Source organism: Oncorhynchus mykiss, chromosome 20, assembly GCF_057628025.1.
Source record: "Oncorhynchus mykiss isolate SJ-2025 chromosome 20, ASM5762802v1, whole genome shotgun sequence".
Classification (NCBI taxonomy): Eukaryota; Metazoa; Chordata; class Actinopteri; order Salmoniformes; family Salmonidae; genus Oncorhynchus; species Oncorhynchus mykiss.
Genome location: NC_143041.1, coordinates 47404947 through 47474946, shown reverse-complemented (window position 1 = coordinate 47474946; position 70000 = coordinate 47404947). Strand labels below are relative to the sequence as shown.

General features: G+C 42.1%; 2 protein-coding genes across 4 annotated transcripts in view; both read right to left on the bottom strand.

The window, feature by feature from the left end:
• Positions 1 to 37174: 37174 nt before the first annotated feature.
• Positions 37175 to 52851, bottom strand: LOC110499564 (uncharacterized). Of its 2 annotated transcripts, none has more exons than XM_036956387.2 (4): positions 50893 to 52851; positions 44753 to 44829; positions 44214 to 44379; positions 37175 to 40226 (listed from the first exon to the last, which is right to left on the bottom strand). In XM_036956387.2, exons 1-4 carry the CDS (start codon positions 52472 to 52474, stop codon positions 40108 to 40110), a joined length of 1944 nt encoding a protein of 647 aa, XP_036812282.2. In that variant the 5' UTR covers positions 52475 to 52851; the 3' UTR covers positions 37175 to 40107. The 2 variants fall into 2 exon arrangements, with proteins under 2 accessions (XP_036812282.2, XP_036812281.2); XM_036956386.2 differs by having other exon boundaries at positions 44741 to 44829; positions 50893 to 52850.
• Positions 52852 to 66866: 14015 nt separating this feature from the next.
• LOC110499502 (cAMP and cAMP-inhibited cGMP 3',5'-cyclic phosphodiesterase 10A) overlaps positions 66867 to 70000 on the bottom strand; it is a 247419-nt gene continuing 244285 nt past the window's right edge. For both annotated transcript variants that reach the window (XM_090213143.1, XM_090213144.1), the window contains exon 22: positions 66867 to 70000. This exon is cut by the window's right edge and continues 1502 nt beyond it. The gene's annotated coding sequence lies outside the window, so the exon portion shown is untranslated.

Sequence of the window (70000 nt, the reverse complement as noted above, 5' to 3'; positions counted from 1 at the left end):
CTGAATAGGAGGATGTGACCTGGTCTGAATAGGAGGATATGACCTGGTCTGAATAGGAGGAGGAGGATGTGACCTGGTCTGAATAGGAGGATGTGACCTGGTCTGAATAGGAGGATGTGACCTGGTCTGAATAGGAGGATGTGACCTGGTCTAAATATGAGGATGTGACCTGGTCTGAATAGGAGGATGTGACCTGGTCTGAATAGGAGGAGGAGGATGTGACCCGGTCTGAATAGGAGGATATGACCTGCTCTAAATAGGAGGATGTGACCTTTTCTGAATAGGAGGATGTGACCTGGTCTGAATAGGAGGATGTGACCTGGTCTGAATAGGAGGATGTGACCTGGTCTGAATAGGAGGAGGAGGATATGACCTGGTCTGAATATGAGGATATGACCTGGTCTGAATAGGAGGATGTGACCTGGTCTGAATAGGAGGATGTGACCTGGTCTGAATAGGAGGAGGAGGATATGACCTGGTCTGAATAGGAGGATGTGACCTGGTCTGAATAGGAGGATATGACCTGGTCTGAATAGGAGGATGTGACCTGGTCTGAATAGGAGGATATGACCTGGTCTGAATAGGAGGATGTGACCTGGTCTGAATAGGAGGAGGATGTGACCTGGTCTGAATAGGAGGATATGACCTGGTCTGAATAGGAGGAGGATGTGACCTGGTCTGAATAGGAGGATATGACCTGGTCTGAATAGGAGGATGTGACCTGGTCTGAATAGGAGGATGTGACCTGGTCTGAATAGGAGGATATGACCTGGTCTGAATAGGAGGAGGAGGATGTGACCTGGTCTGAATAGGAGGAGGAGGATGTGACCTGGTCTGAATAGGAGGATGTTATCTGGTCTGAATAGGAGGATGTGACCTGGTCTGAATAGGAGGATGTGACCTGGTCTGAATAGGAGGATGTGAGCTGGTCTGAATAGGAGGATATGACCTGGACTGAATAGGAGGATGTGACCTGGTCTGAATAGGAGGATATGACCTGGTCTGAATAGGAGGATGTGACCTGGTCTGAATAGGAGGATGTGACCTGGTCTGAATAGGAGGATGTGACCTGGTCTGAATAGGAGGATGTGACCTGGTCTGAATAGGAGGATGTGACCTGGTCTTAATAGGAGGATGTGACCTGGTCTGAATAGGAGGATGTGACCTGGTCTGAATAGGAGGATGTGACCTGGTCTGAATAGGAGGATGTGACCTGATCTGAATAGGAGGATGTGACCTGGTCTGAATAGGAGGATGTGACCTGGTCTGAATAGGAGGATATGACCTGGTCTGAATAGGAGGATGTGACCTGGTCTGAGTAGGAGGATGTGAACTGGTCTGAATAGGAGGATGTGACCTGGTCTGAATAGGAGGATGTGACCTGGTCTGAATAGGAGGAGGAGGATGTGACCTGGTCTGAATATGAGGAGGAGGATGTGACCTGGTCTGAATAGGAGGATGTGACCTGGTCTGAATAGGAGGATGTGACCTGGTCTGAATAGGAGGATGTGCCCTGGTCTGAATAGGAGGATGTGACCTGGTCTGAATAGGAGGAGGAGGATGTGACCTGGTCTGAATAGGAGGAGGAGGATGTGACCTGGTCTGAATAGGAGGATATGACCTGGTCTGAATAGGAGGACATGACCTGGTCTGAATAGGAGGATGTGACCTGGTCTGATTAGGAGGATGTGACCTGGTCTGAATAGGAGGATGTGACCTGGTCTGAATAGGAGGATATGACCTGGTCTGAATAGGAGGATGTGACCTGGTCTGAATAGGAGGATATGACCTGGTCTGAATAGGAGGATGTGACCTGGTCTGAATAGGAGGATGTGACCTGGTCTGAATAGGAGGATATGACCTGGTCTGAATAGGAGGATATGACCTGGTCTGAATAGGAGGATATGACCTGGTCTGAATAGGAGGATGTGACCTGGTCTGAATAGGAGGATTTGACCTGGTCTGAATAGGAGGAGGAGGATGTGACCTGGTTTGAATAGGAGGATGTGACCTGGTCTGAATAGGAGGAGGAGGATGTGACCTGGTCTGAATAGGAGGATGTGACCTGGTCTGAATAGGAGGATATGACCTGGTCTGAATAGGAGGATATGACCTGGTCTGAATAGGAGGAGGAGGATGTGACCTGGTCTGAATAGGAGGATGTGACCAGGTCTGAATAGGAGGATGTGACCTGGTCTGAATAGGAGGATATGACCTGGTCTGAATAGGAGGAGGAGGATGTGACCTGGTCTGAATAGGAGGATGTGACCTGGTCTGAATAGGAGGATGTGACCTGGTCTGAATAGGAGGATGTGACCTGGTCTAAATATGAGGATGTGACCTGGTCTGAATAGGAGGATGTGACCTGGTCTGAATAGGAGGAGGAGGATGTGACCCGGTCTGAATAGGAGGATATGACCTGCTCTAAATAGGAGGATGTGACCTTTTCTGAATAGGAGGATGTGACCTGGTCTGAATAGGAGGATGTGACCTGGTCTGAATAGGAGGATGTGACCTGGTCTGAATAGGAGGAGGAGGATATGACCTGGTCTGAATATGAGGATATGACCTGGTCTGAATAGGAGGATGTGACCTGGTCTGAATAGGAGGATGTGACCTGGTCTGAATAGGAGGAGGAGGATATGACCTGGTCTGAATAGGAGGATGTGACCTGGTCTGAATAGGAGGATATGACCTGGTCTGAATAGGAGGATGTGACCTGGTCTGAATAGGAGGAGGAGGATGTGACCTGGTCTGAATAGGAGGATATGACCTGGTCTGAATAGGAGGAGGAGGATGTGACCTGGTCTGAATAGGAGGAGGAGGATGTGACCTGGTCTGAATAGGAGGAGGAGGATATGACCTGGTCTGAATAGGAGGAGGAGGATGTGACCTGGTCTGAATAGGAGGATGTGACTTGGTCTGAATAGGAGGATGTGACCTGGTCTGAATAGGAGGAGGAAAATGTGACCTGGTCTGAATAGGAGGAGGAGGATGTGACCCTGTCTGAATAGGAGGATATGACCTGGTCTGAATAGGAGGATGTGACCTGGTCTGAATAGGAGGAGGACGATGTGACCTGGTCTGAATAGGAGGATATGACCTGGTCTGAATAGGAGGATGTGACCTGGTCTGAATAGGAGGATGTGACCTGGTCTGAATAGGAGGATGTGACCTGGTCTGAATAGGAGGATGTGACCTGGTCTGAATAGGAGGATATGACCTGGTCTGAATAGGAGGATGTGACCTGGTCTGAATAGGAGGAGGAGGATGTGACCTGGTCTGAATAGGAGGATGTGACCTGGTCTGAATAGGAGGATGTGACCTGGTCTGAATAGGAGGTGGATGTGACCTGGTCTGAATAGGAGGATGTGACCTGGTCTGAATAGGAGGAGGAGGATGTGACCTGGTCTGAATAGGAGGATATGACCTGGTCTGAATAGGAGGATGTGACCTGGTCTGAATAGGAGGATGTGACCTAGTCTGAATAGGAGGAGGAGGATATGACCTGGTCTGAATAGGAGGATGTGACCTGGTCTGAATAGGAGGATGTGACCTGGTCTGAATAGGAGGAGGATGTGACCTGGTCTGAATAGGAGGATGTGACCTGGTCTGAATAGGAGGAGGAGGATGTGACCTGGTCTGAATAGGAGGATATGACCTGGTCTGAATAGGAGGATGTGACCTGGTCTGAATAGGAGGATGTGACCTGGTCTGAATAGGAGGAGGAGGATATGACCTGGTCTGAATAGGAGGATGTGACCTGGTCTGAATAGGAGGATGTGACCTGGTCTGAATAGGAGGATGTGACCTGGTCTGAATAGGAGGATGTGACCTGGTCTGAATAGGAGGATGTGACCTGGTCTGAATAGGAGGATGTGACCTGGTCTGAATAGGAGGATGTGACCTGGTCGGAATAGGAGGATGTGACCTGGTCTGAATAGGAGGAGGAGGATGTGACCTGGTCTGAATAGGAGGATATGACCTGGTCTGAATAGGAGGAGGAGGATGTGACCTGGTCTGAATAGGAGGAGGAGGATGTGACCTGGTCTGAATAGGAGGATGTGACCTGTTCTGAATAGGAGGAGGAGAATGTGACCTGGTCTGAATAGGAGGAGGAGGATGTGACCCTGTCTGAATAGGAGGATATGACCTGGTCTGAATAGGAGGATGTGACCTGGTCTGAATAGGAGGATGTGACCTGGTCTGAATAGGAGGAGGAGGATGTGACCTGGTCTGAATAGGAGGATATGACCTGGTCTGAATAGGAGGATGTGACCTGGTCTGAATAGGAGGATGTGACCTGGTCTGAATAGGAGGATGTGACCTGGTTTGAATAGGAGGATATGACCTGGTCTGAATAGGAGGATGTGACCTGGTCTGAATAGGAGGAGGAGGATGTGACCTGGTCTGAATAGGGAGATGTGACCTGGTCTGAATAGGAGGATGTGACCTGGTCTGAATAGGAGGATATGACCTGGTCTGAATAGGAGGATATGACCTGATCTGAATAGGAGGATATGACCTGGTCTGAATAGGAGGATGTGACCTGGTCTGAATAGGAGGAGGAGGATGTGACCTGGTCTGAATAGGAGGATGTGACCTGGTCTGAATAGGAGGATGTGACCTGGTCTGAATAGGAGGATATGACCTGGTCTGAATAGGAGGATGTGACCTGGTCTGAATTGGAGGATATGACCTGGTCTGAATAGGAGGATGTGACCTGGTCTGAATAGGAGTATATGACCTGGTCTGAATAAGAGGATATGACCTGGTCTGAATAGGAGGATGTGACCTGGTCTGAATAGGAGGATGTGACCTGGTCTGAATAGGAGGATGTGATCTGGTCTGAATAGGAGGAGGAGGATGTGACCTGGTCTGAATAGGAGGATGTGACCTGGTCTGAATAAGAGGATATGACCTGGTCTTAATAGGAGGATGTGACCTGGTCTGAATAGGAGGATGTGACCTGGTCTGAATAGGAGGATGTGACCTGGTCTGAATAGGAGGAGGAGGATTTGACCTGGTCTGAACAGAAAACAAACAGCAGTAAACAAACAACAGTCAACAAACAGCAGTCAACAAACAGCAGTCAACAAATAACATTAAACAAACAGCAGTCAACAAACAGCAGTCAACAAACAGCAGTCAACAAACAGCAGTCAACAAACAGCAGTCAACAAACAACAGTAAACAAACAGAGGTCAACAAACAACAGTCAACAAACAGCAGTCAACAAACAGCAGTCAACAAACAACAGTAAACAAACAACAGTCAACAAACAACAGTCAACAAACAGCAGTCAACAAACAGCAGTAAACAAACAGCAGTCAACAAACAGCAGTCAACAAACAGCAGTCAACAAACAACAGTCAACAAACAGCAGTCAACAAATAACAGTAAACAAACAGCAGTCAACAAACAGCAGTCAACAAACAGCAGTCAACAAACAACAGTCAACAAACAGCAGTCAACAAACAGCAGTCAACAAACAACAGTAAACAAACAACAGTCAACAAACAACAGTCAACAAACAGCAGTCAACAAACAGCAGTAAACAAACAGCAGTCAACAAACAGCAGTCAACAAACAACAGTAAACAAACAACAGTAAACAAACAGAGGTCAACAAACAACAGTCGACAAACAGCAGTCAACAAACTGCAGTCAACAAACAGAGTTCAACACACAACAGTCAACAAACAACAATCGACAAACAACAGTAAAATATTTTGGAGAGCAATAGAAGCTTATCGTATTGGACTAGATCACCCAAGATCACAATAGAATGAGATTAGTCTGACGGCCCAGACTGTCCAGTCACTATAGTTTCTATTCATGATCAGTCTGGCGGTCCAGTCTGTCCCGTCACTATAGTTTCTATTCATGATTAGTCTGGCGGTCCAGTCTGTATCGTCACTATTGTTTCTATTCATGATCAGTCTGGCGGTCCAGTCTGTATCGTCACTATAGTTTCTATTCATGATTAGTCTGGCGGTCCAGTCTGTATCGTCACTATTGTTTCTATTCATGATCAGTCTGGCGGTCCAGTCTGTATCGTCACTATAGTTTCTATTCATGATTAGTCTGGCGGTCCAGTCTGTATCGTCGCTATAGTTTCTAATCATGATTAGTCTGGCGGTCCAGTCTGTATCGTCACTATAGTTTCTATTCATGATTAGTCTGGCGGTCCAGTCTGTCCCGTCACTATTGTTTCTATTCATGATTAGTCTGGCGGCCCAGTCTGTATCGTCACTATAGTTTCTAATCATGATTAGTCTGGCGGCCCAGTCTGTATCGTCACTATAGTTTCTATTCATGATTAGTCTGGCGGCCCAGTCTGTCCAGTCACTATAGTTTCTATTCATGATCAGTCTGGCGGTCCAGTCTGTCCCGTCACTATAGTTTCTATTCATGATTAGTCTGGCGGCCCAGTCTGTATCGTCACTATAGTTTCTATTCATGATTAGTCTGGCGGTCCAGTCTGTCCCGTCACTATTGTTTCTATTCATGATTAGTCTGGCGGCCCAGTCTGTCCCGTCACTATAGTTTCTATTCATGATTAGTCTGGCGGTCCAGTCTGTCCCGTCACTATAGTTTCTATTCATGCTAAGCTCCTCAAATGATGTGGCTACGTTCAGCATAGTGGCTCTAATATCAGTCTACAATTTAGACTCCCAACACACACACACACACAGACACACACACACACAATCAAACAGTCTACAATTTTAGCAACCAGGAAATGACATAGCGATTTCCACAAGATAACACAAAGTCATAACAGCTTTCCCAGGTTGACAACAGATGCTGCTACGTCAGGGGAAATCAACAGGCGACTATCACAGCCAATCACAACGCTGGTGGCTAAGTAAATACTGTGAAACACCGTCATCCCGCTGTTACTGCAGATATGTTATGAACGTTTTCTGCTGAAATGATATATTTATTTTTTTATCCTATAGCGTAGCACCTTTTTAAGGTTTGCCGGTAAAACGGAAACCACTGGGCTTGAACTCACACCCTTCGGATCCAGAGTCATGGGATTCCACCCATCCGCCACCCCCGTCGACATCACTGTAGCATAATACGAGACTACTTAGAATGTATTTCCCAACGTCCTCAGGACAGGACAGATGTCCAATTCTGTTGTCAATCTGGGGGATCTGGCTGCACACACAGGAGCTGGGAACACTCTCTCTCACACACACACACACACACACACTTTGGAGCTGGGAACCCACACACACACACACACACTTTGGAGCTGGGAACCCACACATACACACACACTTTGGAGCTGGGAACCCACACACACACACACACACTTTGGAGTTGGGAACACACACACACGCTTTGGAGTTGGGAACACACACACACGCTTTGGAGTTGGGAACACACACACACACACACACACTTTGGAGTTGGGAACACACACTTTGGAGTTGGGATCACACACACACACGCACTTTGGAGTTGGGAACACACTCTTTGGAGTTGGGATCACACACACACACACACTTTGGAGTTGGGATCACAAACACACACACACACACGCACTTTGGAGTTGGGAACACACTCTTTGGAGTTGGGAACACTCTCTCTCACACACACTTTGGAGCTGGGAACCCACACACACACACACACTTTGGAGCTGGGAAACCACACATACACACACACTTTGGAGTTGGGATCACACACACCTACATACATCAGGGAATCCTCTCCTCTTTTTCATCCCTCACTTCCTGTCCTTAGGGGTCATCATACCATCCTCACTTCCTATCCTTAAGGGTCATCTTACCATTCTCACTTCCTGTCCTTAGGGATCATCATACCATCTTCACTTCCTGTCCTTAGGGGTCATCATACCATCCTCACTTCCTGTCCTTAGGGGTCATCTTATCATCCTCACTTCCTGTCCTTAGGGGTCATCATACCATCCTCACTTCCTGTCCTTAGGGGTCATCATACCATCCTCACTTCCTGTCCTTAGGGGTCATCATACCATCCTCACTTCCTGTCCTTAGGGGTCATCATACCATCCTCACTTCCTGTCTTTAGGGGTAATCTTATCATCCTCACTTCCTGTCCTTAGGGGTCATCATGACATCCTCACTTCCTGTCCTTAGGGGTCATCATACCATCCTCACTTCTGTCCTTAGGGGTCATCATACCATCCTCACTTCCTGTCCTTAGGGGTCATCATACCATCCTCACTTCCTGTCCTTAGGGGTCATCATACCATCCTCACTTCTTGTCCTTAGGGGTCATCATACCATCCTCACTTCCTGTCCTTAGGGGTATTGTTTTTTCCTTTATCTCTCCTTTGTTCGTTTAAATAAACCTAAATATATAAAATATAGGAACATTATTATAAAGCGGCTGTTGCATGAATGTAATGTTTACATGAGAAATGATGTACAAAATAAATAAAAATAAGAGGATTTAATTAAAACAAATATTGTGAAGATAGTTGAAAAGAGTAAAGTAGTAGAGATTCCTAGTTGTAATGAGACAGAGCTTATCTCTCTGTTGCTAGAATCTGCCAAATCTGACTCCAACCCAGCCAACCCACTACACCCCTCTCCTCCCTTCTCCTCCATCCCTCCTTTTTCTCCCCCCTGTCTCCCCCTGTCCTCCCCTCTGCACCTAGTGTTCTGAGATGTGTTCATCAAGGCATGCAACTGAAAACGTGAAACGGAAAGCAAAAATGAACGTTTTCTTATTGGGCAGGGTCCGTTTGGTACCTGATGAACACGACCCAGGACAGGTGGATACACAACACCATGCCACTCTGTTCATTTTGCCTGAACTATTTGTCATTCTCCCCAGTCACATTTATTCTGTTTTGTAACGTGTGAATTGTTGCTTTTGAGTTTTTATCCTGCCTAAAAGAGGAGTGAGAATGTCATAATTTAAATTATTTAATGTGTTTCTCCATTCATTCAGACCTATTTTTTTTATTTATTTCCGTTGTAAAAAATAAAAACAAATCTGTTGACATCAGATGTTGTAATGTTGGCAACAACAAACAAACAAACAACAACCAGTAAAGTGTAAAAATCCTGTATAAAAGAGATGTACTTCAGTTATCAATAAAATCCTTTTTTTGGAAAGCGTTTGTCCGTTGCTCATTGGTTTTCTATTGGAGAAAAGATATCCCCCAGTATCACAGCAGACTTTCGAGTAAACACTTTACAGTATTTTACAGTTGTTCTGTCCTGCTTATGAAAGCATCGTGTGCGGATGATTCATGTGTTATGCCTCTTTTAAGTAGGTCCCCCATCAAACCTTTGTTGTGCATGATGCTGTAGTGTAGCGTAGTGTAGTGGTGGATCTAGGTCTGTCATAACTGGTTAACTACCAGTTTTAAACAGCACATCCTTGACCTGGATCTCCTGTCCTCACTGTATCAGCTGGACATACTTCGGACATGAGCCTGACTTCTGTCTGTCTGGCCTTTCTGTATGTCTATGTCTGGCCCGGTATGTCTCTGTCTGGCCCGGTATGTCTCAGCCTGGCCCGGTATGTCTCTGTCTGGCCCGTTATGTCTCTGTCTGGCCCGGTATGTCTCTTTCTGGCCCGGTCTACTCCGGCATGTCTCTGTCTGGCCCGGTATGTCTCTGTCTGGCCCGGTATGTCTCTGTCTGGCCTGGTATGTCTCTGTCTGTCCCGGTATGTCTCAGTCTGGCCCAGTATGTCTCTGTCTGGCCCGGTATGTCTCTTTCTGGCCCCGGTCTACTCCGGTATGTCTCTGTCTGGCCCGGTATGTCTCTGTCTGGCCCGGTATATCTCTGTCTGGCCCGGTATATTTCTGTCTGGCCCGGTATATTTCTGTCTGGCCCGGTATGTCTCTATCTGGCCCGGTATGTCTCTTTCTGAGAGATGGATGGAGAGAAGAGATGGATGGATGGATAGAGAGGAGAGATGGATGGAGAGGAGAGATGGATGGATGGATAGAGAGGAGAGGAGAGATGGATGGGTCTTATTATAACAACACTGACCCTGGGGTCTTATTATAACAACACTGACCATGGGGTCTTATTATAACACCACGGACCCTGGGGTCTTATTATAACAACACTGACCCTGGGGTCTTATTATAACAACACTGACCCTGGGGTCTTATTATAACACCACTGACCCTGGGGTCTTATTATAACAACACTGACCCTGGGGTCTTATTATAACACCACGGACCCTGGGGTCTTATTATAACAACACTGACCATGGGGTCTTATTATAACACCACTGACCCTGGGGTCTTATTATAACAACACTGACCATGGGGTCTTATTATAACACCACTGACCCTGGGGTCTTATTATAACACCACTGACCCTGGGGTCTTATTATAACAACACTGACCCTGGGGTCTTATTATAACAACACTGACCCTGGGGTCTTATTATAACAACACTGACCCTGGGGTCTTATTATAACAACACTGACCCTGGGGTCTTATTATAACAACACTGACCCTGGGGTCTTATTATAACACCACGGACCCTGGGGTTTTATTAATCCTCCTCTAAACCGCTCGGAAGTTAAGGAACATGGACTGGGTTAAGGTAATGGACTGGGGTAAAGGTAATGGACTGGGTAAAGGTAATGGACTGGGTTAAGGTAATGGACTGGGTTAAGGTAATGGGCTGGGGTTAAGGTAATGTGGTAAAGGTAATGGACTGAGTTAAGGTAATGGTCTAGGGTTAAGGAACATGGACTGAATAAGGTAATGGACTGGGGTAAAGGTAATGGGCTGGGGTAAAGGTAATGGACTGGGTTAAGGTAATGGACTGGGTAAGGTAATGGACTGGGTAAAGGTAATGGACTGGGATAAAGGTAATGGACTGGGTTAAGGTAATGGACTGGTTAAGGTAATGGACTGGGTTAAGGTAATGGACTGGGTTAAGGTAATGGACTGGTTAAGGTAATGGACTGGGTAAGGTAATGGACTGGGTTAAGGTAATGGACTGGGTTAAGGTAATGGACTGGTTAAGGTAATGGACTGGGTAAGGTAATGGACTGGGTTAAGGTAATGGACTGGGGTTAAGGTAATGGACTGGGTTAAGGAAATGGACTGGTTAAGGTAATGGACTGGGTTAAGGTAATGGACTGGGGTTAAGGTAATGGACTGGGTTAAGGTAATGGACTGGGTTAAGGTAATGGACTGGGTTAAGGTAATGGACTGGGTTAAGGTAATGGACTGGTTAAGGTAATGGACTGGGTTAAGGTAATGGACTGGGGTTAAGGTAATGGACTGGGGTTAAGGTAATGGACTGGGGTTACGGTAATATGTTAACTCCAGCCTTACTTGCACAATCCAATACTTTTAAATGTATGAGGTGGAGTGAACAAGTGCACATGGGGTACAGTGTCCTTACTGTAAGAGGGGTAGAGAATAGGAGGTATCCTTACTGTAAGAGGGGTAGAGAATAGGAAGTATTCTTACTGTAAGAGGGGTAGAGAATAGGAAGTATCCTTACTGTAAGAGGGGTAGAGAATAGGAAGTATTCTTACTGTAAGAGGGGTAGAGAATAGGAAGTATCCTTACTGTAAGAGGGGTAGAGAATAGGAAGTATCCTTACTGTAAGAGGGGTATAGAATAGGAAGTATCCTTACTGTAAGAGGGGTAGAGAATAGGAAGTGCCCTTACTGTAAGAGGGGTATAGAATAGGAAGTATCCTTACTGTAAGAGGGGTAGAGAATAGGAAGTGTCCTTACTGTAAGAGGGGTATAGAATAGGAAGTATCCTTACTGTAAGAGGGGTAGAGAATAGGAAGTATCCTTACTGTAAGAGGGGTATAGAATAGGAAGTATCCTTACTGTAAGAGGGGTATAGAATAGGAAGTATCCTTACTGTAAGAGGGGTAGAGAATAGGAAGTATCCTTACTGTAAGAGGGGTATAGAATAGGAAGTATCCTTACTGTAAGAGGGGTATAGAATAGGAAGTATCCTTACTGTAAGAGGGGTAGAGAATAGGAAGTATCCTTACTGTAAGAGGGGTAGAGAATAGGAAGTGTCCTTACTGTAAGAGGGGTATAGAATAGGAAGTATCCTTACTGTAAGAGGGGTATAGAATAGGAAGTATCCTTACTGTAAGAGGGGTAGAGAATAGGAAGTGTCCTTACTGTAAGAGGGGTATAGAATAGGAAGTATCCTTACTGTAAGAGGGGTAGAGAATAGGAAGTGTCCTTACTGTTAGAGGGGTAGAGAATAGGAGGTGACACAGCACAAACATGGATGTTATTCAGCAGAAGAGAACAGATATTCTCATCTTTTCTTCCTCAAGTGTGCTCTTCCTTCACTCCCCCATGTTTCTTATGCCTGTCCATTCCATGGTATGGAGTCAACAAGTACACACTTCTAAGGTAGACAATTGGGACTCATTAAAAGGCCTTCGATAAGATCCTGGATCAACCTAGAGATGGTTCAGAGAGAGAGAGAGAGACATGGTTCAGAGAGAGAGAGAGAGACATGGTTCAGAGAGAGAGAGAGAGACATGGTTCAGAGAGAGTGAGAGAGAGAGAGACAGCACACAGATACATCACACTGTCTCCACTAATGCTGTTCCTGAATAGATCATTGTTCCGTCTTTTCCGGGCCTTTCTAAAAAAAATAGAAGGATAAAGAACTTTAAGGATGAGAACGAAAGACAAATGATAGAGAAACAGAAATGAATGTGATATGGATTGATAGACGGCTCGGGGTATAATAAAGAGGACAGAGAGAGAAAGATGGAGGGAGATGTAATTATTACACATTATCAGAGCAGATGGACACAGTTGCCATGGAGAGAGGCACGAGTATTCTGTGTTCCGTTTCTGATCAACAGCAATACTGTGTCCTGTGGAGAGAGAGAATGAACGAGGGGATGAATTAGAGGAGAGAAGGGAGGAGAAGAGGTCCTGAGAAGAAAGGGATGAGAAGTTGAGGGTAGGGAATGACGAGTGACAGAGGAAAGGAGAGTTTGTGTGGACGCGTGGTGGTGGTGGTGGGGGGGGGGGGGGGGGTGTCTTGTCTGGAACCAATCAGGTCAAGGTGAGACAAACTCCTGCTCATACCAAACCCTCATCTATATATACAGACAAGACGTCTATAGGAGGCTCTGCCACCTCACACACAGAGACAGACCGACACACCAAACCCTCATCTATATATACAGACAAGACGTCTATAGGAGGCTCTGCCACCTCACACACAGAGACAGACCGACACACCAAACCCTCATCTACATATACAGACAAGACGTCTATAGGAGGCTCTGCCACCTCACACACAGAGACAGACCGACACACCAAACCCTCATCTACAGTATATATACTCTTATCTTGGACTAGGTGGTTCTCAATAATACTACCAAGCTGCACGCAATTGGAGGGTCGTAGGATGTGAGACGGAGGGTCGTAGTATGTGAGACGGAGGGTCGTAGTATGTGAGACGGAGGGTCGTAGTATGTGAGTTAGAGAGGTTAGAGAGGATATAGAGTTAGAGAGGTTAGAGAGGATATAGAGTTTAAGAGGATATAGAGTTAGAGAGGATATAGAGTTAGAGAGGTTAGAGAGGATATAGAGTTTAAGAGGATATAGAGTTAGAGAGGTTAGAGAGGATATAGAGTTAGAGAGGATTAGAGTTAGAGAGGTTAGAGGGGTTAGAGAGGATGTAGAGTTAGAGAGGATATAGAGTTAGAGAGGTTAGAGAGGATATAGAGTTTAAGAGGATATAGAGTTAGAGAGGTTAGAGAGGATATAGAGTTAGAGAGGATTAGAGTTAGAGAGGTTAGAGGGGTTAGAGAGGATGTAGAGTTAGAGAGGTTAGAGAGGATGTAGAGTTAGAGAGGTTAGAGGGGTTAGAGAGGATTAGAGTTAGAGAGATTAGAGAGGATATAGAGTTAGAGAGGTTAGAGAGGATATAGCGTTAGAGAGGATATAGAGTTAGAGAGGATATAGAGTTAGAGAGGTTAGAGAGGATATAGAGTTTAAGTGGATATAGAGTTAGAGAGGTTAGAGAGGATATAGAGTTAGAGATGTTTAGAGTTAGAGGGGTTAGAGAGGATTGGAGTTAGAGAGGTTAGAGAGGATATAGAGTTAGAGAGGTTAGAGAGGATATAGAGTTAGAGAGGATATAGAGTTAGAGAGGTTAGAGAGGATATAGAGTTAGAGAGGATTAGAGTTAGAGAGGTTAGAGAGGATATAGAGTTAGAGAGGATTAGAGTTAGAGAGGTTAGAGGGGTTAGAGAGGATTAGAGTTAGAGAGGATTAGAGGGGATATAGAGTTAGATAGGATTAGAGTTAGAGAGGATTAGAGTTAGAGAGGATTAGAGTTAGAGAGGATTAGAGTTAGAGAGGATTAGAGTTAGAGAGGATTAGAGTTAGAGGGGATTAGAGGGGATATAGAGTTAGAGAGGTTAGAGAGGATTAGAGGGGATATAGAGTTAGAGGGGATTAGAGTTAGAGGGGTTAGAGAGGATATAGAGTTAGAGAGGTTAGAGAGGATATAGAGTTAGAGAGGTTAGAGGGGTTAGAGAGGATTAGAGTTAGAGAGTTTAGAGGGGTTAGAGAGGATATAGAGTTAGAGAGGATTAGAGTTAGAAAGATTAGAGAGGATATAGAGTTAGAGAGGTTAGAGAGGATATAGAGTTAGAGAGGTTAGAGAGGATATAGAGTAAGAGGGGTTAGAGAGGATATAGAGTTAGAGAGGTTAGAGAGGATATAGAGTTAGAGAGGTTAGAGAGGATATAGAGTTAGAGAGGTTAGAGGGGTTAGAGAGGATTAGAGTTAGAGAGTTTAGAGGGGTTAGAGAGGATATAGAGTTAGAGAGGATTAGAGTTAGAGAGATTAGAGAGGATATAGAGTTAGAGAGGATTAGAGTTAGAGAGGATATAGAGTTAGAGATGTTTAGAGTTAGAGGGGTTAGAGAGGATTGGAGTTAGAGAGGTTAGAGAGGATATAGAGTTAGAGAGGTTAGAGAGGATATAGAGTTAGAGAGGATATAGAGTTAGAGAGGTTAGAGGGGTTAGAGAGGATTAGAGTTAGAGAGGATTAGAGGGGATATAGAGTTAGATAGGATTAGAGTTAGAGAGGATTAGAGTTAGAGAGGATTAGAGTTAGAGAGGATTAGAGTTAGAGGGGATTAGAGGGGATATAGAGTTAGAGAGGTTAGAGAGGATTAGAGTTAGAGGGGATTAGAGGGGATATAGAGTTAGAGAGGTTAGAGAGGATTAGAGGGGATATAGAGTTAGAGGGGATTAGAGTTAGAGGGGTTAGAGAGGATATAGAGTTAGAGAGGTTAGAGAGGATATAGAGTTAGAGAGGTTAGAGGGGTTAGAGAGGATTAGAGTTAGAGAGTTTAGAGGGGTTAGAGAGGATATAGAGTTAGAGAGGATTAGAGTTAGAAAGATTAGAGAGGATATAGAGTTAGAGAGGTTAGAGAGGATATAGAGTTAGAGAGGTTAGAGAGGATATAGAGTAAGAGGGGTTAGAGAGGATATAGAGTTAGAGAGGTTAGAGAGGATATAGAGTTAGAGAGGTTAGAGAGGATATAGAGTTAGAGAGGTTAGAGGGGTTAGAGAGGATTAGAGTTAGAGAGGATATAAAGGTAGAGAGGTTAGAGAGGATATAGAGTTAGAGAGGATATAGAGTTAGAGGGGTTAGAGAGGATATAGAGTTAGAGGTGTTAGAGAGGATATAGAGTTAGAGAGGTTAGAGAGGATATATAGTGCACTACTGTTGACCAGAGTCCTATAGGTTAGAGGGGTTAGAGAGGATTAGAGTTAGAGGTTAGAGAGGATTAGAGTTAGAGAGGTTAGAGGGGTTAGAGAGGATTAGAGTTAGAGGTTAGAGAGGATTAGAGTTAGAGAGGTTAGAGAGGATGTAGAGTTAGAGAGGTTAGAGAGGATATAGAGTTAGAGAGGTTAGAGAGGATATAGAGTTTAAGAGGATATAGAGTTAGAGAGGATATAGAGTTAGAGAGGTTAGAGAGGATATAGAGTTTAAGAGGATATAGAGTTAGAGAGGTTAGAGAGGATATAGAGTTAGAGAGGATTAGAGTTAGAGAGGTTAGAGGGGTTAGAGAGGATGTAGAGTTAGAGAGGATATAGAGTTAGAGAGGTTAGAGAGGATATAGAGTTTAAGAGGATATAGAGTTAGAGAGGTTAGAGAGGATATAGAGTTAGAGAGGATTAGAGTTAGAGAGGTTAGAGGGGTTAGAGAGGATGTAGAGTTAGAGAGGTTAGAGAGGATGTAGAGTTAGAGAGGTTAGAGGGGTTAGAGAGGATTAGAGTTAGAGAGGATTAGAGGGGATATAGAGTTAGATAGGATTAGAGTTAGAGAGGATTAGAGTTAGAGAGGATTAGAGTTAGAGAGGATTAGAGTTAGAGAGGATTAGAGTTAGAGAGGATTAGAGTTAGAGGGGATTAGAGGGGATATAGAGTTAGAGAGGTTAGAGAGGATTAGAGGGGATATAGAGTTAGAGGGGATTAGAGTTAGAGGGGTTCGAGAGGATTAGAGGGGAATAGAGTTAGAGAGGATTAGAGAGGATATAGAGTTAGAGAGGATTAGAGTTAGAGAGGATTAGAGTTAGAGAGGATTAGAGTTAGAGAGGATTAGAGGGGATATAGAGTTAGAGAGGATTAGAGTTAGAGAGGATTAGAGGGGATATAGAGTTAGAGAGGATTAGAGTTAGAGAGGATTAGAGGGGATATAGAGTTAGAGAGGATTAGAGTTAGAGGGGTTAGAGAGGATTAGAGTTAGAGAGGATTAGAGGGGATATAGAGTTAGAGAGGTTAGAGAGGATTAGAGTTAGAGAGGTTAGAGAGGATTAGAGTTAGAGAGGTTAGAGAGGATATAGAGTTAGAGAGGATTAGAGTTAAAGAGGTTAGGGGGATATAGAGTTAGAGAGGTTAGAGAGGATTAGAGTTAGAGAGGTTAGAGAGGATTAGAGTTAGAGAGGTTAGAGAGGATTAGAGTTAGAGAGGTTAGAGAGGATTAGAGTTAGAGAGGTTAGAGAGGATTAGAGTTAGAGAGGTTAGAGAGGATTAGAGTTAGAGAGGTTAGAGAGGATATAGAGTTAGAGAGGATTAGAGTTAAAGAGGTTAGAGAGGATTAGAGTTAAAGAGGTTAGAGGGGATATAGAGTTAGAGAGGTTAGAGAGGATTAGAGTTAGAGAGGTTAGAGAGGATTAGAGTTAGAGAGGTTAGAGAGGATTAGAGTTAGAGAGGTTAGAGAGGATTAGAGTTAGAGAGGTTAGAGAGGATTAGAGTTAGAGAGGTTAGAGAGGATTAGAGTTAGAGAGGTTAGAGGGGATATAGAGTTAGAGAGGTTAGAGAGGATTAGAGTTAGAGAGGTTAGAGAGGATATAGAGTTAGAGGGGTTAGAGAGGATATAGAGGTAGAGAGGTTAGAGAGGATATAGAGTTAGAGGGGTTAGAGAGGATATAGAGGTAGAGAGGTTAGAGAGGATTAGAGTTAGAGAGGTTAGAGAGGATTAGAGTTAGAGAGGTTAGAGAGGATTAGAGTTAGAGAGGTTAGAGAGGATTAGAGTTAGAGAGGTTAGAGAGGATTAGAGTTAGAGAGGTTAGAGAGGATATAGAGTTAGAGAGGTTAGAGAGGATTAGAGTTAGAGAGGATTAGAGTTAGAGATGTTAGAGGGGTTAGAGAGGATTAGAGTTAGAGAGGTTAGAGGGGTTAGAGAGGATTAGAGTTAGAGGTTAGAGAGGATTAGAGTTAGAGAGGTTAGAGTTAGAGAGGATTAGAGTTAGAGAGGTTAGAGTTAGAGAGGTTAGAGTTAGAGAGGTTAGAGGGGATTAGAGTTTAGAGGTTAGAGAGGATTAGAGTTAGAGAGGTTAGAGGGGTTAGAGAGGATTAGAGTTAGAGAGGATTAGAGTTAGAGAGGTTAGAGAGGATTAGAGTTAGAGAGGTTAGAGAGGATATAGAGTTAGAGGGGTTAGAGAGGATATAGAGTTAGTGAGGTTAGAGGGGATATAGAGTTAGAGAGGTTAGAGAGGATTAGAGTTAGCGAGGTTAGAGAGGATTAGAGTTAGAGAGGTTAGAGAGGATATAGAGTTAGAGAGGTTAGAGAGTATTAGAGTTAGAGAGGTTAGAGAGGATTAGAGTTAGAGAGGTTAGAGAGGATATAGAGTTAGAGGGGTTAGAGAGGATTAGAGTTAGAGAGGTTAGAGAGCATTAGAGTTAGAGAGGTTAGAGAGGATATAGAGTTAGAGAGGTTAGAGAGGATTAGAGTTAGAGAGGTTAGAGAGGATTAGAGTTAGAGAGGTTAGAGGGGATATAGAGTTAGAGAGGTTAGAGAGGATTAGAGTCAGAGAGGATATAGAGTTAGAGAGGATTAGAGTTAGAGAGGTTAGAGGGGATATACAGTTAGAGGGGTTAGAGAGGATATAGAGTTAGAGAGGTTAGAGGGGTTAGAGAGGATTAGAGTTAGAGAGGTTAGAGAGGATATAGAGTTAGAGAGGTTAGAGAGGATATAGAGTTAGAGAGGTTAGAGGGGTTAGAGAGGATTAGAGTTAGAGAGGATTAGAGTTAGAGAGATTAGAGAGGATATAGAGTTAGAGAGGTTAGAGAGGATTAGAGTTAGAGAGGTTAGAGAGGATATAGAGTTAGAGAGGTTAGAGAGGATTAGAGTTAGAGAGGTTAGGGGGATATAGAGTTAGAGAGGTTAGAGAGGATTAGAGTTAGAGAGGTTAGAGGGGTTAGAGAGGATATAGAGTTAGAGAGGTTAGAGAGGATTAGAGTTAGAGAGGTTAGAGAGGATATAGAGTAAGAGGGGTTAGAGAGGATATAGAGTTAGAGAGGTTAGAGAGGATATAGAGTTAGAGAGGTTAGAGAGGATATAGAGTTAGAGAGGTTAGAGGGGTTAGAGAGGATTAGAGTTAGAGAGTTTAGAGGGGTTAGAGAGGATATAGAGTTAGAGAGGATTAGAGTTAGAGAGATTAGAGAGGATATAGAGTTAGAGAGGATTAGAGTTAGAGAGGATATAGAGTTAGAGAGGTTAGAGAGGATATAGAGTTAGAGAGGTTAGAGGGGTTAGAGAGGATTAGAGTTAGAGAGGATATAAAGGTAGAGAGGTTAGAGAGGATATAGAGTTAGAGAGGATATAGAGTTAGAGGGGTTAGAGAGGATATAGAGTTAGAGGTGTTAGAGAGGATATAGAGTTAGAGAGGTTAGAGAGGATATATAGTGCACTACTGTTGACCAGAGTCCTATAGGTTAGAGGGGTTAGAGAGGATTAGAGTTAGAGGTTAGAGAGGATTAGAGTTAGAGAGGTTAGAGGGGTTAGAGAGGATTAGAGTTAGAGGTTAGAGAGGATTAGAGTTAGAGAGGTTAGAGAGGATGTAGAGTTAGAGAGGTTAGAGAGGATATAGAGTTAGAGAGGTTAGAGAGGATATAGAGTTTAAGAGGATATAGAGTTAGAGAGGATATAGAGTTAGAGAGGTTAGAGAGGATATAGAGTTTAAGAGGATATAGAGTTAGAGAGGTTAGAGAGGATATAGAGTTAGAGAGGATTAGAGTTAGAGAGGTTAGAGGGGTTAGAGAGGATGTAGAGTTAGAGAGGTTAGAGAGGTTGTAGAGTTAGAGAGGTTAGAGGGGTTAGAGAGGATTAGAGTTAGAGAGATTAGAGAGGATATAGAGTTAGAGAGGTTAGAGAGGATATAGCGTTAGAGAGGATATAGAGTTAGAGAGGATATAGAGTTAGAGAGGTTAGAGAGGATATAGAGTTTAAGTGGATATAGAGTTAGAGAGGTTAGAGAGGATATAGAGTTAGAGATGTTTAGAGTTAGAGGGGTTAGAGAGGATTGGAGTTAGAGAGGTTAGAGAGGATATAGAGTTAGAGAGGTTAGAGAGGATATATAGTGTTAGAGAGGATTAGAGTTAGAGAGGTTAGAGAGGATATAGAGTTAGAGAGGATTAGAGTTAGAGAGGTTAGAGGGGTTAGAGAGGATTAGAGTTAGAGAGGATTAGAGGGGATATAGAGTTAGATAGGATTAGAGTTAGAGAGGATTAGAGTTAGAGAGGATTAGAGTTAGAGAGGATTAGCGTTAGAGGGGATTAGAGTTAGAGGGGTTAGAGAGGATTAGAGGGGATATAGAGTTAGAGAGGTTAGAGAGGATTAGAGGGGATATAGAGTTAGAGGGGATTAGAGTTAGAGGGGTTAGAGAGGATTAGAGTTAGAGAGGATTAGAGTTAGAGAGGATTAGAGTTAGAGAGGATTAGAGTTAGAGAGGATATAGAGTTAGAGGGGTTAGAGAGGATTGGAGTTAGAGAGGTTAGAGAGGATATAGAGTTAGAGAGGATTAGAGGGGATATAGAGTTAGAGAGGATTAGAGTTAGAGAGGATTAGAGGGGATATAGAGTTAGAGAGGATTAGAGTTAGAGGGGTTAGAGAGGATTAGAGTTAGAGAGGATTAGAGGGGATATAGAGTTAGAGAGGTTAGAGAGGATTAGAGTTAGAGAGGTTAGAGAGGATTAGAGTTAGAGAGGTTAGAGAGGATATAGAGTTAGAGAGGATTAGAGTTAAAGAGGTTAGGGGGATATAGAGTTAGAGAGGTTAGAGAGGATTAGAGTTAGAGAGGTTAGAGAGGATTAGAGTTAGAGAGGTTAGAGAGGATTAGAGTTAGAGAGGTTAGAGAGGATTAGAGTTAGAGAGGTTAGAGAGGATTAGAGTTAGAGAGGTTAGAGAGGATTAGAGTTAGAGAGGTTAGAGAGGATATAGAGTTAGAGAGGATTAGAGTTAAAGAGGTTAGAGAGGATTAGAGTTAAAGAGGTTAGAGGGGATATAGAGTTAGAGAGGTTAGAGAGGATTAGAGTTAGAGAGGTTAGAGAGGATTAGAGTTAGAGAGGTTAGAGAGGATTAGAGTTAGAGAGGTTAGAGAGGATTAGAGTTAGAGAGGTTAGAGAGGATTAGAGTTAGAGAGGTTAGAGAGGATTAGAGTTAGAGAGGTTAGAGGGGATATAGAGTTAGAGAGGTTAGAGAGGATTAGAGTTAGAGAGGTTAGAGAGGATATAGAGTTAGAGGGGTTAGAGAGGATATAGAGGTAGAGAGGTTAGAGAGGATATAGAGTTAGAGGGGTTAGAGAGGATATAGAGGTAGAGAGGTTAGAGAGGATTAGAGTTAGAGAGGTTAGAGAGGATTAGAGTTAGAGAGGTTAGAGAGGATTAGAGTTAGAGAGGTTAGAGAGGATTAGAGTTAGAGAGGTTAGAGAGGATTAGAGTTAGAGAGGTTAGAGAGGATATAGAGTTAGAGAGGTTAGAGAGGATTAGAGTTAGAGAGTATTAGAGTTAGAGAGGTTAGAGGGGTTAGAGAGGATTAGAGTTAGAGAGGTTAGAGGGGTTAGAGAGGATTAGAGTTAGAGGTTAGAGAGGCTTAGAGTTAGAGAGGTTAGAGTTAGAGAGGATTAGAGTTAGAGAGGTTAGAGTTAGAGAGGTTAGAGTTAGAGAGGTTAGAGGGGATTAGAGTTAGAGGTTAGAGAGGATTAGAGTTAGAGAGGTTAGAGGGGTTAGAGAGGATTAGAGTTAGAGAGGTTAGGGGGATATAGAGTTAGAGAGGTTAGAGAGGATTAGAGTTAGAGAGGTTAGAGGGGTTAGAGAGGATTAGAGTTAGAGAGGATTAGAGTTAGAGAGGTTAGAGAGGATTAGAGTTAGAGAGGTTAGAGAGGATATAGAGTTAGAGGGGTTAGAGAGGATATAGAGTTAGAGAGGTTAGAGGGGATATAGAGTTAGAGAGGTTAGAGAGGATTAGAGTTAGCGAGGTTAGAGAGGATTAGAGTTAGCGAGGTTAGAGAGGATTAGAGTTAGAGAGGTTAGAGAGGATATAGAGTTAGAGAGGTTAGAGAGTATTAGAGTTAGAGAGGTTAGAGAGGATTAGAGTTAGAGAGGTTAGAGAGGATATAGAGTTAGAGGGGTTAGAGAGGATTAGAGTTAGAGAGGTTAGAGAGCATTAGAGTTAGAGAGGTTAGAGAGGATATAGAGTTAGAGAGGTTAGAGAGGATTAGAGTTAGAGAGGTTAGAGAGGATTAGAGTTAGAGAGGTTAGAGGGGATATAGAGTTAGAGAGGTTAGAGAGGATTAGAGTCAGAGAGGATATAGAGTTAGAGAGGATTAGAGTTAGAGAGGTTAGAGGGGATATACAGTTAGAGGGGTTAGAGAGGATATAGAGTTAGAGAGGTTAGAGGGGTTAGAGAGGATTAGAGTTAGAGAGGTTAGAGAGGATATAGAGTTAGAGAGGTTAGAGAGGATATAGAGTTAGAGAGGTTAGAGGGGTTAGAGAGGATTAGAGTTAGAGAGGATTAGAGTTAGAGAGATTAGAGAGGATATAGAGTTAGAGAGGTTAGAGAGGATTAGAGTTAGAGAGGTTAGAGAGGATATAGAGTTAGAGAGGTTAGAGAGGATTAGAGTTAGAGAGGTTAGGGGGATATAGAGTTAGAGAGGTTAGAGAGGATTAGAGTTAGAGAGGTTAGAGGGGTTAGAGAGGATATAGAGTTAGAGAGGTTAGAGAGGATTAGAGTTAGAGAGGTTAGAGAGGATATAGAGTAAGAGGGGTTAGAGAGGATATAGAGTTAGAGAGGTTAGAGAGGATATAGAGTTAGAGAGGTTAGAGAGGATATAGAGTTAGAGAGGTTAGAGGGGTTAGAGAGGATTAGAGTTAGAGAGTTTAGAGGGGTTAGAGAGGATATAGAGTTAGAGAGGATTAGAGTTAGAGAGATTAGAGAGGATATAGAGTTAGAGAGGATTAGAGTTAGAGAGGATATAGAGTTAGAGAGGTTAGAGAGGATATAGAGTTAGAGAGGTTAGAGGGGTTAGAGAGGATTAGAGTTAGAGAGGATATAAAGATAGAGAGGTTAGAGAGGATATAGAGTTAGAGAGGATATAGAGTTAGAGGGGTTAGAGAGGATATAGAGTTAGAGGTGTTAGAGAGGATATAGAGTTAGAGAGGTTAGAGAGGATATATAGTGCACTACTGTTGACCAGAGTCCTATAGGTTAGAGGGGTTAGAGAGGATTAGAGTTAGAGATTAGAGAGGATTAGAGTTAGAGAGGTTAGAGGGGTTAGAGAGGATTAGAGTTAGAGGTTAGAGAGGATTAGAGTTAGAGAGGTTAGAGAGGATGTAGAGTTAGAGAGGTTAGAGAGGATATAGAGTTAGAGAGGTTAGAGAGGATATAGAGTTTAAGAGGATATAGAGTTAGAGAGGATATAGAGTTAGAGAGGTTAGAGAGGATATAGAGTTTAAGAGGATATAGAGTTAGAGAGGTTAGAGAGGATATAGAGTTAGAGAGGATTAGAGTTAGAGAGGTTAGAGGGGTTAGAGAGGATGTAGAGTTAGAGAGGTTAGAGAGGTTGTAGAGTTAGAGAGGTTAGAGGGGTTAGAGAGGATTAGAGTTAGAGAGATTAGAGAGGATATAGAGTTAGAGAGGTTAGAGAGGATATAGCGTTAGAGAGGATATAGAGTTAGAGAGGATATAGAGTTAGAGAGGTTAGAGAGGATATAGAGTTTAAGTGGATATAGAGTTAGAGAGGTTAGAGAGGATATAGAGTTAGAGATGTTTAGAGTTAGAGGGGTTAGAGAGGATTGGAGTTAGAGAGGTTAGAGAGGATATAGAGTTAGAGAGGTTAGAGAGGATATATAGTGTTAGAGAGGATTAGAGTTAGAGAGGTTAGAGAGGATATAGAGTTAGAGAGGATTAGAGTTAGAGAGGTTAGAGGGGTTAGAGAGGATTAGAGTTAGAGAGGATTAGAGGGGATATAGAGTTAGATAGGATTAGAGTTAGAGAGGATTAGAGTTAGAGAGGATTAGAGTTAGAGAGGATTAGAGTTAGAGGGGATTAGAGTTAGAGGGGTTAGAGAGGATTAGAGGGGATATAGAGTTAGAGAGGTTAGAGAGGATTAGAGGGGATATAGAGTTAGAGGGGATTAGAGTTAGAGGGGTTAGAGAGGATTAGAGTTAGAGAGGATTAGAGTTAGAGAGGATTAGAGTTAGAGAGGATTAGAGTTAGAGAGGATTAGAGGGGATATAGAGTTAGAGAGGATTAGAGTTAGAGAGGATTAGAGGGGATATAGAGTTAGAGAGGATTAGAGTTAGAGGGGTTAGAGAGGATTAGAGTTAGAGAGGATTAGAGGGGATATAGAGTTAGAGAGGTTAGAGAGGATTAGAGTTAGAGAGGTTAGAGAGGATTAGAGTTAGAGAGGTTAGAGAGGATATAGAGTTAGAGAGGATTAGAGTTAAAGAGGTTAGGGGGATATAGAGTTAGAGAGGTTAGAGAGGATTAGAGTTAGAGAGGTTAGAGAGGATTAGAGTTAGAGAGGTTAGAGAGGATTAGAGTTAGAGAGGTTAGAGAGGATTAGAGTTAGAGAGGTTAGAGAGGATTAGAGTTAGAGAGGTTAGAGAGGATTAGAGTTAGAGAGGTTAGAGAGGATATAGAGTTAGAGAGGATTAGAGTTAAAGAGGTTAGAGAGGATTAGAGTTAAAGAGGTTAGAGGGGATATAGAGTTAGAGAGGTTAGAGAGGATTAGAGTTAGAGAGGTTAGAGAGGATTAGAGTTAGAGAGGTTAGAGAGGATTAGAGTTAGAGAGGTTAGAGAGGATTAGAGTTAGAGAGGTTAGAGAGGATTAGAGTTAGAGAGGTTAGAGAGGATTAGAGTTAGAGAGGTTAGAGGGGATATAGAGTTAGAGAGGTTAGAGAGGATTAGAGTTAGAGAGGTTAGAGAGGATATAGAGTTAGAGGGGTTAGAGAGGATATAGAGGTAGAGAGGTTAGAGAGGATATAGAGTTAGAGGGGTTAGAGAGGATATAGAGGTAGAGAGGTTAGAGAGGATTAGAGTTAGAGAGGTTAGAGAGGATTAGAGTTAGAGAGGTTAGAGAGGATTAGAGTTAGAGAGGTTAGAGAGGATTAGAGTTAGAGAGGTTAGAGAGGATTAGAGTTAGAGAGGTTAGAGAGGATATAGAGTTAGAGAGGTTAGAGAGGATTAGAGTTAGAGAGGATTAGAGTTAGAGAGGTTAGAGGGGTTAGAGAGGATTAGAGTTAGAGAGGTTAGAGGGGTTAGAGAGGATTAGAGTTAGAGGTTAGAGAGGCTTAGAGTTAGAGAGGTTAGAGTTAGAGAGGATTAGAGTTAGAGAGGTTAGAGTTAGAGAGGTTAGAGTTAGAGAGGTTAGAGGGGATTAGAGTTAGAGGTTAGAGAGGATTAGAGTTAGAGAGGTTAGAGGGGTTAGAGAGGATTAGAGTTAGAGAGGTTAGGGGGATATAGAGTTAGAGAGGTTAGAGAGGATTAGAGTTAGAGAGGTTAGAGGGGTTAGAGAGGATTAGAGTTAGAGAGGATTAGAGTTAGAGAGGTTAGAGAGGATTAGAGTTAGAGAGGTTAGAGAGGATATAGAGTTAGAGGGGTTAGAGAGGATATAGAGTTAGAGAGGTTAGAGGGGATATAGAGTTAGAGAGGTTAGAGAGGATTAGAGTTAGCAAGGTTAGAGAGGATTAGAGTTAGAGAGGTTAGAGAGGATATAGAGTTAGAGAGGTTAGAGAGTATTAGAGTTAGAGAGGTTAGAGAGGATTAGAGTTAGAGAGGTTAGAGAGGATATAGAGTTAGAGGGGTTAGAGAGGATTAGAGTTAGAGAGGTTAGAGAGCATTAGAGTTAGAGAGGTTAGAGAGGATATAGAGTTAGAGAGGTTAGAGAGGATTAGAGTTAGAGAGGTTAGAGAGGATTAGAGTTAGAGAGGTTAGAGGGGATATAGAGTTAGAGAGGTTAGAGAGGATTAGAGTTAGAGAGGTTAGAGAGGATTAGAGTTAGAGAGGTTAGAGAGGATATAGAGTTAGAGAGGATTAGAGTTAAAGAGGTTAGGGGGATATAGAGTTAGAGAGGTTAGAGAGGATTAGAGTTAGAGAGGTTAGAGAGGATTAGAGTTAGAGAGGTTAGAGAGGATTAGAGTTAGAGAGGTTAGAGAGGATTAGAGTTAGAGAGGTTAGAGAGGATTAGAGTTAGAGAGGTTAGAGAGGATTAGAGTTAGAGAGGTTAGAGAGGATATAGAGTTAGAGAGGATTAGAGTTAAAGAGGTTAGAGAGGATTAGAGTTAAAGAGGTTAGAGGGGATATAGAGTTAGAGAGGTTAGAGAGGATTCGAGTTAGAGAGGTTAGAGAGGATTAGAGTTAGAGAGGTTAGAGAGGATTAGAGTTAGAGAGGTTAGAGAGGATTAGAGTTAGAGAGGTTAGAGAGGATTAGAGTTAGAGAGGTTAGAGAGGATTAGAGTTAGAGAGGTTAGAGGGGATATAGAGTTAGAGAGGTTAGAGAGGATTAGAGTTAGAGAGGTTAGAGAGGATATAGAGTTAGAGGGGTTAGAGAGGATATAGAGGTAGAGAGGTTAGAGAGGATATAGAGTTAGAGGGGTTAGAGAGGATATAGAGGTAGAGAGGTTAGAGAGGATTAGAGTTAGAGAGGTTAGAGAGGATTAGAGTTAGAGAGGTTAGAGAGGATTAGAGTTAGAGAGGTTAGAGAGGATTAGAGTTAGAGAGGTTAGAGAGGATTAGAGTTAGAGAGGTTAGAGAGGATATAGAGTTAGAGAGGTTAGAGAGGATTAGAGTTAGAGAGGATTAGAGTTAGAGAGGTTAGAGGGGTTAGAGAGGATTAGAGTTAGAGAGGTTAGAGGGGTTAGAGAGGATTAGAGTTAGAGGTTAGAGAGGCTTAGAGTTAGAGAGGTTAGAGTTAGAGAGGATTAGAGTTAGAGAGGTTAGAGTTAGAGAGGTTAGAGTTAGAGAGGTTAGAGGGGATTAGAGTTAGAGGTTAGAGAGGATTAGAGTTAGAGAGGTTAGAGGGGTTAGAGAGGATTAGAGTTAGAGAGGTTAGGGGGATATAGAGTTAGAGAGGTTAGAGAGGATTAGAGTTAGAGAGGTTAGAGGGGTTAGAGAGGATTAGAGTTAGAGAGGATTAGAGTTAGAGAGGTTAGAGAGGATTAGAGTTAGAGAGGTTAGAGAGGATATAGAGTTAGAGGGGTTAGAGAGGATATAGAGTTAGAGAGGTTAGAGGGGATATAGAGTTAGAGAGGTTAGAGAGGATTAGAGTTAGCGAGGTTAGAGAGGATTAGAGTTAGAGAGGTTAGAGAGGATATAGAGTTAGAGAGGTTAGAGAGTATTAGAGTTAGAGAGGTTAGAGAGGATTAGAGTTAGAGAGGTTAGAGAGGATATAGAGTTAGAGGGGTTAGAGAGGATTAGAGTTAGAGAGGTTAGAGAGCATTAGAGTTAGAGAGGTTAGAGAGGATATAGAGTTAGAGAGGTTAGAGAGGATTAGAGTTAGAGAGGTTAGAGAGGATTAGAGTTAGAGAGGTTAGAGGGGATATAGAGTTAGAGAGGTTAGAGAGGATTAGAGTCAGAGAGGATATAGAGTTAGAGAGGATTAGAGTTAGAGAGGTTAGAGGGGATATACAGTTAGAGGGGTTAGAGAGGATATAGAGTTAGAGAGGTTAGAGGGGTTAGAGAGGATTAGAGTTAGAGAGGTTAGAGAGGATATAGAGTTAGAGAGGTTAGAGAGGATATAGAGTTAGAGAGGTTAGAGGGGTTAGAGAGGATTAGAGTTAGAGAGGATTAGAGTTAGAGAGATTAGAGAGGATATAGAGTTAGAGAGGTTAGAGAGGATTAGAGTTAGAGAGGTTAGAGAGGATATAGAGTTAGAGAGGTTAGAGAGGATTAGAGTTAGAGAGGTTAGGGGGATATAGAGTTAGAGAGGTTAGAGAGGATTAGAGTTAGAGAGGTTAGAGGGGTTAGAGAGGATTAGAGTTAGAGTGGATTAGAGTTAGAGAGATTAGAGAGGATATAGAGTTAGAGAGGTTAGAGAGGATTAGAGTTAGAGAGGTTAGGGGGATATAGAGTTAGAGAGGTTAGAGAGGATTAGAGTTAGAGAGGTTAGAGGGGTTAGAGAGGATTAGAGTTAGAGTGGATTAGAGTTAGAGAGGTTAGAGAGGATATAGAGTTAGAGAGGTTAGAGAGGATATAGAGTTAGAGAGGTTAGAGAGGATTAGAGTTAGAGAGGTTAGAGAGGATTAGAGTTAGAGAGGTTAGAGGGGTTAGAGAGGATGTAGAGTTAGAGGGGTTAGAGAGGATTAGAGTTAGAGAGGTTAGAGAGGATATAGTGTTAGAGGGGTTAGAGAGGATATAGAGTTAGAGGGGTTAGAGAGGATATAGAGTTAGAGGGGTTAGAGAGGATATAGAGTTAGAGGGGTTAGAGAGGATATAGAGTTAGAGGGGTTAGAGAGGATATAGAGTTAGAGGGGTTAGAGAGGATATAGAGTTAGAGGGGTTAGAGAGGATATAGAGTTAGAGAGGTTAGAGGGGTTAGAGAGGATTAGAGTTAGAGGGGTTAGAGAGGATTAGAGTTAGAGAGGTTTGAGAGGATATAGAGTTAGAGAGGATTAGAGTTAGAGAGGTTAGAGAGGATTAGAGTTAGAGAGGTTAGAGAGGATTAGAGTTAGAGAGGTTAGAGAGGATATAGAGTTAGAGAGGTTAGAGGGGTTAGAGAGGATTAGAGTTAGAGAGGATATATAGTGCACTACTGTTGACAAGAGTCCTATAAAATGTTACTGTTGACCAGAGTCCTATATAATGTTACTGTTGACCAGAGCCCTATATAGTGCACTAGTGTTGACCAGAGCCCTATATAGTACACTACTGTTGACCAGAGCCCTATATAGTGCACTACTGTTGACCAGAGCCCTATATAGTACACTACTGTTGACCAGAGCCCTATATAGTGCACTACTGTTGACCAGAGCCCTATATAATGTACTACTGTTGACCAGAGCCCTGTCTCAGAGTGTTGTGGTTGACTAGATATCCTCTAACTCCCCAGTGTCAGTCACCCTGTCTCACAGTGCTGTGGTTGACTAGATATCCTCTAACTCCCCAGTGTCAGTCACCCTGTCTCACAGTGCTGTGGTTGACTAGATATCCTCTAACTCCCCAGTGTCAGTCACCCTGTCTCACAGTGCTGTGGTTGACTAGATATCCTCTAACTCCCCAGTGTCAGTCACCCTGTCTCACAGTGCTGTGGTTGACTAGATATCCTCTAACTCCCCAGTGTCAGTCACCCTGTCTCACAGTGCTGTGGTTGACTAGATATCCTCTAACTCCCCAGTGTCAGTCACCCTGTCTCACAGTGCTGTGGTTGACTAGATATCCTCTAACTCCCCAGTGTCAGTCACCCTGTCTCACAGTGCTGTGGTTGACTAGATATCCTCTAACTCCCCAGTGTCAGTCACCCTGTCTCACAGTGCTGTGGTTGACTAGATATCCTCTAACTCCCCAGTGTCAGTCACCCTGTCTCACAGTGCTGTGGTTGACTAGATATCCTCTAACTCCCCAGTGTCAGTCACCCTGTCTCACAGTGCTGTGGTTGACTAGATATCCTCTAACTCCCCAGTGTCAGTCACCCTGTCTCACAGTGCTGTGGTTGACTAGATATCCTCTAACTCCCCAGTGTCAGTCACCCTGTCTCACAGTGCTGTGGTTGACTAGATATCCTCTAACTCCCCAGTGTCAGTCACCCTGTCTCACAGTGCTGTGGTTGACTAGATATCCTCTAACTCCCCAGTGTCAGTCACCCTGTCTCACAGTGCTGTGGTTGACTAGAATCTGGTAAATTCAGACATGTCCATAATCATTGACACCTTTTATAAAGATGAGAGGATAAAATGACCGTATAGTTTAAATAATGCAAACACTCAGCTACAATCAGAAGGTTTTCAGACCTCTTGACTTTTTCCACATTTTGTAAACAGTATAGTTAGTATTTGTTGCTCATCTTTGTCATGGGTGCCAATAATTCTGGACCTGACTGTACATCCACGTTTACATAGGATTACATTCCATATGGCACCCTATTCCCCATATAGTGCACTACTTTAGACCAGAGTCCTATTCCCTATATAGTGCACTACTTTAGACCAGAGCCCTATTCCCTATATAGTGCACTACTTTAGACCAGGGCCCTATGACACCCTATTCCCTATATAGTGCACTACTATAGACCAGAGCCCTAGGGAATAGGGTTCCCTTTAGGAGACATGTCTATATTTCAGCCGATTTGCCCTCCAGCACAATCTGCTCACCGTTAAAGTGATTGGCAGTTCTATTAGAAATCGTTTGAGGAGTCGAGTGCTGCAGTTTTCACCGTGTCACTCGTACTACAAGACGAGAGATTCAGTAGTAGGTCAGCGAGTGTTGCAGGAGGCATTTTGTCACGCCTGATGACTTGCTTACAGATTCATGTATATTTATGAAAGTGGTTTATATTTCATATTTCACGTCAATGTACTGGTGTGTAAGTATATGTATATAAGAGAGAGATTAATAACAAACACAGTGTCATTTACACTACCAACAAATGGAGCGCTAGCCTGGATCCCATCTGTTATTGCTCTATTTGCCAAATCCTTAGGGAATGGTCATGACTGGCTGGCTAATTTCATAAGGAGTTGACAAGAGACCAGAAACAGACTGGCACCCAGGCTAATAAATAACATGTATATCTGGCTATACAGACTGGCACCCAGGCTAATAAATAACATGTATAACTGGCTATACAGACTGGCACCCAGGCTAATAAAAAGCATGTATAACTGGCTATACAGACTGGCACCCAGGCTAATAAATAACATGTATAACTGGCTATACAGACTGGCACCCAGGCTAATAAAAAGCATGTATAACTGGCTATACAGACTGGCACCCAGGCTAATAAATAACATGTATAACTGGCTATACAGACTGGCACCCAGGCTAATAAATAACATGTATAACTGGCTATACAGACTGGTACCCAGGCTAATAAATAACATGTATAACTGGCTATACAGACTGGCACCCAGGCTAATAAAAAGCATGTATAACTGGCTATACAGACTGGCACCCAGGCTAATAAATAACATGTATAACTGGCTATACAGACTGGTACCCAGGCTAATAAATAACATGTATAACTGGCTATACAGACTGGCACCCAGGCTAATAAATAACATATATAACTGGCTATACAGACTGGCACCCAGGCTAATAAATAACATGTATAACTGGCTATACAGACTGGCACCCAGGCTAATAAATAACATGTATAACTGGCTATACAGACTGGTACCCAGGCTAATAAATAACATGTATAACTGGCTATACAGACTGGCACCCAGGCTAATAAATAACATATATAACTGGCTATACAGACTGTCACCCAGGCTAATAAATAACATGTATAACTGGCTATAGAGAATGGCACCCAGGCTAATAAATAACATGTATAACTGGCTATACAGACTGGCACCCAGGCTAATAAATAACATGTATAACTGGCTATACAGACTATCACCCAGGCTAATAAATAACATGTATAACTGGCTATACAGACTGGCACCCAGGCTAATAAATAACATGTATAACTGGCTATACAGACTGGCACCCAGGCTAATAAATAACATGTATAACTGGCTATACAGACTGGTACCCAGGCTAATAAATAACATGTATAACTGGCTATACAGACTGGCACCCAGGCTAATAAATAACATGTATAACTGGCTATACAGACTGGCACCCAGGCTAATAAATAACATGTATAACTGGCTATACAGACTGGCACCCAGGCTAATAAATAACATGTATAACTGGCTATACAGACTGGCACCCAGGCTAATAAATAACATGTATAACTGGCTATACAGACTGGTACCCAGGCTAATAAATAACATGTATAACTGGCTATACAGACTGGCACCCAGGCTAATAAATAACATATATAACTGGCTATACAGACTGTCACCCAGGCTAATAAATAACATGTATAACTGGCTATAGAGAATGGCACCCAGGCTAATAAATAACATGTATAACTGGCTATACAGACTGGTACCCAGGCTAATAAATAACATGTATAACTGGCTATACAGACTGGCACCCAGGCTAATAAAAAGCATGTATAACTGGCTATACAGACTGGCACCCAGGCTAATAAAAAGCACGTATAACTGGCTATACAGACTGGCACCCAGGCTAATAAAAAGCATGTATAACTGGCTATACAGACTGGCACCCAGGCTAATAAAAAGCACGTATAACTGGCTATACAGACTGGCACCCAGGCTAATAAAAAGCACGTATAACTGGCTATACAGACTGGCACCCAGGCTAATAAAAAGCACGTATAACTGGCTATACAGACTGGCACCCAGGCTAATAAAAAGCACGTATAACTGGCTATACAGACTGGCACCCAGGCTAATAAAAAGCATGTATAACTGGCTATACAGACTGGCACCCAGGCTAATAAATAACATGTATAACTGGCTATACAGACTGGCACCCAGGCTAATAAAAAGCATGTATAACTGGCTATACAAAACCCTGAAGAGTGTTAACTGAAAACATAATTAGTAGTGTATTGTGACTAGACATCACCACTGTGCATCACCTCCCTACCTTAATAAGTACACATATCACATCAACGGATTACAATTAGTTATTCATTTATTCATATAAAAATAACTAAATAGCCTGATATCCCCATCAGTCAATGGACAGCAACACACAAAATAACTTACATTAAAACACTAAACACTAAATAAACACTGAGTGTATTTCTGCAAAACACTTATTTCTGCACTGTAGAATCAACCAATCATTAACAACATACTGTAGAATCAGCCAATCATTAACATCATACTGTAGAATCAGCCAATCATTAACATCATACTGTAGAATCAGCCAATCATTAACATCATACTGTAGAATCAGCCAATCATTAACATCATACTGTAGAATCAGCCAATCATTAACATCATACTGTAGTTTAAAAAAAACTAGTGTCTGTATTGATGGGTTATTTGTCAGCGACCCAAATGGCACCCTATTCCCTACATACGACCCGAGCCCCAAGGGCCTTGGTGAAAAGTAGTGCACTTTATTCGGAATAGGGTGCCATTTGCGACGCAGATTTGTTTTCACACAACATGCAGAACAAAGAGCCGCATTAGCAGGTACATTAGGAAGAAATGATGCTGTAAATTAACAGGTACATTAGGAAGAAATGATGCTGTAAATTAGCAGGTACATTAGGAAGAAATGACGCTGTAAATTAGCAGGTACATTAGGAAGAAATGACGCTGTAAATTAACAGGTACATTAGGAAAAAATTACGCTGTAAATTAACAGGTACATTAGGAAGAAATGACGCTGTAAATTAACAGGTACATTAGGAAGAAATGATGCTGTAAATTAACAGGTACATTAGGAAGAAATGACGCTGTAAATTAACAGGTACATTAGGAAGAAATGATGCTGTAAATTAACAGGTACATTAGGAAGAAATGACGCTGTAAATTAACAGGTACATTAGGAAGAAATGACACTGTAAATTAACAGGTACATTAGGAAGAAATGACGCTGTAAATTAACAGGTACATTAGGAAGAAATGATGCTGTAAATTAACAGGTACATTAGGAAGAAATGACGCTGTAAATTAACAGGTACATTAGGAAGAAATGACGCTGTAAATTAACAGGTACATTAGGAAGAAATGACACTGTAAATTAACAGGTACATTAGGAAGAAATGACGCTGTAAATAAACAGGTACATTAGGAAGAAATGATGCTGTAAATTAACAGGTACATTAGGAAGAAATGACGCTGTAAATTAGCAGGTACATTAGGAAGAAATGACGCTGTAAATTAACAGGTACATTAGGAAGAAATGATGCTGTAAATTAACAGGTACATTAGGAAGAAATGACGCTGTAAATTAACAGGTACATTAGGAAGAAATGACGCTGTAAATTAACAGGTACATTAGGAAGAAATGATGCTGTAAATTAACAGGTACATTAGGAAGAAATGACGCTGTAAATTAACAGGTACATTAGGAAGAAATGACGCTGTAAATTAACAGGTACATTAGGAAGAAATGACACTGTAAATTAACAGGTACATTAGGAAGAAATGACGCTGTAAATTAGCAGGTACATTAGGAAGAAATGACGCTGTAAATTAGCAGGTACATTAGGAAGAAATGACGCTGTAAATTAGCAGGTACATTAGGAAGAAATGACGCTGTAAATTAACAGGTATATTAGGAAGAAATGACGCTGTAAATTAACAGGTACATTAGGAAGAAATGACGCTGTAAATTAACAGGTACATTAGGAAGAAATGACGCTGTAAATTAACAGGTATATTAGGAAGAAATGACGCTGTAAATTAACAGGTACATTAGGAAGAAATGACGCTGTAAATTAACAGGTACATTAGGAAGAAATGACACTGTAAATTAACAGGTACATTAGGAAGAAATGACGCTGTAAATTAACAGGTACATTAGGAAGAAATGATGCTGTAAATTAACAGGTACATTAGGAAGAAATGACGCTGTAAATTAACAGGTACATTAGGAAGAAATGACGCTGTAAATTAACAGGTACATTAGGAAGAAATGACGCTGTAAATTAACAGGTACATTAGGAAGAAATGACGCTGTAAATAAACAGGTACATTAGGAAGAAATGATGCTGTAAATTAACAGGTACATTAGGAAGAAATGACGCTGTAAATTAGCAGGTACATTAGGAAGAAATGACGCTGTAAATTAACAGGTACATTAGGAAGAAATGATGCTGTAAATTAACAGGTACATTAGGAAGAAATGACGCTGTAAATTAACAGGTACATTAGGAAGAAATGACGCTGTAAATTAACAGGTACATTAGGAAGAAATTATGCTGTGAATTAACAGGTACATTAGGAAGAAATGACGCTGTAAATTAACAGGTACATTAGGAAGAAATGACGCTGTAAATTAACAGGTACATTAGGAAGAAATGACACTGTAAATTAACAGGTACATTAGGAAGAAATGACGCTGTAAATTAGCAGGTACATTAGGAAGAAATGACGCTGTAAATTAGCAGGTACATTAGGAAGAAATGACGCTGTAAATTAGCAGGTACATTAGGAAGAAATGACGCTGTAAATTAACAGGTATATTAGGAAGAAATGACGCTGTAAATTAACAGGTACATTAGGAAGAAATGACGCTGTAAATTAACAGGTACATTAGGAAGAAATGACACTGTAAATTAACAGGTACATTAGGAAGAAATGACGCTGTAAATTAACCGGTACATTAGGAAGAAATGACGCTGTAAATTAACAGGTACATTAGGAAGAAATGACGCTGTAAATTAACTGGTACATTAGGAAGAAATGACGCTGTAAATTAGCAGGTACATTAGGAAGAAATGACGCTGTAAATTAACAGGTACATTAGGAAGAAATGACGCTGTAAATTAACAGGTACATTAGGAAGAAATGATGCTGTAAATTAACAGGTACATTAGGAAGAAATGACGCTGTAAATTAACAGGTATATTAGGAAGAAATGACGCTGTAAATTAACAGGTACATTAGGAAGAAATGACGCTGTAAATTAACAGGTACACTAGGAAGAAATGACGCTGTAAATTAACAGGTACATTAGGAAGAAATGACGCTGTAAATTAGCAGGTACATTAGGAAGAAATGACGCTGTAAATTAACAGGTATATTAGGAAGAAATGACGCTGTAAATTAACAGGTACATTAGGAAGAAATTACGCTGTAAATTAGCAGGTACATTAGGAAGAAATGACGCTGTAAATTAACAGGTACATTAGGAAGAAATGACGCTGTAAATTAGCAGGTACATTAGGAAGAAATGACGCTGTAAATTAACAGGTACATTAGGAAGAAATGACGCTGTAAATTAGCAGGTACATTAGGAAGAAATGACGCTGTAAATTAACAGGTACATTAGGAAGAAATGACGCTGTAAATTAGCAGGTACATTAGGAAGAAATGACGCTGTAAATTAGCAGGTACATTAGGAAGAAATGACGCTGTAAATTAACAGGTACATTAGGAAGAAATGACGCTGTAAATTAACAGGTACATTAGGAAGAAATGACGCTGTAAATTAACAGGTACATTAGGAAGAAATGATGCTGTAAATTAACAGGTACATTAGGAAGAAATGACGCTGTAAATTAACAGGTACATTAGGAAGAAATGACGCTGTAAATTAACAGGTACATTAGGAAGAAATGACGCTGTAAATTAACAGGTACATTAGGAAGAAATGACGCTGTAAATTAACAGGTACATTAGGAAGAAATGACGCTGTAAATTAGCAGGTACATTAGGAAGAAATGACGCTGTAAATTAGCAGGTACATTAGGAAGAAATGACGCTGTAAATTAACAGGTACATTAGGAAGAAATGACGCTGTAAATTAACAGGTACATTAGGAAGAAATGACGCTGTAAATTAACAGGTACATTAGGAAGAAATTACGCTGTAAATTAGCAGGTACATTAGGAAGAAATGACGCTGTAAATTAACAGGTACATTAGGAAGAAATGACGCTGTAAATTAACAGGTACATTAGGAAGAAATGACGCTGTAAATTAGCAGGTACATTAGGAAGAAATGACGCTGTAAATTAACAGGACTGAAAGGTCCTGAGGTATGTTAATTAAATAGCAACACAATTATATATATGAATGGTCATAGTCTTTTCCTGAACCTATATATGAAAGTTAAATTGATAAAGATATCTAAAAGCAAGAGAAATAGGTAGTAGTTAAACACATTTAGAGTGACATGATATTACGTACTGTTTATATTTTAAATAAACCTTTTATATATTAACCACAAACTATTTGTTTATGATTTCCTTTTCAAATGGAAAATTATTTTAAGTAATTTAAGCACTTAAGTACATTATATTTTCATTTTTTCATTTTCATTTTCAACTTTTTCTGAGTTTGTGAAGTTTCACTGTATGTTTTTTTGGGGTATTTTATTAGGATCTCCATTGGCTGTTGGTATTTTATTAGGATCCCCATTGGCTGTTGGTATTTTATTAGGATCCCCATTGGCTGTTGGTATTTTATTAGGATCCCCATTGGCTGTTGGTATTTTATTAGGATCCCCATTGGCTGTTGCAAAAGCAGCAGCTACTCTTCCTGGAGTCCACATGAAACATGACATAATACAGAAGATTAATAGACAAGAACAGCTCCAGGACAGAACTACACACATTTAAAACAAGAAAAGTATAAGTACAATGTTCTGTACTGACTCAATACGGAGGAAAAAACACAGAGAGACCAATTATTATAGTCCTGCATTTATCATTTACATTTTCATATATTACATATCAATTCAGTAGCATCCATCAGTACATACGCATATTTAGGTTAAATAGGGGAGAGGCATTGTGTTTCTTAAAGCCAGGTTTGCTGTTCACCTGAGCAATCTGAGATGAAAGGGATTTCCATTTCCAATCATAGCTCTATATAATACTGTACGTTTTCTTGAATTCATTGGGCATTTGGGGACTGTGAAAAGACCCCTGGTGGCATGTCTGCTGTGATAAGTGTGTGTGTCAGAGCTGTGTCTAAGTTGACTACGCAAACAATTTGGTAGGTTCAACACCTCTTTGGGCTCTACTCAACATCTTCATAACGGTTATTTTGAGGGTGTCCGAGGTGGAACTGAGCTGTTAAATCCACGAGTGGCTCCCGGCCTTATAACTAAAGCGGACATTGCCATTGGCTGCATGGAGTTGCATTAACCGAAATCCCATGCAGATTTGTTAACAAGTGGGAACACTGCAATGTGATATGTAATCTACACCTTGATAATAGAAATCCTTATGATTTTGTTTAATGCGTAATTATTTCTATGTAGCCTACACATTCTGAACTTCTAACGCAAGTGAGGAGGGTGTGGCTTCGAGTGGGGGGGGGGGGTGTGGCTTCGAGTGGGAGGGGGGCTTCGAGTGGGGGGGGTGTGTGGCTTCGAGTGGGGGGGGTGTGGCTTCGAGTGGGGGGGGGGGGTGTGGCTTCGAGTAGGGAGGGTGTGGCTTCTAGTGGGGAGGGTGTGGCTTCGAGTGGGGAGGGTGTGGCTTCGAGTGGGAGGGGGGGGGGGCTTCGAGTGGGGGGGGGGGGTGTGGCTTCGAGTAGGGAGGGTGTGGCTTCTAGTGGGGAGGGTGTGGCTTCGAGTGGGGAGGGTGTGGCTTCTAGTGGGGAGGGTGTGGCTTCTAGTGGGGAGGGTGTGGCTTCTTGTGGGGAGGGTGTGGCTTCTAGTGGGGAGGGTGTGGCTTCTAGTGAGGTGGGTGTTGCTTCATGACACTGATCGCATGTGCAGCTGCTCACCGATTTGACGGCTCCAACGCAGTTCCACCTCAGATACCGCCAAAACAGCCGCTATGCATGTGTCTGCTATCGTTGGTTAACGATTGATCTGATTGAATCTAGGCTTAAATCAAGGACAGACCTCTCCCCATCTGTACACGTTGCATGCCCTTCTCTATAAGCATGCTGAAGGTCTGTTGTTAATTTGTTTACAGAGAAATAGCATTGTTTCTGGTCAGTCACAATTTTTTGTTAAATAAAGTTTGCTAAGAGTCGTCAGCAAGCTGATTGGTCAGCTGTTAGAACCAGTAAAGGGTGCTTTACCATTATTGGGTAGAGGAATTACTTTGATTTCCCTCCACTTCTAAGGACAATTATTTTTCCTCCAGACTCCAGATTAAAGATATGACAAATAGGAGTGGCTACATAGTGTGAATCCATGTTGACTTGAAGTTCAACTGAATCAAGTGAGTGCTTGTTAGTTTTTTCCCCTTCATTTTGATGCAAGTGACTGTTGGCTTCTTCTTTCCATTGATGATTCTTGCAAGAGGATATTGTTCTATGTACATGCATGTCCTCTACAGCTCGTCCCTCTCTTCCCAGGTCTGGTCCTCTACAGCTAGTCCCTCTCTTCCCAGGTTGATCCTCTACAGCTCGTCCCTCTCTTCCCAGGTTGATCCTCTACAGCTCGTCCCTCTCTTCCCAGGTCTGGTCCTCTACAGCTAGTCCCACTCTTCCCAGGTTGATCCTCTACAGCTCGTCCCTCTCTTCCCAGGTCTGGTCCTCTACAGCTAGTCCCACTCTTCCCAGGTTGATCCTCTACAGCTAGTCCCTCTCTTCCCAGGTTGATCTAGTGCTGGGTAGTGTAGTGTCCCAGGTTGGTTTAGTGCTGGGTAGTATAGTGTCCCAGGTTGGTCTAGTGCTGGGTAGTGTTGTGTAGTGTCCTAGGTTGGTCTAGTGCTGGGTAGTGTAGTGTCCCAGGTTGGTCTAGTGCTGGGTAGTGTAGTGTCCCAGGTTGATCTAGTGCTCGGTAGTGTAGTGTCCCAGGTTGGTGTAGTGCTGGGTAAGGTAGTGTCCCAGGTTGGTCTAGTGCTGGGTAGTGTAGTGTCCCAGGTTGATCTAGTGCTGGGTAGTGTAGTGTCCCAGGTTGGTCTAGTGCTGGGTAGTGTAGTGTAGTGTCCCAGGTTGGTCTAGTGCTGGGTAGTGTAGTGTCCCAGGTTGGTCTAGTGCTGGGTAGTGTAGTGTCCCAGGTTGGTCTAGTGCTGGGTAGTGTAGTGTAGTGTAGTGTCCCAGGTTGGTCTAGTGCTGGGTAGTGTGGTGTCCCAGGTTGGTCTAGTGCTGGGTAGTGTAGTGTAGTGTAGTATAGTGTCCCAGGTTGGTCTAGTGCTGGGTAGTGTAGTGTAGTGTAGTATAGTGTCCCAGGTTGGTCTAGTGCTGGGTAGTGTAGTGTCCCAGGTTGGTCTAGTGCTGGGTAGTGTAGTGTCCCATTTTGGTCTAGTGCTGGGTAGTGGTGTGTAGTGTAGTGCTGGGTAGTGTAGTGTAGTGTAGTATAGTGTCCCAGGTTGATCTAGTGCTGGGTAGTGTAGTGTCCCAGATTGGTCTAGTGCTGGGTAGTGTAGTGTCCCATTTTGGTCTAGTGCTGGGTAGTGTAGTGTAGTGTCCCAGGTTGATCTAGTGCTGGGTAGTGTAGTGTCCCAGGTTGGTCTAGTGCTGGGTAGTGTAGTGTCCCATTTTGGTCTAGTGCTGGGTAGTGTTGTGTAGTGTAGTGCTGGGTAGTGTAGTGTAGTGTCCCAGCCTGGTCCTCTACAGCTCCTCCCTCTCCTCCCAGCTTTCTCTCGTGTTGAGTAGTGTAGTGCCCCAGTTTGGTCTAGGGCTGGGAGGTGTTGTGTAGTGTCCCAGCCTGGTCCTCTACAGCTCGTCCCTCTCCTCTCCCTCACAGTGACATGCTTCCCTCTGGCTGTTCATGAAGGATCTGCAGCCCAGCGTCCACACTGTGTTGTACAGAGTATCTGCTACTGTCTCACAGGCTGGGAGGGGGAGAGAGAGAGACAGAGGGTTGGGGTTGAGGGAGGGATGTAGGTAGGTAAGGTAGAGAGAGAGAGAGAGAGAGAGAGAGAGAGAGAGAGAGAGAGAGAGAGAGAGAGACAGAGAGAGAGACAGAGACAGAGAGAGAGAGAGGGAGGGGGAGAGGGAGAGGGAGAGGGAGAGAGACAGAGAGAGAGAAACAGAGAAAGAGAGGGAGGGGGAGAGGGAGAGGGAGAGGGAGAGGGAGAGAGACAGAGAGAGAGAAACAGAGAAAGAGAGAGAGAGAGAGAGAGAGAGAGAGAGAGAGGGAGGGGGAGAGGGAGAGGGAGAGGGAGAGGGAGAGGGAGAGGGAGAGAAACAGAGAAAGAGAGAGAGAGAGAGAGAGAGAGAGAGAGAGAGAATGTAGATAAACTTGGATTATTTTCGCAAGGAGTTATACAGGATACTAACCTCAAAATTACCTAAAACCTTTTGGACTAAATTACCTGAATGGATTCTTACTTCCAAGGAATATAAAGAAAAAAATTGATAGGGGGAGGGAGTGGAACACATGGAACAGCTAACAGCACTGAAAGAGGAGGGAGAGGAACACATGGAACAGCTAACAGCACTGAAGGACGAGGTCAGAAAGCTGAGGTGTGACAGAGAGCAGGACTCTTCCCCCAGACAAGCCAGCAGAACAGCCCACCTCAGACCTGGACCACAGCCTCAACACCACAATGGGACAGACAACACAGGACCCACCAACCCAACAGACCCCCACCCCCTCCTAACAGACCCCACCCACTCCTAACAGACCACAACCCCTCCCAACAGCCCACCTCAGACCCAGACCACAACCTCAACACCACAATGTGACAGACAACACAGGACCCACCAACCCAACCCCTCCTAACAGACCCCACCCCCTCCTAACAGGCCCCAGCCCCTCCTAACAGATCCCACCCCTCCTAACAGACCCCACGCCCTCCTATCAGACCCCACCCCCTCCTAACAGACCCCACCCCCTCCTAGCAGACCCCACCCCCTCCTAACAGACCCCACCCCTCCTAACAGACCCCAGCCCCTCCTAACAGACTCCACCACCTCCTAACAGACTCCACCCCCTCCTAACAGACCCCACCCCCTCCTAACAGACCCCACCCGTCCTAACAGATCTAAACTAAACTTTTGCCTAAACACAGTGGCTAAACTCTGGTGCCCAAACACTAGGCATATCCTGGAGCTGTTGTCAGAGGACAGACTAGGGACCCCCAGCCACATCATCATTCACATGGGCACAAATTATCTAAGGGCACAGCAGGAAAGGCTGGCAACAGCACTCAAGAGAGTGATTGAAACAGCTTCTTCCACTTTCCCCAACGCACAAGTGGTTACCACCAAAAGACTATCATTCTGTCACAATACAGCGGGTGAATCCAAGCATTTCCCGAGACTGTGCCTCAAAACCTAATGTCTACCTGGCCCACCACTCCACCCTGAACTTGAGCAGCCTTTACCCTGACTAGAAATGAGTAAGGAAATAATCTCAACAGAGAAAAATGGCCACCTATATCTATATCCCCCTACTTTAACAGCTTCTCCATCCTAGACCGGGAGATCAACCATATTCAGGCCCAGGGACATGTACTAGTTTGTGGCGACCTATATTCTAGGACTGGACAAGAACCTGACACCTTCAGCACACAGGGGGTCAAACACCTACCTGGAGGTGACAGCATTCCCTCCCTTATATGCCCCCCATAGTCACAACTACGACAACATAACAAACAAAAAACGGGTCACAACTCCTGCAGCTCTGTTGCACGCTGGGTCTGTACACAGCCAATGGTAGGCTTCGAGGGGACTCCTATGGTAGGTACACCTATAGCTCATCTCTTGGCAGTAGTACTGTAGACTACTTTATCACTGACCTCAACCCAGAGTCTCTCAGAGCGTTCACAGTCAGCCCACTGATCTCAACCCAGAGTCTCTCAGAGCGTTCACAGTCAGCCCACTTGGCAGTAGAAAGCCTAACAGTATATTTGACCTTTCAGCTTCCCTTTCAAATCTAAAAATGCAGACAATCTAAAAAAATGAACAACAATGATAAATGGTTTGATGAAGTATACAAAAACCTAAGAAAGAAATTGAGAAACCTATCCAACCAACAACATAGAGACCCAGAAAACCTGAGTCTACGCCTTCACTATGGTGAATCACTAATACAATACACTACAAACAATACACTACGGGAAAAGAAGGAACAGCACGTCAGAAATCAGCTCAATGTCATGGATTCTAACCGCTTCTGGGAAAATTGGAACACACTAAACAAACAACAACACAAATATTTTATTTTTACCTTTATTTAACTGGGCAAGTCAGTTAAGAACAAATTCTTATTTTCAATGACGGCCCTAGGAACAAATAAGAATTTGCAATTCTACATAATTTTACATGACTGGAGGCTTTGGCAGAATAAAAGAATACTGCACAGATGATCAAAATGACAGGCTACTATGACAAACTGAGAATCTGAGATACAGAACAAACACCTTGTCTTGAATCCATCAATAGCCTACCTGGGCCAAGGAGACACATATTGTAGGCTACGGTATATGAGGAGGAAATTATAGTCCTAAAAAATAATTATCCGCAGCTCACTCGCCGGCGCGTTCTTGCCAAACTCCTGCATCTCACTCTTGTTTTACTTTGTGAAATATTTAGTTAGCCTATAGCAGACAGATTCGACCTATAGCAGACAGATTCGACCTATAGCAGACAGATTCGACCTATAGCAGACAGATTCGACCTATAGCAGACAGATTTGACCTATAGCAGACAGATTCGACCTATAGCAGACAGATTCGACCTATAGCAGACAGATTTGACCTATAGCAGACAGATTCGACCTATAGCAGACAGATTCGACCTATAGCAGACCGATTTGACCTATAGCAGACAGATTCGACCTATAGCAGACAGATTCGACCTATAGCAGACAGATTCGACCTACAGCAGACAGATTCGACCTAAAGCAGACAGATTCGACCTATAGCAGACAGATTCGGCCTATAGCAGACAGATTCGGCATATAGCAGACAGATTCGACCTACAGCAGACAGATTCGACCTAAAGCAGACAGATTCGACCTATAGCAGACAGATTCGACCTATAGCAGACAGATTCGGCCTATAGCAGACAGATTCGGCATATAGCAGACAGATTCGACCTATAAGCAGACAGATTCGACCTATAAGCAGACAGATTCGACCTATAGCAGACAGATTAGACCTATAGCAGACAGATTCGACCTATAGCAGACAGATTCGACCTATAGCAGACAGATTCAACCTTCCATTCCGTTTTCAACCTGTGTTTTCCCGCAGTTGTATTTGAAATATTGCGGAAAGCCTGTTTTTTTTGTCTGCATACTGTTCATTGACAGATTTGCGGCACGTTCCCGACCGTAGACTATGCCTGGGTATTGGCATACACACAATCCACAGCTAGGTCATTTTTTGTTGTTGTTAAAACCTGTTGTAGCACCCCATCCCGGGTCCGGGAGCGTAATCATCAACTGAAAACTACGTCACAATGCTGTAGACACCTTGGGGAATACGGAGAAAAAGTAAGCTGGTTGATAGCCCATTCACTGCTCAATAGGGACGCATTGGAACGCAGCGCTTTCAAAACATGAGGCACTTCCGGATTGGATTTTTCTCAGGCTTTCGCCTGCAATATCAGTTCTGTTATACTCACAGACAATATTTTTACAGTTTTGGAAACTTTAGAGTGTTTTCTATCCTAATCTGTCAATTATATGCATATTCTAGCATCTGGTCCTGAGAAATATCCCGTTTACTTTGGGAACGTTATTTTTCCAAAAATGAAAATTCTGCCCCCTAGTCACAAGAGGTTTTAAGAAGCTGTGGTAGGATCCGGCTCAAACGAAGCACTGCGTCTACGGTCAAGTGTTACAGAGTATAATTCAGTAGCTATCTCACCTTTGACCTTTGACACAAGCCCCAGGCTCTTCTTCAGGTCAGAGCAAATAGCGTGGAGACACAAGCGGTACTTGGAGTCACAGCGGTTTTTGTCGGAGCCACAGGTGTCATAGCAACTGTCCAGCTGGTTACAGCACTGAGTCATGGCTGGGATGCCCATGTCAAACTGTGTTGGGACAATAACAAAAATACAGAAAGATATACAGGTTATAAGTTAACATAACATAGGATTTATATACACTCACACAAAAAAAGGTGCTTTCTAGAACCTAAAATGACTTCAGCTGTCCCAATAGGAGAACCCTTTGAAAAACACTATTTGGTTCCAGGTAGAACCCTTTTGAGTTCCATGTAGAACCCGTTTGGTTCCAGGTATAACCCTTTTGGGTCCAGTGTAGAACCCTTTCCACTATATCAGGGCCCTTTAAGTATAGTATGTATTGTATGAGAAAACAGTCTGCGGTTTAGGTGTCGGGTATTAGTACAGTATCATACGCTGTCTACAGTTAGTGATAGTTAAAACATACACTATCTGGTACCTGGAATCCTAGGAGGTCGGAGCTGCAACCATTGGGCTCTGGGGTCACATAACCAATGCGATGCACAGGTGTCTTACCTGAGAAGGAAAGGTGAACAACTCTAATTCAGACCCATTTACAGTTAATTATGTAGGTCCACAGATTGATCAATAGGTTGTTATCAATCAGCACAAATTGAACATTCAACACCCTATTGTGAAGTTTATTGACAAGAACCGAAACTGAAAAAAAGGTGCTATCTAGAACCTAACATGTTTTTTCTGCCCTTTGGAGAACCCTTTATGGTTCCAGGTAGAACCTTTTATGGTTCCAGGTAGAACCCTTTATGGTTCCAGGTAGAACCCCTTTGGGTTTCATGTAGGACCCCTTCCACAGAGGGTTCCAATGCACATGGAACCAAAAAGGGTTCTACCTGGAACCATAAAGGCCTAGCCAGTCTCCAGATCTCAACCCCATAGAAAATCTTTGGAGGGAGTTGAAAGTTCGTGTTGCCCAGCAACAGCCCCAAAACATCACTGCTCTAGAGGAGATCTGCATGGAGGAATGGGCCAAAATACCAGCAACAGTGTGTGAAAACCTTGTGAAGACTTACAGAAAACGTTTGACCTCTGTCATTGCCAACAAAGGGTATTTAACAAAGTATTGAGATAAACTTTTGTTATTGACCAAATACTTATTTTCCACCATAATTTGCAAATAAATTCAGTAAAAATCCTACTATGAGATTTTCTGGATTTTTTTCTAATTTTGTCTGTCATAGTTGAAGTGTACCTATGATGAAAATTATAGGCCTCTCTCATCTTTTTAAGTGGGAGAACTTGCACAATTGGTGGCTGACTAAATACTTTTTTGCCCCACTGTTTATATAGAACATGACAGGGAACTCGGAGTGGCTCCTGTATAGATCCATAGGTTTTCGCTGTTCCAGTGTCCATGCAATCATATGATACTACTGTACTAAGTATGGAGCGATATACTGGGCTAGTGTGGAAACTGGAATGTAGCACGGTTGTGGTGTCATTATATACGAGCACATACTTAGAATGAAGCAGTGTGGATATACCTTCACTGGGGTATGCTGGTGTGGATATACCTTCACTGGGGTATGCTGGTGTGGATATACCTTCACTGGGGTATGCTGGTGTGGATATACCTTCACTGGGGTATGCTAGTGTGGATATACCTTCACTGTGGTATGCTAGTGTGGATAAACCTTCACTGTGGTATGCTAGTGTGAATATACCTTCACTGGGGTATGCTGGTGTGGATATACATTCACTGGGGTATGCTAGTGTGGATATACATTCACTGTGGTAACCTAGTGTGGACATAGCTTCACTGTGGTATGCTGGTGTGGATATACTTTCACTGTGGTAACCTAGTGTGGATATACCTTCACTGTGGTATGCTGGTGTGGATATACATTCACTGGGGTATGCTAGTGTGGATATACATTCACTGGGGTATGCTAGTGTGGATATACATTCACTGTGGTAACCTAGTGTGGATATACCTTCACTGTGGTATGCTGGTGTGGATATACCTTCACTGGGGTATGCTAGTGTGGACATACCTTCACTGTGGTATGCTGGTGTGGATATACCTTCACTGTGGTAACCTAGTGTGGACATAGCTTCACTGTGGTATGCTGGTGTGGATATACCTTTACTGTGGTATGCTGGTGTGGATATACCTTCACTGTGGTAACCTAGTGTGGACATACCTTCACTGTGGTATGCTGGTGTGGATATACCTTCACTGTGGTATGCTGGTGTGGATATACCTTCACTGTGGTATGCTGGTGTGGATATACCTTCACTGTGGTAACCTAGTGTGGATATACCTTCACTGTGGTCACCTAGTGTGGACATACCTTCACTGTGGTAACCTAGTGTGGACATACCTTCACTGTGGTAACCTAGTGTGGATATACCTTCACTGTGGTAACCTAGTGTGGACATACCTTCACTGTGGTAACCTAGTGTGGATATACCTTCACTGTGGTAACCTAGTGTGGACATACCTTCACTGTGGTAACCTAGTGTGGACATACCTTCACTGTGGTAACCTAGTGTGGACATACCTTCACTGTGGTAACCTAGTGTGGATATACCTTCACTGTGGTAACCTAGTGTGGACATACCTTCACTGTGGTAACCTAGTGTGGATATACCTTCAACTGTGGTAACCTAGTGTGGACATACCTTCACTGTGGTAACCTAGTGTGGATATACCTTCACTGTGGTAACCTAGTGTGGATATACCTTCACTGTGGTAACCTAGTGTGGATATACCTTCACTGTGGTATGCTGGTGTGGATATACCTTCACTGTGGTATGCTAGTGTGGACATACCTTCACTGTGGTAACCTAGTGTGGATATACCTTCACTGTGGTATGCTGGTGTGGATATACCTTCACTGTGGTATGCTAGTGTGGACATACCTTCACTGTGGTAACCTAGTGTGGATATACCTTCACTGTGGTATGCTGGTGTGGATATACCTTCACTGTGGTATGCTAGTGTGGACATACCTTCACTGTGGTAACCTAGTGTGGATATACCTTCACTGTGGTATGCTAGTGTGGACATACCTTCACTGTGGTAACCTAGTGTGGACATACCTTCACTGTGGTATGCTGGTGTGGATATACCTTCACTGTGGTATGCTGGTGTGGATATACCTTCACTGTGGTAACCTAGTGTGGATATACCTTCAATGTGGTATGCTAGTGTGGACATAGCTTCACTGTGGTATGCTGGTGTGGATATACCTTCACTGTGGTATGCTGGTGTGGATATACCTTCACTGTGGTAACCTAGTGTGGATATACCTTCAATGTGGTATGCTAGTGTGGACATAGCTTCACTGTGGTATGCTGGTGTGGATATACCTTCACTGGGGTATGCTGGTGTGGACATAGCTTCACTGTGGTATGCTGGTGTGGATATACCTTCACTGTGGTATGCTAATGTGGACATACCTTCACTGTGGTATGCTGGTGTATATATTGGAATATACCCTGTAAGCCATATTGTAATAACTATGATCTATTTGTACTGTATCTCAGATTGATCTATATCACTGAGACTTTATAATGTTATGGTAACACTGACCCCAGGTGTAACTAATCTGGTTCAGTTTATCAACCAGCTAATTATTAGAATCAGGCGACTAGATTAGGGTTGGAGTTAAAACCTACAGGACAGTATCTCTCCAGGAACAGGGTTGGAGTTAAAACCTACAGGACAGTATCTCTCCAGGAACAGGGTTGGAGTTAAAACCTACAGGACGGTATCTCTCCAGGAACAGGGTTGGAGTTAAAACCTACAGGACAGTATCTCTCCAGGAACAGGGTTGGAGTTAAAACCTACAGGACGGTATCTCTCCAGGAACAGGGTTGGAGTTAAAACCTACAGGACGGTATCTCTCCAGGAACAGGGTTGGAGTTAAAACCTACAGGACGGTATCTCTCCAGGAACAGGGTTGGAGTTAAAACCTACAGGAGGGTATCTCTCCAGGAACAGGGTTGGAGTTAAAAACCTACAGGACGGTAGATCTCCAGGAACAAGGTTGGAGTTAAAAACCTACAGGACGGTAGATCTCCAGGAACAGGGTTGGAGTTAAAAACCTACAGGACGGTATCTCTCCAGGAACAGGGTTGGAGTTAAAACCTACAGGACGGTATCTCTCCAGGAACAGGGTTGGAGTTAAAAACCTACAGGACGGTATCTCTCCAGGAACAGGGTTGGAGTTAAAACCTACAGGACGGTATCTCTCCAGGAACAGGGTTGGAGTTAAAACCTACAGGACGGTATCTCTCCAGGAACAGGGTTGGAGTTAAAACCTACAGGACGGTATCTCTCCAGGAACAGGGTTGGAGTTAAAACCTCCAGGAGGGTATCTCTCCAGGAACAGGGTTGGAGTTAAAACCTACAGGACGGTATCTCTCCAGGAACAGGGTTGGAGTTAAAACCTACAGGACGGTATCTCTCCAGGAACAGGGTTGGAGTTAAAACCTACAGGAGGGTGTCTCTCCAGGAACAGGGTTGGAGTTAAAACCTACAGGAGGGTGTCTCTCCAGGAACAGGGTTGGAGTTAAAACCTACACGACGGTATCTCTCCAGGAACAGGGTTGGAGTTAAAACCTACAGGACGGTATCTCTCCAGGAACAGGGTTGGAGTTAAAACCTACAGGAGGGTATCTCTCCAGGAACAGGGATGGAGTTGAAACCTACAGGACGGTATCTTTCCAGGAACAGGATCGGAGAGCCCTGATGTAAACCTACAGGATGGTATCCCTCCAGGAACAGGGTTGGAGTTAAAACCTACAGGACGGTATCTCTCCAGGAACAGGGTTGGAGTTAAGACCTCCAGGAGGGTATCTCTCCAGGAACAGGGTTGGAGTTAAAACCTACAGGACGGTATCTCTCCAGGAACAGGGTTGGAGTTAAAACCTACAGGACGGTATCTCTCCAGGAACAGGGTTGGAGTTAAAACCTACAGGACGGTATCTCTCCGGGAACAGGGTTGGAGTTAAAACCTCCAGGAGGGTATCTCTCCAGGAACAGGGTTGGAGTTAAAACCTACAGGACGGTATCTCTCCAGGAACAGGGTTGGAGTTAAAACCTACAGGAGGGTATCTCTCCAGGAACAGGGATGGAGTTGAAACCTACAGGACGGTGTCTTTCCAGGAACAGGATCGGAGAGCCCTGATGTAAACCTACAGGATGGTATCCCTCCAGGAACAGGGTTGGAGTTAAAACCTACAGGACGGTATCTCTCCAGGAACAGGATTGGAGTTAAGACCTCCAGGAGGGTATCTCTCCAGGAACAGGGTTGAAGTTAAAACCTACAGGACGGCATCTCTCCAGGAACAGGGTTGGAGTTAAAACCTACAGGACGGTATCTCTCCAGGAACAGGGTTGAAGTTAAAACCTACAGGACGGCATCTCTCCAGGAACAGGGTTGGAGTTAAAACCTACAGGACGGTATCTCTCCAGGAACAGGGTTGAAGTTAAAACCTACAGGACGGTATCTCTCCAGGAACAGGGTTGGAGTTAAAACCTACAGGACGGTATCTCTCCAGGAACAGGGTTGAAGTTAAAACCTACAGGACGGCATCTCTCCAGGAACAGGGTTGGAGTTAAAACCTACAGGAGGGTCTCTCTCCAGGAACAGGGTTGTAGTTAAAACCTACAGGACGGTATCTCTCCAGGAACAGGGTTGGAGTTAAAACCTACAGGACGGTATCTCTCCAGGATCAGGGTTGGAGTTAAAACCTACAGGACGGTATCTTTCCAGGAACAGGATCGGAGAGCCCTGATGTAAACCTACAGGATGGTATCTCTCCAGGAACAGGGTTGGAGTTAAAACCTACTGGAGGGTATCTCTCCAGGAACAGGGTTGGAGTTAAAACCTACAGGACGGTATCTCTCCAGGAACAGGATCGGAGAGCCCTGACCTAACCGGTGGTGTTTGTGTAAGATCCTAAAGGGGTACAGTGTGATCTGTTCTTCAACAAATCAAGTTGGCTTCTCTACAAGGATAACACTCAGTATCTAGGTTCTGTTACGTTCAGGATTACACTCAGTATCTAGGTTCTGTTACATTCAGGATAACACTCAGTATCTAGGTTCTGTGACATTCAGGATAACACTCAGTATCTAGGTTCTGTTACATTCAGGATAACACTCAGTATCTAGGTTCTGTTACATTCAGGATAACACTCAGTATCTAGGTTCTGTTACGTTCAGGATAACACTCAGTATCTAGGTTCTGTTACATTCAGGATAACACTCAGTATCTAGGTTCTGTTACGTTCAGGATAACACTCAGTATCTAGGTTCTGTTACGTTCAGAGCTCGATTCCGTCCACATCGTGGAAGCTCAGTGGTATAGCTGCATTTCAGTGTAATGTCGTCGCTTTCGCGGAGACTGCATTTACGGCTGCACATGTCGGCTCAATCGGACATGATCTTTAAATCTAGAACGCGCTATAGCCCTGAACTTCCGCAAATACGGATTGAATCGAGCCCTAGGTGTCTATAGCCAGGCTTGACATGACAACACCATGGAGTCATACTGAGATGTTACTGTAATCACTGATAGACACACACAACTCCTGTCCCATCCTTACCGTATTTGCATTTGTACTGACACAATCCGTTGCGTCCCCCCATCAATTCCACCAGGGAGTCAAAGTATCCATTGGCTGCCTGGAGGCTCTCTTTGATGGAAACCAAGCCCCAGTCAGAGTCCCCTTCCTGGGCTTCGACGACAGGTACCACAGGGCTGGCTGTATCCTCCGCTGGAGCTTCTGCCTCTGCCTCTGCCTCTGCCTCTGCTGCCTCTTCAATGGCCTCTGTCGCTTTCTCTAGTGCCTCCTGGTCAGCCAAATCTTTCAAGATGGCGTCCTGAATCTCAGTCTCTTTAGCGAGGTCTTCCTCCTCCACCTGGGCAGACAACTCTTTAATCATGGCTTCTGTTATCAGGGCCTCTTTAACAAGGGTCTCCGGATCCATGTAAGCAGGGTCTTCCACCACTGGCATGTCCGCCGTGAGGGCCTCTGTGTCTGGGACTTCGTCTGCCACGACAGAGGCGTTTACTAGCGGAGCATCAGCAACAGGGGAGTCCGCAACTGCTTCCTTGACTACAAATTCCCCAGCTACAACGGCATCAGCAACAGGGGAGTCCGCAACTGCTTCCTTGACTACAAAAGCCCCAGCTACAACGGCATCAGCAACAGGGGAGTCCGCAGCTGCTTCCTTGACTACAAATGCCCCAGGTACAACGGTATCTGCAACAGGCTTGTCGGCCACCAGGTCTTCGGCCACTGGGGTGTCTTCTACAGGTTCCTCCACTGCAGGCGTATCATCAACAACCAGGCTATCTGCCCCCACGGTATCACCCTCCACCCTGATATCTACAGCGGTAGGCGTATCATCAACAACCAGGCTATCTGCCCCCACGGTATCACCCTCCACCCGGATATCTACAGCGGTAGGCGTATCATCAACAACCAGGCTATCTACCCCCACGGTATCACCCTCCACCCTGATATCTACAGCGGTAGTCGTATCATCAACAACCAGGCTATCTGCCCCCACGGTATCACCCTCCACCCTGATATCTACAGCGATAGGCATATCATCAACAACCAGGCTATCTGCCCCCACGGTATCACCCTCCACCCTGATATCTACAGCGATAGGCGTATCATCAACAACCAGGCTATCTGCCCCCACGGTATCACCCTCGGTAGCAGCAGCAACAGTATCACCCTCGGTAGCAGCAGCAGCAGCAACGGTATCACCCTCGGTAGCAGCAGCAACAGTATCACCCTCGGTAGCAGCAGCAGCAGCAACGGTATCACCCTCGGTAGCAGCAGCAGCAGCAACGGTATCACCCTCGGTAGCAGCAGCAGCAGCAACGGTATCACCCTCGGTAGCAGCAGCAGCAGCAACGGTATCACCCTCGGTAGCAGCAGCAGCAGCAACGGTATCACCCTCGGTAGCAGCAGCAGCAGCAACGGTATCACCCTCGGTAGCAGCAGCAGCAGCAACGGTATCACCCTCGGTAGCAGTGACGGTATCATCCCCGAACTTGGTTTCTGCTTCTGGGACTTCCTCTTCAGGAGTGATGTTCCTGACCAGAGAAGCAGACATCCCCCAGGAGAGGCAGAGAGAGAGCAGAAGGAAGGCTGAGGTGCGCGGCAGCATGGTGGCGAGACAGACAGAGAGGAAGTCACAGCACAGGGGAGGGGGGGGGGGGTCTAGACGGGTAGGTCTAAGAGGAAGAAATCCACATTTGGATCCAGGTAGACGGAGTCGAAGCAGAAGGGGGGGGGGGGGTGTTGGTAGGCAGAGAAAGACGTCCACACTCCGCTGGAGGTCTGGGACAGCTGGACAGGAGAGGACCAGGGTGCCTGTTGTTGACAAGGTGTCAGAACGAGAGGCACTTAGGATCAATAGACTCAGAGTACTGACTGAGGCTGTGTAAGAGGCAGAGAGGACTTTGGCTGCTGACTAGGCCAGGGAGACAGCGAGGCACGGAGTATCGACACCGGGTTCAAAGGTCTGTTGATAAGGAAAGGCCTGCCTGGACAGACTGTAGTGGGCTGGAATTGTGGGCTGTCCTACATGACTGCATAGCCTTTTTTATTCTTTATCTACAGTATATTTTTACCCAGCAAGTTTGGGATGTGCATATCACCTTTTTTCATGTTAATCGTGTTGTCTCCCGTTGAGAGAGAACGTTCATGCTCACCATAGCGCTTGTCTCTGTTACATCCTCTCTTCTCCTCTGCTGGGAAACCTCTCTCCTCTCACCAAGTGCTCGCTCCATCTCCTAAAAAATATTGAATGAATCTAATCCCAGTAATCCCATCACTTGAACTTCCTCAGAGGGAACTAATTAAGATTCACATGTTTAGCTTCATCAGTGCTAAAAATCACATTTGTTATAAGGTGATCTCAGATCAGCTGAGCAGCTAATCATAACGTCTTTGAGAACATAGAGGTAGAATGACTAGATTATACACAGAGTGGACAAACCATTAGGAACACCTGCTCTTTCCATGACATAGACTGACCAGGTGAATCCAGGCGAAAGATATGATCCCTTATTGATGTCACTTGTTAAATCCACTTCAATCAGTGTAGATGAAGGGGAGGAGACGGGTAAAATAAGGATTTTTAAGCCCTGAGACATTTGAGACATGTATTGTGTATGTGTGTCGTTCAGAGGGCGAATGGGTAAGACAACATATTTGAGTGTCGTTGAACGAGGTATGGTAGTAGGTACCAGACGCACCGGTTTGTGTCAAGAACTGAAACGCTGCTGGATATTTCACGCTCAACACTTCCTGTGTGTTCCAAGAATGGTCCACAATCCCAAAGGACTTCCAGCCAATTTGACACAACTGTGGGAAAGCATTGGAGTCAACATGGACCAGCATCCCTGTGGAACGCTTTCGACACTGACGAATTGGGACTGTCCTGAGGGCAACTCGGAATCAGCAAGGTGTTTCTAAATAGTTTGGTCAACTCTGTGTATTTCTATGTTGAAGACACAGTCCTTCACTGCATTCGGTTTCAGCCATTCTGCAAACATGTGTTTTATTCTGTATTATATATACTTAGTATATAGTATAGTATATAGTATAGTATATAGTATATAGTATAGTATAGTATATATTAGAGTATATAGTATAGTATATAGTATAGTATATATTATAGTATATAGTATAGTATATAGTATAGTATATAGTATAGTATAGTATATATTATAGTATATAGTATAGTATATAGTATAGTATATATTATAGTATATAGTATAGTATATATTATAGTATATAGTATAGTATATAGTATAGTATATAGTATATAGTATTGTATAGTATAGTATAGTATATATTATAGTATATAGTATAGTATATAGTATAGCATATAGTATATAGTATAGTATAGTATATAGTATAGTATCGTATAGTATATAGTATAGAATATAGTATAGTATATAGTACAGTACAGTATAGTATAGTGTATAGTATGGTATATAGTATAGTGTATGGTATATAGTATAATATATAGTATAGTATATAGTATAGTATAGTATACAATATATGGTACATGTTATATAGTATAGTGTAGTATATAGTATAGTATATAGTATAGTATAGTATACAATATATAGTACATATTATATAGTATAGTATACTATAGTACTGTACATAGTGTAGTATAGTATATAGTATAGTATATTGTGTATGGTATAGTGTATAGTATAGTATATAGTATGGTATATAGTATAGTATATAGCATTGTATAGCACAGTATATGGTATAGTATAGTATAGTATACTATATAGTACAGTATAGTACATAGTATATTGTATAGTATAGTATATAGTATAGTGTATAGTATATTGTAGTATACAGTATAGTATAGTATAGTATGTAGTATAGTATATAGTATAGTATATAGTATATGGTAGAGTAGAGTATATGGTATAGTATATAGTATAGTATAGTATAGTATATAGTATATAGTATATAGTATAGTATATAGTATATAGTACAGTATAGTATATATTATTGTATAGTATGTAGTATAGTATAGGGTATAGTATAGTATATAGTATATAGTATAGTACAGTATATAGTATAGTATAGTATATAGTACAGTATAGTATAGTATGTAGTATAGTATAGTATATAGGATATATTATAGTATATTGTAGAGTATAGTATATAGTATAGTATAGTATAGTATATCGTATATAGTATATAGTATAGTATAGTATAGGGTATAGTATAGTATATAGTATATAGTATAGTACGGTATATAGTATAGTATATTATATAGTACAGTATAGTATAGTATGTAGTATAGTATATAGGATATAGTATAGTATATTGTAGAGTATAGTATATAGTATAGTATAGTATATCGTATAGTATATAGTATATAGTACAGTATAGTATATAGTATAGTATAGGGTATAGTATAGGGTATAGTATAGTATAGTATAGTATATAGTATATAGTATATTGTATAGTATAGTATAGGGTATAGTATAGTATATAGTATAGTATAGTATATAGTATATAGTACAGTATAGTATACATTATTGTATAGTATGTAGTATAGTATAGGGTATAGTATAGTATATAGTATATAGTATAGTACAGTATATAGTATAGTATAGTATATAGTACAGTATAGTATAGTATGTAGTATAGTATAGTATATAGGATATATTATAGTATATTGTAGAGTATAGTATATAGTATAGTATAGTATAGTATATCGTATATAGTATATAGTATAGTATAGTATAGGGTATAGTATAGTATATAGTATATAGTATAGTACGGTATATAGTATAGTATATTATATAGTACAGTATAGTATAGTATGTAGTATAGTATATAGGATATAGTATAGTATATTGTAGAGTATAGTATATAGTATAGTATAGTATATCGTATAGTATATAGTATATAGTACAGTATAGTATATAGTATAGTATAGGGTATAGTATAGGGTATAGTATAGTATAGTATAGTATAGTATATAGTATATAGTATATTGTATAGTATAGTATAGGGTATAGTATAGTATATAGTATAGTATGTAGTATAGTATAGGGTATAGTATAGTATATAGTATAGTATGTAGTATAGTATAGGGTATAGTATAGGGTATAGTATAGTATATAGTATATAGTACAGTATAGTATATAGTATAGTATAGGGTATAGTATAGGGTATAGTATAGTATAGTATAGTATATAGTATATAGTATATTGTATAGTATAGTATAGGGTATAGTATAGTATATAGTATAGTATGTAGTATAGTATAGGGTATAGTATAGGGTATAGTATAGTATATAGTATAGTATGTAGTATAGTATAGGGTATAGTATAGTATATAGTATAGTATGTAGTATAGTATAGGGTATAGTATAGTATATAGGATATAGTATAGTATATTGTAGAGTATAGTATATAGTATAGTATATCGTATATAGTATATAGTACAGTATAGTATGTAGTATAGTATAGGGTATAGTATAGGGTATAGTATAGTATAGTATAGTATAGTATAGTATATAGTATATAGTATAGGGTATAGTATAGTATATAGTATATATACTTTCTATTCCCCTTATGTATTATTTAACAAATGATTTGTAATTCCTTTGTAATTCCTTTGTAATTCCTTTGTAATTCCTACAATCTACAAGCAGCTCCGTGCTTCCTTGGTGACAGAACGTCAGACAGCACACCTTTGACAACAGTACAGTGTATCAACATGCTGCTCCTGTGGAGAAAGATATGATATGGGAGGGTAAAGTCTGGTTGTGTGTGTGTGCTGTGTACAGTAGTAGGTTGCAGGTAATGATACGTGTGGTGACGTGGACAGGTCAGTTCTGGAAGACAGACTATGGTGGGAGCCAAGGAAGGGGATCTACTTTATATATTAAAAGGATAAACAGTCAAATAAAATACAACATTCAAAGCTCAATGCAGCCATTTTGTGTATAAATATCAAATCATTTCTCGGTAACAATAAAGTACATTATTGTAATTGATTTCTATTTAAATTGGTAAAAGTAGAGACAAAAGAAACGACTTCTCAAACAAGATCTTAGCTGGGACTGTCTGGGAGTGGTCTGAGTGAGGAGGGGATAACCGAAAACTAGCTGTTATTGGCCGAGAGAGGTTTGGAACTCTCTTTCTTATTGGTCGCTTAACCATGTTGACATCGCCATGGAAAGTCCTATGTAGACTGTATTTTCAACCAGCAGCTATCAGGAAATAACACCGATCAAATGTTTTCACAATTTTACGGTGTTAGTTTCATCATATGATCTAAAACACGGGTACAACTGAATTTTGACTGCTCTGGGCTTTTACCGTGCCTCAATCCATATTTGGACTTCTGGTTGCTTCTATTATAATCCTCACCTTATTTATCAAAAGCCGTGTTTATATCTTTATTATCACAACACTGGTAAATATCCGGATTAGTCAAATAAGATATTTAAATTATGTCATACAGCATAATTGACTCTTGGACGGACTATGTTACATTTTAATGTGTGGTTGTTGCTCGTTGTACTTCTGTTACCATCAGAGGAATTAAAATGTCAGATTGAATAACAATGATTCAGGGTGATGACGTGCATCTTGGATAATGCTAATCATCCTGTCTTCTAGCATGAATGGACGAGGCGTCCAAGAGGCGTCACTACAGTCCCTGGTTCAAATCCAGGCTGCATCACATCCCACCGTGATTGGGAGTCCCATAGGGCGGCTCGCGATTGGCCCTGCGTCGCCCGGGTAGGCCGTCATTATAAATAGGAATTTGTTCTTAAACTGACTTAGTTAAATAATAATACAAACGTGTTGTAGTGGTCTTCAGATAAACTTGTCCGAGAGCACACCCTAGTGGACAAAAGGCAGCACTGTTCCAAAAACGACTCATTTACTTTGTGTTGTGTCGTAGTCCATATTTTGTTCCAACACCTCCATGTGAATAGAACCAGATCACAGAACAACAGTGAGAGACTGGCTCTGCTAATCATTTAGAACATTTTTTAAAATGTATTTATTTAACCAAGATAGTCTCAGTGGAGACAATAAAGGTCTTTGAGATACCTGGGCCGTATCCACAAAGCGTCTTTAGAGTAGGATCGTAATGAATAAGATTATCACCTCCTATACTGAGACGCTCTGTGAATACAGGCCAAGACAGCAACAGGTAGCGTATACAGTGCATTCCGATATTATTCACACCATTTGGCTTTTTCCACATTTTTGTTACGTTACAGCCTTATTCTAAAAAAGGATTCAATTGTTTTTTTTCCCTCCACATCAATCTACACCCCATAATGACAAAGCAAAAACAGTTTTTTTTTACAATTTTGCAACAAAAAAATAAATAAATGAAATATGACATTTACATAACTATTCAGACCCTTTTACTCAGTACTTTGTTGAAGCACCTTTGGCAGCAATTACAGCCTTCAGTTTTGGGTATGACACTACAAGCTTGGCACACCTGTATTTGGGGAGTTTCTCCCATTCTTCTCTGCAGATCCTCTCAAGCTCTGTCAGGTTCGATGGGGAGCGTCGCTGCACAGTTATTTTCAGGTCTCTCCAGAGATGTTCTATCGAGTTCAAGTCTGGGCTCTGACTGTGCCACTCAAGGACATTCAGAGACTTGTCCCAAAGCCACTCCTGAGTTGTCTTGGCTGTGTGCTTAAGGTCGTTGTCCTGTTGGAAGGTGATGTCATTATGGGCTATTGTGATGTCATTATGGGGTATTGTGATGTCATTATGGGCTATTGTGATGTTATTATGGGGTATTGTGATGTCATTATGGGCTATTGTGATGTTATTATGGGGTATTGTGATGTCATTATGGGCTATTGTGATGTTATTATGGGGTATTGTGATGTCATTATGGGCTATTGTGATGTTATTATGGGGTATTGTGATGTCATTATGGGCTATTGTGATGTTATTATGGGGTATTGTGATGTCATTATGGGGTATTGTGATGTTATTATGGGGTATTGTGATGTCATTATGGGGTATTGTGATGTTATTATGGGGTATTGTGATGTCATTATGGGCTATTGTGATGTCATTATGGGGTATTGTGATGTCATTATGGGCTATTGTGATGTCATTATGGGGTATTGTGATGTCATTATGGGCTATTGTGATGTCATTATGGGGTATTGTGATGTCATTATGGGCTATTGTGATGTCATTATGGGCTATTGTGATGTCATTATGGGGTATTGTGATGTCATTATGGGCTATTGTGATGTCATTATGGGCTATTGTGATGTCATTATGGGGTATTGTGATGTCATTATGGGCTATTGCGATGTCATTATGGGGTATTGTGATGTCATTATGGGCTATTGTGATGTCATTATGGGGTATTGTGATGTCATTATGGGGTATTGTGATGTTATTATGGGGTATTGTGATGTCATTGTGGGCTATTGTGATGTCATTATGGGGTATTGTGATGTCATTATGGGGTATTGTGATGTCATTATGGGGTATTGTGATGTTATTATGGGGTATTGTGATGTTATTATGGGGTATTGTGATGTCATTGTGGGCTATTGTGATGTCATTATGGGGTATTGTGATGTCATTATGGGGTATTGTGATGTCATTATGGGGTATTGTGATGTTATTATGGGGTATTGTGATGTCATTATGGGCTATTGTGATGTCATTATGGGGTATTGTGATGTCATTATGGGCTATTGTGAACACCTCTTTAAGATAATTGCAATCTTTCTGCAAAAATGACTAGCATATAAAAGTAAATATTGCCTACTCAGGATATCTAGCCTATAACTTGCACATATTCTATTCATTGACCTTAGGGAGCAGGGTCTTTACTTGGCTCATCGTGCTCTAGCGACTCCTTGTGGTGGGCCAGGCACCTGCAGGCTGACCTCGGTCGGAAACGGTGTTTCCTCCGACACATTGGAGTGGCTTGCTTCCGGGTTAAGCGAGCAAGGTGTTAAGAGGCACGGTTTGGCAGGTCATGTTTCAGAGGAAGCATTACTCAACCTTCGCCTCCCGAGCCCATTGGGAAGTTGCAACGATGAAACAAGATCGAAATTGGGCAGAAAAAGGGGCTAAAATACAATTTAAAAAAAATTATAATATAATATATATATTTTTTTTTTGCCATTTTTTTGGGGGGGGGGCAAATAAAACCAACCGCAGGTCAAATTCGGCAATAAATAATTATTTAATTTGAGAAACAATTGTTGCTGCATTCAAATATGAACGTACTGTACCTATAGATGCACGTTATTGTACGCTAATGCTAAAAATAATTTAAAAGTATTTTTCTAATGAACCATACACCAGATTGACTCCAGATTGGGTATAGAGACTCCTACAGCACTAGACTAAACTTCACTTGCGGTATTGAGAGATAAACATCTTAATACTTTCACTGATTGCACATTAAGATAATTCCTATGTGATTGAGTGCTCGCTTTGTCATCCAACTTGATCCTCTGTCCTTTCTGTCATCCCGTGAACCCCATTCTGTTGTCCTGTGAACCCCATTCTGTTGTCCTGTGAACCCCATTCTGTTGTCCTGTGAACCCCATTCTGTTATCCTGTGAACCCCATTCTGTCATTCACAACTTTAAAGAAAATATATATTTTTACCCCCAGATGGGTGTCAGGGGACGCCGTGCGTCAACACACGACGGCGGGAGGAACCCAATGGGTGCCCATGGCAACAAACTAGACAACAACAACACTTCCTCACACTAAAGTTTACACAACTATTGATTTGGCAGAGGATAAACTATTATTTATAATCAAGAAGTCAAATAATTGATTTGGTACTTAATGATGTCTTTCTGTATTTGTTCCTGGCAAACATAGAAAGAAATATTCCCCTACCCAAAAAGAGCAGCACCATGATAAGCAAATCTGAAAATATAGATTTTTTCTCTATTAGGCTACAATCAGCCTGATTCTAGGCTTTTAGTAGCTAAAACAGACATACCGTGCTGAAGCACTGTGAAACAGTCATGGAAGCTCACACAGGTCGAATACATTGGCGTTTTCAGGAATATTTTATAAAACTCATCATCATTAATACTCTCTTACATTTACAGCTGAGACATTCCTCCGTTATACCACATCTAAGAACATTCGTATAACAGTTATAACACATCTAAGAACATTCTTAATAACAGTTATAACACATCTAAGAACATTCGTATAACAGTTATGACGTGTCTAGACCATTCTGCTTCTCTTCATGTTCACGTTGTACAAAACCAAAAAGGCCCGACATTTAAAACAATTTATTCGTATAAAAAAATATAAATTAGTTGAAATGTTTAACTCTAAGAAAAATAACAGTCATAATAACAATAGCAATAATAATATAATAACATTTGATAATAATGTTTATATAAAAAAAAAGAAACTGAACAGAAATAGAATGTATCCCAAATGGAACACTATTCCCTACATAGTGCCCTACATTTGACCAGAGCCCTATGGGATAGGGTGTCATTTGGGACACAGCCGAGGGTAGATGATGGTGCTGGGAAGCAAGGAGTCACAGTGCAGTGTAGTGAGGCCTCACCAACTTACAAAAAATGGGGGTGGAGGGAGTGAGGGAGGGAGGGAGTGTGGGAGGGAGTGTGAGAGGGAGTGAGGGAGTGTGGGAGGGAGTGTGGGAGGGAGTGAGGGAGTGTGGGAGGGAGTGTGAGAGGGAGTGTGAGAGGGAGTGAGGGAGTGTGGGAGGGAGTGTGGGAGGGAGTGTGGGAGGGAGTGAGGGAGTGTGGGAGGGAGTGAGGGAGGGAGGTAGTGAGGGAGTGTGGGGTGGGGGGCAGTCAAAAGCTCAAAACACACTTTTTCATGCACGCATGCTCACACACACGCATGCTCACACACACGCATGCTCACTCACACAGACACGTGTACACAGAGTCAGAAAGTGCATGACCGCCGTTGTAAGTTAGCACCATATAAAGCATACAGCGGATTTGTTCCTAATTTAATTCTAGCATGTATGCATTATCATCATTTATACACGTATCACTGCGTAAATTTAAAGTCAGCATTATCATCATTTATACACGTATCACTGTGTAAATGTAAAGTCACCATTAATACATGTATTAATGTGTAAAATCATTATCATTATACACGTATCACTGTGTAAAATCATTATCATTATACACATATTACTGTGTAAAATCATTATCATTATACACATATTACTGTGTAAAATCATTATCATTATACACATATTACTGTGTAAAATCATTATCATTCTACACATATTAATGTGTAAAATCATTATCATTATACACATATTACTGTGTAAAATCATTATCATTATACACATATTACTGTGTAAAATCATTATCATTATAGACATATCACTGTGTAAAATCATTATCATTATACACATATTACTGTGTAAAATCATTATCATTTTACACATATTACTGTGTAAAATCATTATCATTCTACACATATTACTGTGTAAAATCATTATCATTCTACACATATTACTGTGTAAAATCATTATCATTCTACACATATTACTGTGTAAATGTAAAATCAGATAAATAACAGGCCTGGGGTCAATTCCAAATGCAATTGCAGTCAATTCAGAATGTAAACCAAATTCCAATTCCCAAATGTTTCTAATTGAATAGCATTGAAGACAATTGGACAATTGGAATTGACATTTCAGTTTGCTTCTTAAATTGACTGGAATGCAAATGGACTTGACCCCAACTCTGACAAATCAGTAGGAGTTCAGTTTAGGTCTATTGGTGTGGATCTTCTTGGTTGAAAGGTACTGGAAGCAGTTCTGAAAGGTAACGCAGCTAGCCTGGTTCCAGATCAGTTTTTGTCCGTTTTTTTTTTGTTGCTCTTATCAACTCCACAGCTCATTGTCACATGACAACAAGTGGCCAGGAGTTGGAATGATAGCACACACACAAAAAAAAAAGACTGGCACAGACTGGCACTCAGGCTATAAACGCAGCAGGTTTCTGTAGGTGATGGGTGTCTTACCCCTATTGCACATAGCCTGGTCCCAGATCTGTTTGTGCTGGTGTGACAATGGGAGAAAATAACTATTGGAGTAGGTAAGACAGCATAGCCTGGTCCCAGATCTGTTTGTGCTGGTGTGACAATGGGAGAAAATAACTATTGGAGTAGGTAAGACAGCATAGCCGATGAACAGATCTGCGATCAGGATATATAGACCACCTGGAATCATCGTAATAACCTTCATTACAATGTACATTCAGTCACAGCTTTGGGTCAACAGTAGTACCAGTCTTTCCATAAGTACGTTGGCAGTTATTTCAGGGTTCTGGAAGATGTTCATATAGGAGGAACAGAACAGTGGCAACTGATTGTACACATAGTACTGACCACCGGCTTGTTTCCTTTCTTGGATTACCTGACATTTAGGGGCCTCCCTTCGACTGCCCTCATCTCAGCTCAACAGAGTTAAATTGCCCTCATCTCAGCTCAACAGTTAAATTGCCCTCATCTCAGCTCAACAGAGTCAAATTGCCCTCATCTCAGCTCAACAGTTAAATTGCCCTCATCTCAGCTCAACAGAGTCAAATTGCCTTTATCTCAGCTCAACAGAGTCTAATTGCCCTCATCTCAGCTCAACAGTTAAATTGCCCTCATCTCAGCTCAACAGAGTCAAATTGCCCTCATCTCAGCTCAACAGTTAAATTGCCCTCATCTCAGCTCAACAGTTAAATTGCCCTCATCTCAGCTCAACAGAGTCAAATTGCCCTCATCTCAGCTCAACAGTTAAATTGCCCTCATCTCAGCTCAACAGAGTCAAATTGCCTTTATCTCAGCTCAACAGAGTCTAATTGCCCTCATCTCAGCTCAACAGTTAAATTGCCCTCATCTCAGCTCAACAGAGTCAAATTGCCCTCATCTCAGCTCAACAGTTAAATTGCCCTCATCTCAGCTCAACAGAGTCAAATTGCCCTCATCTCAGCTCAACAGAGTCAAATTGCCCTCATCTCAGCTCAACAGTTAAATTGCCCTCATCTCAGCTCAACAGAGTCAAATTGCCCTCATCTCAGCTCAACAGAGTTAAATTGCCCTCATCTCATCTCAACAGTTAAATTGCCCTCATCTCAGCTCAACAGAGTCAAATTGCCCTCATCTCAGCTCAACAGAGTCAAATTGCCCTCATCTCAGCTCAACAGTTAAATTGCCCTCATCTCAGCTCAACAGAGTCAAATTGCCCTCATCTCAGCTCAACAGTTAAATTGCCCTCATCTCAGCTCAACAGAGTCAAATTGCCCTCATCTCAGCTCAACAGTTAAATTGCCCTCATCTCAGCTCAACAGAGTCAAATTGCCCTCATCTCAGCTCAACAGAGTCAAATTGCCCTCATCTCAGCTCAACAGAGTCAAATTGCCCTCATCTCAGCTCAACAGAGTCAAATTGCCCTCATCTCAGCTCAACAGTTAAATTGTTAATATTTTGATTTGTTTAACACTTTTTTGGGTTACTACATGATTCCATTTGTATTATTTCATAGTTTTGATGTCTTCACTATAATTCTACAATGTAGTAAATAGTAAAAATAAAGAAAAACCCTTGAATGAGTCGGTGTGTCCAAACCTTTGACTGGTATTGTATATAACTTGACGGTGGCATTTCTATAAAATGACAGTATGCTGCTGTCATTTTGATTAAATTACTGTAAAATCTTCCGCTGTGACAACAATTGGGACTCAGCCAAAAATGGGAGCTAAACCACCAGATTTATGAGCGTGAAAGTGATATGGCCATAGAAAAATTGGCATTTCTGCACTGCTAAAAGCTGCCCAGAATCAAGTAAATCATTGTCCAATTAAGGACACTTGATGTAGAGTATAAGGGCATGCGTTGCCATACCTCCATAATCATTTTGTTATCGCGCCTCCCTCGAAGGTCAGGAGAATTTTGTTTTGCACAAACAGTTTAAATTGGCTGCTGGCTCCCAGCGGCAAGATTTTGATTGGATGATACTCTTCAAGAACCCTCACCCCCACACTCCCGTAGAAGGGGTGCTGTGTTTCATGTGCGTCACTGTTTTCTGTCAGGGTAGTTGCTGCCTATGCTGGTTTCAAGTGCTTGTTTTCAATTTATCAAGTGTGGTCGACAGCAATTTTTATTTAATACAATCTAAAGTGGATTACGTGAAGTCAAACGTCTCAACATGTTTTAAACCACTCTGGTGACAAACATAATTTTCTTCATTTGTCAACATGGCTGCTGGCGGCCACTTTGCTACCACCAAAAATATTCTGAATATTAACCATTATTTTGTTTTTGTAAGGACCCCAAAAAACAGAGGCAGTTATTATTTGCCAGCTAGCTTGCTGGCTACAGTAGGCGTCTTTGTAGGCAAACTGAGCTGCTAGCTAGCTAGATAACTTTAGTAGTGATGGTAGTAGTGGTGGTGGTGGTGGTGGTGGTAGTGGTGGTGGTGGTAGTAGTGGTGGTGGTAGTGGTGGTGGTAGTAGTGATGGTGGTGGTAGTAGTGGTGGTGGTAGTGGTGGTGGTAGTAGTGATGGTGGTGGTAGTAGTGATGGTGGTGGTAGTAGTGATGGTGGTGGTGGTGGTAGTAGTGATAGTGGTGGTTGATGGTAGTAGTGATGGTGGTGATGGTAGTAGTGATGGTGGGAGTGATAGTGGTGATGGTAGTAGTATTGATGGTAGTAGTGATGGTGGTGGTGGTGGTAGTAGTGATGGTGATGGTAGTAATGTTGGTAGTAGTGATGTGGTAGTGATGATGGTAGTAGTGGCGGTAGTAGTGGTGGTAGTAGTGGTGGTAGTAGTGATGGTAGTAGTAGTAATGTTGGTAGTGATGGTGATGGTGGTAGTAGTGATGGTAGTAGTATTGATGGTAGTAGTGATGGTAGTAGTGATGTAGTAGTGATGGTGGTAGTGATGGTGGTAGTAGTGGTGGTAGTAGTGATTGTGGTGGTGGTGATGGTGGTAGTAGTGATGGTGGTGATGGTGGTAGTAGTGATGGTGGTGATGGTAGTAGTGATGGTGGTGGTGATGGTAGTAGTGATGGTGGTGGTGGTAGTAGTGATGGTCTGAGTGGTGGTGGTGGTGATGGTAGTAGTGATGGTGATGGTAGTAGTGATGGTGGTAGTGATGGTGGTGGTGGTGATGGTAGTAGTGATAGTGGTGATGGTAGAAGTGATTGTGGTAGTGATGGGAGTAGTGGTGGTGATGGTAGTAGTGATGTGGTAGTGATGTTGGTAGTGATGGTAGTAGTGATGATGGTAGTGATGGTGGTAGTGATGGTGGTAGTAGTGATGGTAGTAGTGATGGTGGTAGTGATGGTGGTAGTAGTGATGGTGGTAGTGTTGGTAGTAGTATTGATGGTAGTATTGATGGTAGTATTGATGGTAGTATTGATGGTAGTAGTGATGGTGGTAATATTGATGGTAGTATTGATGGTAGTAGTGATGATGGTAGTAGTAATGTTGGTAGTGATGTGGTAGTGATGTTGGTAGTGATGGTAGTAGTGATGATGGAGGTTGTGATGGTGGTAGTGATGGTAGTGATGATGGTAGTAGTGGTGGTGGTAGTAGTGATGGTAGTGATGGTAGTAGTGATGATGGTAGTGATGGTAGTGATGATGGTAGTAGTGATGATGGTAGTGATGGTGGTAGTAGTGATGGTGGTAGTGATGGTGGTAGTGATGGTGGTAGTGATGGTAGTAGTGATGATGGTAGTGATGGTGGTAATGCACCTATTTTGCTTCAAATAATCCCCTCAATATTTAATGGTAAATTACCATTTGTGATCAAGAGGCCTACCAATTATGTTTTTAAAGGCGCAATCTGTAATTGATACATCCATTTTTGGACATTTAAAATATTGATATGCAGTGCATTCAGACATTATTCAGACCACTTGACTTTTTCCACATTTTGTTACGTTACAACCTTATTCTAAAATGTATTAAATTGTTTTTTTCCCCTCATCAATCTACACACAATACCCCATAATGACCCATTTTTTTTGTGCCTAATTTAAATATATAGAAAAATGAAATATCACATTCACATAAGTATTCAGAACCTTTACTCAGTGCCTTGTTAAAAGTGATTACAGCTGTGAGTCTTCTTGGGTATGACACTACAAGCTTGGGACACCTGTATTTGGAGAGTTTCTCCCATTCTTCTCTACAGAACCTCTCAAGCTCTGTCAGGTTGGATGGGGAACATTGCTGATCAGATCTCTCCAGAGATGTTCGATCAGGTTCTGGAGCAGGTTTTCATCAATGATCTCTCTGTACTTTGCTCCGTTCATCTTTCCCTCAATCCCGATTAGTCTCCCAGTCCCTGCCACTGAAAAACATCCCCACAACATGGATCTGCCACCACCATGCTTCACCGTAGGGATGGTGCCTGGTTTCCTCCAGAAGTGATGCTTGGCATTCAGGCCAAAGACTTCAATCTTGGTTTCATCAGACCAAAGAATCTTGTTTCTCATGGTCTGAGAGTCTTTAAGTGTCTTTGGCAAACTCCAAGTGGGCTATTATGTGCCTTTTACTGAGGAGTGGCTTCCGTCTGGCCACTCTACCATAAAGTCCTGATTGGTGGAATGCTGCAGAGATGGTTGTGCTTCTGGAAGGTTCTCCCATCTCCACAGAGGAAATCTAGAGCTCTGTCAGAGTGACCATCGGGTTCTTGGGCACCTCCCTGACCAAGGCCCTTCTCCCCCGATTGCTCAGTTTGGCCGGGCCGCCAGCTCAAGGAAGAGTCTTGGTGTTTCCAAACTTCTTCCATTTAAGAACGATGGAGGCCACTGTGTTCTTGGGAACCTTCAATGCTGCATAAATGTTTTGGTACCCTTCCCCAGATCTGTGCCTTGACACAATCATGTCCCTCATGGCTTGGTTTTTGCTCCGACATTCACTGTCAACTGTGGGACCTTACATAGACAGGTTTGTGCCTTTCCAAATCATGTAGAATCATATTGAGTTTACCACAGGTGGACTCCAATCACGTTGTAGAAACATCTCAAGGATGATCAATGGAAACAGGATGCACCTGAGCTCAATGTTGAGTCTCATAGAAAAGGGTCTGAATACTTTATATAAATAAGGTATCTGTTTTTTATTATTAATACATTTTCAAAAATGTTTTTTTTTAAAGTTTGGGGTTTTCATTATAGACTATTGTGTGTCGATTGCTGACGATTTGCTATAATTTAATAAATTTTAGAATACGGCTGTAACGTATCAAAATGTGGAAAAAGTCAAGGGGTCTGAATACTTTCCGAAGCTGTATATGCATTGATCCTTTACGAATATTACTTGTAAATGGCTCATGAGCTTAGTTCAACTGTAAGTACCCTTATCAGAACCCAACATTTTAGCTTATCTTACTGTATAGCCTCAAAACATGGCTAATACTATCCTTTTGATATCATGGGTGGTCAGTCCCTTGCATATATATAGCTGTCTTTGCCTATATTGAGAGTGGCTTCATTTCTCCAGCCCCATCCCTCAGCTCTTCACAAAAACAGTTTTGAATTGCAGAGAATTGCAAACAACTTTGAAAAAAAAAAAAAAAAAGATGGCATCTTGACATTTTATCCACTGGTATAAATCATATTAAATATTAAATAATATTACATCATATTCATTTAATGTATCTCAACGGCTTTATGAATACAACAGGAAGTAGTCAGGGAAATATCAAAGAACATGACTGTCGATCTCAGGTTATTGAGGTATATACTATTTTTCACAAAATGTTTGTTTTCAAATTATAAATGATACTTGTATGTGAATGGCATAATGGGTAAAGCAATGAAAAAAAAGATCGCACTCCTTATGTCGGCCATCTTGACAATGTTCTGGCTATCAATCGATATCTATAGATTTTTTATAAATATTGTATCAATGTGTGTCTGTCCTGCTCCTCCTGTGTGTTAAGAACTCTGTGCAGAGAACAGCCATTGGACTTGACTCAGGAGCTGTTCTAGTTGGTAAGATAGTGCAAACAGATCTGGGACCAGGCTACAAGGAAAGCCTAAAAACAGACTGATTGCCCAAAGTTCTGTGTTCTAGAACCTAAAAACTGATTGCCCATGGTTCTGTGTTCTAGAACCTAAAAGACTGATTGCCCAAAATTCTGTGTTCTAGAACCTAAAAGACCGATTGCCCATGGTTCTGTGTTCTAGAACCTAAAGACTGATTGCCCAAAGTTCTGTGTTCTAGAACCTAAAGACTGATTGCCCATGGTTCTGTGTTCTAGAACCTAAAGACTGATTGCCCATGGCTCTGGGTTCCAATAATCAGACAAAAGACTGACTTGTAGTCAGTTGCAGGTTCCTGTGGCAACACCAGTGGCTGATAGCACGGTGGTGGGGTGCAGACCTGGGTTCAAAGACTATTTGAAATCTTTCAAATACTTTTAGTGATTGCTTTAGTCTGCATAGATGGGCGGGGTTTAAACTCGCAACTCCTCTATTTATTCCATTATGCCAGGCAAGCTCAATCAAGCCCAGATAAAGTATTTGAAATTATTTTAAATGTTGTTTGAACCCAGGTCTAGGGGCCAATTCTGCATGGAACATTGTGACTTTCGTGTGACACGGCCAGCTATGTGTTAACATTATCTAACTCAGCCCGGCTGGGTCACACTTTGTCTGTCTGTGCTTTGATAATAAGACGCCGTGAGGGGATTTCTGCTCTGTTTTGCCATCTCTGAATAGAATAATATGTATGTTCTGTATGTCTTCATTCAAGTACTCCAAAAACATTATTTGTTTGTTGCTCAAAGTGACAAAAAAACATTCTAGAAGACATTCTAGAGGCTTCTTTTCCACAACACGATAAACATTCTTTCTGTCTCTCTTGTTTTAGAACCAACAACCTCCTTCCAAGTAGTTTGGCATGGGATAAGTCAGTCAGTCTACCACAGCAAGCAAACAAACAGTACCATTTCAATAGGCTGCGACCCCAACTGGTATCATATCTCCTTCAGAGTGCACGACCTTTGACCAGGTCCTACAGGGGGATCATTTGTCCAGAAGTTATGAGGAATTTGTATTAGTTATGTTGGGCCCTGGTCAAAAGTAGTGCTTTAGGAGATAGGCTACCGTTTCATGAAGTCAGAACCAACAAACAAAACAGACAAAAC

Coding starts and splice junctions, on each gene's coding strand:
- LOC110499564 (XM_036956386.2), bottom strand. CDS start 52,474: ATGCTGCCGCGCACCTCAGCCTTCCTTCTGCTCTCTCTCTGCCTCTCC. Junction 44,830..50,892: donor TCAGTACAAATGCAAATACG/GTAAGGATGGGA, acceptor TTTCCTTCTCAG/GTAAGACACCTGTGCATCGC. Junction 40,227..44,213: donor GCTTGTGTCAAAGGTCAAAG/GTGAGATAGCTA, acceptor TCCCCCTCCCAG/CCTGTGAGACAGTAGCAGAT.